General features: G+C 41.9%; 2 protein-coding genes across 4 annotated transcripts; one reads left to right on the top strand and one right to left on the bottom strand.

Moving 5' to 3' along the window:
- Positions 1-20,996: 20,996 nt before the first annotated feature.
- On the bottom strand, positions 20,997-31,923 carry tprkb (Tp53rk binding protein). Of its 3 annotated transcripts, XM_068004802.1 has the most exons (6): positions 30,663-30,961; positions 29,397-29,465; positions 28,916-29,104; positions 25,023-25,145; positions 22,724-22,900; positions 20,997-21,301 (listed from the first exon to the last, which is right to left on the bottom strand). In XM_068004802.1, exons 3-6 carry the CDS (start codon positions 29,063-29,065, stop codon positions 21,215-21,217), a joined length of 537 nt encoding a protein of 178 aa, XP_067860903.1. In that variant the 5' UTR covers positions 29,066-29,104; positions 29,397-29,465; positions 30,663-30,961; the 3' UTR covers positions 20,997-21,214. The 3 variants fall into 3 exon arrangements, with proteins under 3 accessions (XP_067860903.1, XP_067860901.1, XP_067860902.1); XM_068004800.1 differs by lacking the exons at positions 29,397-29,465; positions 30,663-30,961 and adding an exon at positions 31,501-31,923; XM_068004801.1 differs by lacking the exon at positions 29,397-29,465.
- Positions 31,575-45,543, top strand: alg10 (ALG10 alpha-1,2-mannosyltransferase). The gene is made up of 3 exons (XM_068004799.1): positions 31,575-31,953; positions 39,390-39,587; positions 40,847-45,543. The coding sequence occupies exons 1-3, from the start codon at positions 31,789-31,791 to the stop codon at positions 41,900-41,902; spliced, it is 1,419 nt and encodes a 472-aa protein (XP_067860900.1). The 5' UTR covers positions 31,575-31,788; the 3' UTR covers positions 41,903-45,543.
- Positions 45,544-72,089: the final 26,546 nt, after the last annotated feature.

Here is a 72,089-nt window from a genome sequence, read left to right on the forward strand (position 1 = left end):
CAAAATTGCAAGAGATGCTAATCAGATGCATTGTCCTCTCTGCTTGATTCTCCAGTTTTTTTTTTCATTAGGTTTTGGGATGTGGGTGATGCCAGCAAGGGAACATTTATTGCCCATTCTTGGGAGTCCTGAGAAGGTAGTGGTGGGCTTTCTTCAGAACGATTGGCTTTTACAACTTGGTGGCTCACTGGGCCGTATCAGAGGGCATTAAAAGTCAACCACAATCCATCCTGAGAGCAGAGGCTTGCAATTTGGGGCCTTATTGTAGAATCGTAGAATCCTAATGCACAGAAGAAGGCCATTCAGCCTATCGTGCATGTGCTGGCTTTTTGAAACACCTATCCCACACCTCTGCTCTTTCCCCATAGCCCTGCAATTTTCTCCCCTTAAATATTTATCCAATTCCCTTTTGAAAGTTACTATTGAATCTGCTTCCACCACCCTTTCATGCAGTGCAAACATTACACATATGTGCAGGCATTACACATCAATACAGAGGATAACAAGGATATTCTGATGGGCCTGTCAATCAGCTAGAAGTTAGACCGTACGTAATTAGTACATGACTGTCCGTAAGTGTGTTGGTCCTGGCTGAACTTCCAGGGTCAGTCCGATTTAAATAGTACGGGTGAATTCCTGGCATGAATAACATCTCTAATTAGGAGCATGCTCATTTCTGAAAATTGCCTGCTACAGCTCCCTTCACATACAGTGCTTTGAATGCTAACTGTCAATGGCCACTGTGCAACAGCATCAAACTTACTCTGTAAGTGTTCTTTCCCTCGTATTCCTAAATACATTTCCCTCAAATAAATCCTTCTATGTAATGTAGCTACATAATTGTATACTCACATCCACAAAGAGCTGCGTGGTCATACATGAGTACCCCGTACAGCCTTCTCACAATTTGAATTGTCACCTCCTCTGTTCCATTTGCTGCAGAGGCCTGCAGATAAGAAGAAGGAGAAAACCCATATAGGAGCAGGGATGTTATGTGAAAGTTCTCAGATCGTTGGAAGCTGTTTGGAGTTTTACTGCTTCAGTTAAACATGTTATTGGTTTGCATATCGCTGCATCTTTGATTGAACTTTCTTAAAAAGAAGCACAGCGAGGACCTGGAGACAGCACAAGATGGGAGTCATCTTGGCCACCCTGATTAGATTCTTTTTCAAAATGTCTTTAAGCAGTTTGCATTCACTTTCTACAGTGATTTTCTTTCCGAGACATATTATTCAAACTTCTCCAAACCAAAATAATGATTAAGAGTTATTTTTCGACCTTAGCATTGCTTATCACTATTTCAGATCTTGAGGTATAAGCTACATGTTGACCTTCCTGCATGAGACTTACGCCCAAGTCCTTTTTCTGACTTGTCACAATGTAGAAGTACATCCTTACTGATACTGAAATATTTTAGTACTGTAGTTCGAGAGATGATCTTGACCTTTTCCAGACAATTCTCATGCTGACAGTCCCATAGAAAGTCAACTTTTTCCTCAGTAGGTTGCAAAGGGAAGCAGTTAACTCTAATGTAGATTTAAGTGGATCTGGACCCACTTTCCCTCTGGAAAGGTTACAATTACCTTCAAGGAGCTTTGAAAGAATACATACTAGCCCAACATAAAGCAGTTTCACATCAGTGTAGTGAGCAAAGCCGTTGGTGCAGCCACTGTACCCAACTCCATTACATAGTGATAAGCCATGTTAATGCATCTCTGGGTGTTCCCTCATTACAGACTGGCATCAACACAGCAGCTGCATGAGGTGGCACATACCCTCTTTTGCAAAGCTGAGGCATGTTGGCAGAGGTACATGCCCACTGTGGCTGATGTGTCATCTTGTGTACGCAGATGACCTCTGTTGAAAATCCACTAGTAGGTGAAGGCTTTACAAATTCCTGGCAGAAGATTGTGGATTCTGTTTCCAGGATTGAATGAGTGGCTGTGACTTGCCAGTGGGTTGCTTGCCCTCTGATGCCTTTTTACTACCATCGGGCATGAATGGTTGGAGTGGAGCTGAACGAACACAGTTAGTTATCCTTTAAAGCAAAAAGGTCAATATGCAAAATATCTCTTGTGATACCGTGTGCACTTGAGCACCCCATTACTTTTCCAGTAAGATTAGATTGATCCCCTCTAACCTGTCTTCATAGCATAATTATCTGAAATCTTTCCCTGCCTCATTGTATTTCCAATGCAATGGTATAAATAGGAGCTAAAATCACCATCTCAACAATTCTTTGCACAATGTCAGAATCACTTCCTTAAATTTACATACTATGAATCTATTTATATACTGTAGCATTTCATTACTTTGAAAAGTCCATCATGTTGTGAGCTATGGCTTGGCAGTTAAATGATCCATCTTATTTCACAATGTGTCATTTATCGCGTGTTTCTAATTGCTGCTCATATTATCTCACATTTCCCAATACTAAATTCTCTGGAGTCTCTGGCCAGTTTTCCACCCTTGTGATTTCCCCAGGGAACCAGCATAACTCCCACAGGAAAACTGGCCCCCCTCATCCCCAAAGGACACTGTTGTGGAACTTTTCACACTGCTGCAGCAAGACCCGCAAACCACTTCCACCATGACGTGATGCGTCTGTTCTTGGTTGTGAAGGCAACAGCTGCATTTAAGTTTTATGCCACTGAGTCCTACCAGGCAACAGTAAGGGATAGAAAGAAAAAAAAGTGCTTGTGTTTATATAGTTCATTATCACATCCTTAGGACACCCCAAAGTGCTTAAAATCAATGGATTACTTTTGAATCATCAATTTTAAAGAGAGAAAGACTTTTATTTATTTTCACGACCTCAGGACGTCGTAAGGCGCTTTACAGCCAATGAAGTACTTTAGAAGTGTAGTCACTGTTTTAATATAGGAAAACGCAGTAATCAATTTGCAATCAGCAAGCACCCAGCAAACGACCAGTTAATCTCTTTTTGAAGGTGGTTGGTTGAGAGGCGGATGTTGGCCGTGAAACAGGGAGAACTTACTGCGCTTCTTCGAATAGTGCCATGGGATTTTTTAATTTCACCTGAATGTGCAGATAAGGTCTCAGTTTAACATCTCATCCAAAAGATGGCACCTCTGACAAAGCAGCTCTCCCACAATACTGCACTGAAATGACAGTTTAGATTATAGGAAAGATTTTCCACTTCAGGAAATTACACATCCCCAGCCTGTGATTTTCTGTCCATTAAAAGTAAGTGGAGGAGGAAAATTCTCTGCATGTGCTTGCAAGGAAGTTATGTTATAAATCAATGGTTAAGCCTCAGCTAGAGTATTGTGTCCAATTCTGGGCACCACACTTTAGGAAGGATGTCAAGGCCATGGAGAGGGTGCATAGTACATAATATTTACAGCACAGGATCAGGCCATTCAGCCCGACAGGTCTATGCTGGTGTTTATGCTGCACACGAGCCTCCTCCCACCTTACTTCATCTCACCCTATCAACATATCCTTCTATTACATTCTCCCGCATGTACTTATCTAGTTTCCCGTTAAATGCATCTATGCTGCTTGCCTCTACCACTCCATGTGGTAGCAAGTTCCACATTCTAACCACAGTCTGAGTAAAGGATGCAGAGGAGATTTACTAAAATGGTACCAGAGATGAGGGACTTCAATTATGTGGAGAGACTGGAGAAGCTGGATTGTTCTCCTGAGAGCAGAAAAGGTTATGGGGAGATTTAATAGAGGTGTTCAAAATTATGAGGGGTTTTGATAGAGTAGAAAGGGAGAAACTGTTTGCATTGGCAGGAGGGTCGGTAACCAAAGGACACAGATTTAAGATGATTGGGAAAAAAACAGGGGGGGAAATTAGGAGAATTTGTTTTACACAGCGAATTGTTAAGATTTGGAATGCACTACCTAAAAGGGAGGTGGAAGCAGAATCAATTGTAACTTTGAAAATGGAATTGGATAAATACTTGAAAAGAGAAATTTGCAGGGCTACGGGAAAAAAGCAAGGGAGTGAGACTAATAGGAACATAGGAACATAGGACCAGGAGTTGGCCATTTAGCCCCTCAAGGCTGTTCCAACATTCAATGAGACCATGGCTGATCTGTGACCTAACTCCATATACCTGCCTTAGCCCCATATCCCTTAATACCTTTGGTTAACAAAAATCTATCAATTTCATATTTAAAATTAACAATTGAGCTAGCATCAGCTGACGTTTACGGAAGAGAGTTCCAAACTTCTACCACCCTTTGCGTGAAGTATTTCCTAACTTCACTCCTGAAATCCTGGCTCTGATTTTTAGGCTATTTCCCCTAGTCCTAGACTCTCCAACCAGCGGAATTAGTTTCTCTCTATCTACGCTATCAGTTCCCCTTAATATCTTGAAAACTTTGATCAAATCACCCCTAAATTCCAGGGAATACAACCCTAGTGTAATCTCTCCTTGTAATTTAACCCTTCGAGTCCAGGTATAGTAAATCTACGCTGAAATCCCTCTAAGGCCAATATATCCTTCCTAAGGTGCGGTGCCCAGAACTGAATACAGTACTCCAAGTGTGGTCTAACCAGGGCTTTGTACAGCTGTAGCATAACTTCTACCCCCTTGTATGGCCTCTAGATATAAAAACCAGCATTCCATTAGCCTTTTTGATTATTTTCTGTACCTGTCCATGACATTTTAATGATTTACGTACATAGACCCCTAAGTCTCTTTGGATCTCCACTGTTTCAAGCTTTTCACCATTTAGAAAGTACTCTGCTCTATCCTTTTTAGGTCCAAAGTGGATGACCTCACACTTGTCTACATTGAAACCCATTTGCCACAGTTTTGCCCATTCAGTTAATCTATTAATATCTCTCTATAATTTTATGCTTCCGTCTACACTGCTTACAATGCTGCCTATCTTTGTGTCATCGGCAAACTTGGATATGTGGCACTTTATCCCGGCATCTAAGTTGTTAATAAATACATAATTGAGGGCCAACACAGAGCTAATAGGATAGCTCTTTCAAAGGTCCCAAACAGACATAATGGGACGAATGGCCTCCGTCTGTGCTGTATGATTCTGATTCTTTGAAGTCCTGGAGTGGGGCTTGAACCCAAAACTTTCTGATGCAAAAGCATGAGTGCTACAAACCAAGCCAAGCTGACAGTGTATCTGATAGCTACCAAATCTCCCAACCTGAAGTTCACAGTTGCATCATTCAGCTCACAGATGTCTTGTTTATCTGGGCCATTCAATTCATATACTTCCTAATGAAAAGCATACAGCAACACAAGACAACCCTGTACTTCTAACACCTGGCTGGATTTCACAAAGTGCAGGATATTATTGAATGCAGAACCGTGGCCATTTGGGCCCCACCCTCAATGTCACTCTTTTCATGAACAAGATGAGATTCAATTCCTGGGAATGTGCAGCTTGTCTGTGACCATAGGTTCGATACCATGCACGTTAATGCCTTCTATCCTGACACAAGAGATCCCCAATCCATTTCCTGCCTCTTCCCACCACAGTTCCACTGCAAAATCAGCGGAGGGAGGGCAGGAAGTCTGGGTAATATCTCAGCTTTCTCCTGGGAACTCTATAGCCCTTTTGTCCGAACATTCACTTTAGTAACTTTAGACCTTAGTTATATCTTCCATTTTCTTTACAGAAAGGTGTTTTGGTGACATGGGGTGGATCTGCCAGTGTTGGTGTCGGGGGAAGGGGAGGCAGGTTGATATTTCGAGCATAGGTTGGCTACGGAAAGCAGCGTGAAGGAGGTCGAGCTCAATGTCCGATGCCGGGCCCTCCAGGTCGACATTGTGTTTTCCTCTTACCCCTTCCCTTCCCCACCAGTCTCTCACCCCCTGTATCCTCCCTTCCTTCTCACTTCCCTATCAATTCTCCTTCCCTCACTGGTTGTACAAGAATGATGTTGGGGACGGGATAGGGAGGTGGGGAAGGGGCAGGGAACCAGCCAAGCTTGAGGTGCGAATGGTACGGGGGTGGGAAACATAGCTGACAAGGCCTGAGCCTTGAGACAGCAGAGATCAAGTCAGTGGGCTAGGGGGAAGCTGAGAATATGCTGGGAGAGGCTGATGCTGGTGGAAACATGCCACTACTTGGGGTCCTAGTGGCAGTGGGATCAGCGGAGAGATTGCAAAACATTTTTTTGAAGGTTTAATTTTAAAGTTAATTTCATTTTTTTTTAAAATGCATTAATTTTTTTTTAATGACTTTGAAGGCTTGATCGGTCTATAACTGGTCCCCACAGCATCAGTTGGACTGGAGACAGGCCTGGGAAGACTGAAATCTAGGCAATAGCGCCACCTATATCAGAAACCAAGTAATGCAAGATCAAGAGCTAATTAAATCAGGAGAAAAATGCGACATAAAAACAATGGAAATTGCTTTCAAAATAACGGTGAGCCCAACAATGCTCACCGTTACTGGTGAAATTGAAGAGCAAGTTCCGCCGACCACACATGCACAGTCAAACATGGAAATCCGAAACCTGCTCTTCCTGCTTCACTGGCGATCTGATAGCTTTGCCTTAAAGTGACATCGCCGGCAATAACAATAACTTGCATTTATATAGCGCCTGTAAAATAGTAAAACATCCCATGACGTTTTGCAGGAGCATTATCAAACAAAATTTGGCACCGAGCCACATAAGGAGATATTATAACAGGTGACCAAAAGCTTGGTCAAAGAGGTAGGTTTTAAGGAGTGTCTTAAAGGAGGAGAGAGGTAGAGAGATGGAGAGCTTTAGGGAGCAAATTGCAGAGCTTAGAGCCTCGGCAGTTGAAGGCACAGCTGTCAACGGTGAAGCAATTAAAATCGGGGATGTGCAAGAGGCAAGAATTGGAGGAGCGCAGAGATCTCAGAGGGTTGTAGGGCTGGAGGAGTTTACAGATGTAGGGAGGGACAAGGCCATGGAGGGATTTGAAAACAAGAATGAGAATTTTAAAATCGAGGCCTTCTCAGACAGGAAGCCAATGTAGGTCAGCGAGCACAGGCATGATGGGAGAATGGGACTTGATGCAAGTTAGGATATGGGCAGCAGAGTTTTGGACAAACTCAAAATTATGGAGGGTGGAAGATGGGAGGCCAGCCAGAAGAGCATTGGAATAGTCCAGTCTAGAGGTAACAAAGGCATGGATGAGGGTTTCAGCAACAGATGAGCTGAGGCAGGGGCAGAGACGGGTGATGTTATGGAGGTGGAAGTAGGCGGTCTTGGTGATGGATGGATATGTGGTCAGAAGCTCATGTCAGGATCAAATAGAACTCCATGGTTGCGAATGGTCTGGTTCAGCCTCAGACAGTGGCTAGGGAGAGGGATGGAGTCGGTAGCTAAGGAATGGAGTTTGTGGGGGAGACCAAAGACAATGGCTTTGGTCTCCCCAATATTTAGTTGGAGGCATTATTTGCTCATCCGGGACTAGATGTCGGACAAGCAGTGTGACAAATGAGAGACAGTGGAGGGTATGAGGGAGGTGGTTGTGAGGCAGAGCTGGGTGTCGTCAGTGCACATGTGAAATCTGACGTTGTGCTTTCAGATGATGTCACCAAGGGGCAGCATGCAGATGAGAAATAGAAGGGGAAGAATAGATCCTTTGGGGGACTCCAGACGTAACGGTGCAAGAGCGGGAAGAGAAGCCATTGCAGGTGATTCTCTGGCCACGACTGGATAGAGAAGAATGGAACCAGGTGAGCGCATTCCCACCCAGCTGGACGATGGAGGCGGATGGTGTTGTCAAAGGCTGTCTTGCTCTGAGCAGAGGGAACCATTAACAATATCAGCTAACATGGGGGCCAGGAAGGGAAGTTGGGTGATCAGCAGTTTAGTGGGAATAAGGTCGAGGGAGCAGTAGGTGGGTCTCATGGTCAAGATGAGCGCAGTGAGGGCATGAAGAGAGATACGAGAGAAACTCGAGAAAGATGCGAGTTCAGGACTAGGGCAGGGATGAAAGGTTGGGGAAGTTTGGCTTGGTGGACGTGGAGAAGAGTGGGAAGTGGCAGAGGCAGCTGAATGGATGGTCTCAATCTTAGTAACAAAGAAGTCCATGAGCTCCTGACACTTTTCATTGGAGGTGAGGGTGGAGGGGGCAGGGAAGAGGGGTTTAAGAAGACATTTTGCAGTGAAGAGAAGCCGGGGGTTATCTTTGCGAATACTGCTTTATGTGATCCAGCCGGATCCGGCGATGAATGGCTAAACCAATTGTCCGCCATAAACATTCAACTCTACGTCTCTTAGATTCAAGGGAGTGAAGATGAGGGCCATACCAGGGGGAATGACCAGGGTGAGACAGAGTAATGTTTTAATGGGGACAAGGGCATCAAAGATGGAGTTGAGGATGTGATCGAGCAGATCGGTAGCTGCAGAATAATAGTGATGAATGGAGGGCCAAAGGCTAGAAAATTGGGAATTTGAAAGTGCGATTAAAAAAGACTTGAGGAAGAGTTTTTTCCAGGGATGGACACAGAAGAAAGTGGGGTTAGGAGGGGGAAGGTTGATGTGGGTGATGAGGGATACAAGGAAGTGATCAGAGATGGCCTTATCTATGATTGACATGATGGGGGTAGACAGGCGTTGTGAGATAGCAAGATCGAGGGGTTGACCGTGATTATGGGTGGGGAAGTTTATATGAAGGGAGAGATTAAGGGAGGATAGGAGGGCAGTGAACTCAGAGGAGAGAGAGCATGATGAGTTGAGATGGAGATTGAAATCACCAAGGATGAGAAGTCGCTCGGTGCAGAGGCTGAGGGAGGAAAGCAATGAAGATATCTCAGTGAGAAACTTGGCGTAGTACTTGGGTGGGCGGTAGAGAACGAGGGTTTTAAAGGAAAGGCAAGAGGGGTGGAACAAGATGAGATGCTCAAAGGAAGAAAAGGTGCCAGAGGAGTAGTGGGACAGACCAAAGTGTGATTTGGTGATAAGGGCCACACCACCACCGCGGCGGTCTGGGTGGGGCAAGTGGTGGAAGAATATAGCCAGGCAGGGAGGCTTTATTAAGGGGTAGGTATCATCGCCCGTCAGCCATGTCCATCAAGGCCATGATGTCGACGCAATCATCCACAATAAGCTCATGGATGGCAAAGGCCTTGTTCATAAGTCAACGGATATTCTGGAGGGAGATGCGGAAAGGGGTGGTGATAGCTGATCCACTGGAAGAATCCACAGAGTCAATGCTGGGAGGGGTGAGTGGGACGGGAAGGAGATTGGCAAGATTAGCCCCCAGCGGGTGCGCTTGTCGGGAAAGTCGGTGAGAGAGTAGGATGGGGCAGTTGGGGTTTCTGCTCGTAAGGAGGCAGCGATAGGTGCTTCGACGGGCCTTTTGGAGGATAACAAGGGAGGCACAGAGGGAAGCTGTAGGCTTAACTAAGAGGGAGTCAAGCATACGACAGTGGCATGAGAGTTGGAAGGTCGAAAAGTGTTGAAGTGTTGGGGTAGGGATATGGGGAGGAAGAGTACCTGAGAGGGGAGAAATGAAAGGAGGCATGACATCAGGAAAGAGGGGCCTAGGAGGGGTAAAGAGAAAAGAAGAAAAAAAGGTGAAAAAAGGGGAAATAGAAGCGATGGGCTCAGGTCTGGAGCAGCAGCCTAAACGCGCATGTGAATGGACGCAGGGAAACTCAAGTTACGTAGGCATGGTTACATAGCAAGATTGAGATAGATATGTCTTGGTAATAAAAAGGGAATAGAGAGGAGACAATAGGAGGGAGTCCAAAGTTAAAGTCAGAGGTCCCATGGTGGGATAAAGTTGACGTAGTGGGTGGCGTCAGCTTGGAGCATCGACGAACTGATGTCCAGGTTCGGTGACAGTTGTGGAGGGCGAGTGGGTCTATAAGCTATTTGAAGGATAGAGTATTGAGGACGCACTGCTGGAGGTAATTCCGTGGGAATGAAGAGCCAGGAGGTGTGCAGAATCGATCATGGGGCAGAGAAACAGTGGCGAAGTTGGAGGTCACGACAAGATCCAGAAGCAATGGAGAAATGGACCACGGCTGAGCAGAATGAATTTCTGGCCAGGAACCACACTATAGCAAAATAAAACTGAAAAACCAGTAGGACAGTCATAAGCTCAGCAGATAACAGCAGCGGTGGGGGATAGGCGGTGACCTTGACAAACTTACCTTAAAACTTGAGCAATTGAATAACAGATCAGAGTCACAGCAGCTGAGTCCAACAGTGTAGTCCAGTGGAGTAGCGTAGTCTTGACGGCAGAGAAATCCAGGAATTTGGAAGCCAAATTTGAGCAAAGATCGAGTGCCCACTGATGAAAACAAAGAGCAGGCATGGTCGGGGGATGGGCAGTGGGTCCAGGTAACTTTAAACTTGCAGCTTGAACTTGTAGTTAGGGCTAAATGCACCCACTACTTGCACCAGGGGAACTTAAACATTGGAAGAGAGGATATTGGGGGAGAAAGGGGAAAGGATGGCAATGGACAGCCAAGAATAGAGTTGCACAGCAAGGAGCTCCCTAGGGAGCAGCCAGTCCAGGAGCCATCTTGAATGATGAAGGCCCCTCTGCAATTGTTCATTCGCCATACAAATTTCTTCTATTAGGCCTTCATTGGCCAGTCTGGAAAATGCATAACATTCTCTTCATCCGCTGCTGGCATCTCCCACCCTGACTTTCCAGTAAAACAGAGAATTTATTTGAAAATGTCAACGTAAAACTTACTAGTTTCACCGCAGAGAAGTGGGAGTGGGAGTGAAACTACAGCAGTTTCTTGGAGCAAATTTCCACTGGACATGGCAATTACACAACATGAAGAGGGAAGAAAGGTTTAGTTAAATGAGATCAAGAAGAAAATTTATTCTTGTATTCCTGCACGATTGGAGGGAGTTCTACGATCTGAGCAACAGGTCGATAAGATGCTGTGTGTTCACTGAAACATTTTAATTTCTCTTATTGCAGTTTCTGGGCTTGAATGGCTGGGTTTGGGTTAAAAAAATCTAATAAAAGGAAAAATAGGCGGTAATTATCACTGCTGACACCGCATAAAATGAACTGGACATTCTTCAGGAGTCTATAGAAAATGGGAGAGCGAAGAGCTTAACTCAAACTTACCGAAATGAATGCAGCAAGGAGGTTAGTTGTTCGCAGTATTACATTCCTTTTCATACATAAAAACAAGCACTAATGTTTGCATCTTCACTAATGCAGCAAAAAACACTAGCAAATATGATTTAACATTGCTAAGTGTAGTCCTCTCTGGTTAAGAGAAGATGGAAAGATAAAGCTACCCTTTATCCAGTTTCTCAATTGTTTAAGGCATCTCAGTACAATGTCATTAACTGTAGGTGGATTGGCTTTTTATATTCAAAACCAATATTGTTTCGCAGCTTGCAGCTTTCTTTTATGACAGGGCATAATTTATTTCCTGATAATTTATTGCACATCCCGCCCCTCCTCCCAAATACTCAAAATATTTTAGCAGTGAGATGGTGCTATATAGTTTCAAGTCATGTGTATAAACATTTCTTTTACCCTCTACTGTCAGAACTAAAGGCTATTTTCAGAAAAGTAAGCTATGTTTAAATGGCTGGCATCAGATTTAAGGCAGAGTGGCAACATAAGAATTGTTCAATTGAATTACTGTTTTGGGAATCATTACTGATAATCTATTATCTTAGGTCTGTTCTATAGGTGGTATCAATAATTTCATTGCCTACAAGATCTGTATTTTTTTATGTAAACATTATAAAGATGTTAATATTGTAGCCTGACTGCATAATGTGCTGGTGTACTAATACACTGCATTATAGAATGGTATGATGGGGATTCAAGCTAATTCCCCATGGTGAATTCTCAATCTCAGCTGAGATATCATGAAAAGTTGAGAAGTAGAGGTGAAGGATCGCTCCGTATGGAGGGAATGGGAGACGGGTTACCAGAGGATGAGTCAACCCGGTCCCTTGTCGCATGCCTCCAATATCTGGTTACAAAGCAGAACTGGCAAAGTCTGCCTACCATGTTAGGCAGGGAAAAGTTTGTGGGCGGGGAATAATAAGACTGTTAACACATGTAAAATGTTTCTTGATCAACAGCATGATATTCTACACTTATTTTGAGATCCTTACAGGTGTATCAAGATCTATTTTGCCCACATACACCTGTATATTGCCTATGATTTGTGCGTATGATTTTGTGCATGAAGTTCATATCATATATGGTCTTTTTCATCACCCCCAACTTTCCCCCCATCTATGTGGACATTGGCCTGGAGTTTCCCCCGCATTTGCACCCAAAGAGAAGTGTAACTTGGGCGCAGACCAATTACGTGGCTTAAAAGATTGTGAAATTTTGGGCATAAGTGAGTTATCTGCGTAACTACAATACACCCAAGGCTCCTCGATCTTCTACGTTCGTCCATCAAACCCTCTGTTCGAATGCATCTCCGGCCAGAGAACTGGCTACGCCCCCAACTCTCAAATGTGAGTATCCTCCAATTGTGCTTGTTCAGAGAGGTCTCTCAACATTGCGACCAGATTTTCAGGAGCAGCAGGAAAGAAAGTCATTTTTCTGGTGCTTAATTGCAATTTCTGAGTCTTTTAAAAAAATTATCCTCACTGAGACCTGCTCTGTATTTTCAAATACAGAGCAGGTCTCAGTGAGGATAATTTTTTAAAATTTCTTTGTATGCATTTGTGTGGCATAAACATAAGTCACACTAAAAATTGAAAAGCTTACCTGATTGTAGGTTCCTAAATGTGCTGTGTCTGATGTGCATGAATGAAGGTTAAATGAGGTGAAACTTAAATTTTCATACTTAAAGAAGAAATACACTGGTGTGGGTTCGGCTTTTTCTTGGACTCCGATTGTTTACGTTGATTTAAGACCTTTTTAAGTTCTGGCGTAAAAAAAGAAAATGTTGGAAATCTCAGCATGTCAGGCAGCATCTGTGGAAAAAGAAACAGAGTTAACGTTTCAGGTCGATGACCTTTCGTCAGAACTGGAAGAAGTTAAAGATTTAGTTCATTTTAGTTTTTCCACAGATGCTGCCTGACTTGCTGAGTATTTTCAGCATTTTCTATTTTTATTTCAGATTTCCACCGTCCGTAATATTTTGTTTTTAAGTTCGGGCCTATTCTAATAAGATTGGGAGGATACTTGGGTGTAATTTGACATCAGCAAAATGGTTGCACCCAAGGAGTATGATTATGTTTATCTGAAGTTCCAATCTGGGAGAACCAGGAGTTCTCACCTGTTTTCTCGGGCTTGTGAAGAAATTTACTCTAATGGGCTTCTATCTCAGGAAATGAGACCACTCAAAGTGGGTTGAAAGGATTTCAAAAGAACAATAACTTAGAGAATGTTGGAGTTGTCACAATCATTTTGTAATCAGCTTCCCCTAAAGTCCAGTACAATGCACATGGAATAATTTATATTTTGGTGGGGGGGAAGAAATCAGCAAATCTATAATTCAATGTGCACAACGACAAGTGACAGTAGAATGGAGAACAGTGCCCAATCTTGTATTAAAGAACATTTTAGTTCTTTCATTCATGTAAAAGACCACATGAATTGAATTTTCAGGCATCCCGGGTGTATCTCAAAAATATCTCAAAGTGGTTTCACATATGATGAATTTCTTTAAAATACAGTAACTATTATGTAGGCAATCATAGCAGCCTTTTCTTAAAAGATTTCACAAACAGCATTGAGATGAATGACCAGCGTTTGATGATTGGTTGGTTGAGTGGGAATGTTGGCCTGAACAGTAAGGAAACTTACTGATTTCCTTCAAATAGTACCATGGAAACTTTAACATTGGTTGAAGAAGAGGCAGGGCATCAGTTTACCATCTTATCCAAATAATCAGAGATTGAGAGAGAGGTCTTTTTGGAGGGATGAACAAAGGCACTTACATGTTAAACAGGTTTTCTAAAGTGCTAGGTACATAGTATTATTTGTAACACCTAGATCTTTCGGTATTTAAAGTGTATAGTATTTTTACCTCATGCTAGTCATGTAAAATATTGCTCTACTTAATTTGCTATACAAAAGAAAGATTTGAATTAATATAGCACCTTTCAACAATGACTTGCATTTATATAGCGCTTTTCACAACCTCAGGATGTCCCAAAGCACTTTACAGCCAATTAAGTCATTTTCAAGTGATAGGAAAGAGCAGCCGTTTTGATGTTGGGCTGCTGCGGGATAGCAGTAGCCATCAGAATTTCCAGTTCCTGTGGACAAATTCTGTGTACGTGATGACAGGTCCTGAGATACCCTGATCAATACAATAGGAAATCTACTAGTACTTTATAAATAATTTCGATGATGTGATTTGTATATGAATCAGATAATACAGTATGTTTACATTTTAAAGTTCAGCTGAATTTTAAAATCATTGGGTAGCATGTTTTATTTGAAATAATCAATTTAATAATAACTTCCATGCATTTCTATAAATGTTCCATTTATAAATTTTGGAGTCTATTATTAAGGAGACAATAGCAGAACATTTGGATAAACATAATTTAATAGGACAAAGTCAGCATGGCTTTACGAAGGGGAAGTCATGTCTGACAAACTTGCTTGAGTTCTTTGAGGACATAACGTACAGGGTGGATAAAGGGGAACCAGTGGACGTAGTGTATTTAGACTTCCAAAAGGCATTCGACAAGGTGCCACATAAAAGATTATTGCTCAAGATAAAGAATCACTGGATTGGGGGTAATATTCTGGCATGGGTGGAGGATTGGTTATCTAACAGGAAGCAGAGAGTTGGGATAAATGGTTCATCCTCGGACTGGCAACCAGTAGTCAGTGGTGTTCCGCAGGGGTCGGTGCTGGGTCCCCAACTCTTTACAATCTATATTAACGATTTGGAGGAGGGGACCGAGTGTAACATATCAAAGTTTGCAGATGATACAAAGATGGGAGGGAAAGTTGAGAGTGAGGAGGACATAAAAAACCTAAAGGGGATATAGACAGGCTAGGTGAGCGGGCGGAGATTTGGCAGATGCAATACAATATTGGAAAATGTGAGGTTATGCACTTTGGCAGGAAAAATCAGAGAACAAGTTATTATCTTGATGGCAAGACACTGGAAAGTACTGCAGTACAAAGGGATCTGGGGGTCCTAGTGCAAGAAAATCAAAAAGTTAGTATGCAGGTGCAGCAGGTGATCAAGAAGGCCAATGGAATGTTGGCGTTTATTGCTAGGGGAATAGAATATAAAAACAGGGAGGTATTGCTGCAGTTATATAAGGTATTGGTGAGACCGCACCTGGAATACTGCATACAGTTTTGGTCTCCATACTTAAGAAAAGACATACTTGCTCTCGAGGCAGTACAAAGAAGGTTCACTCGGTTAATCCCAGGGATGAGGGGGCGGACATATGAGGAGAGGTTGAGTAGATTGGGACTCTACTCATTGGAGTTGAGAAGAATGAGAGGCGATCTTATTGAAACATATAAGATTGTGAAGGGGCTTGATCGGGTGGATGCGGTGAGGATGTTCCCAAGGATGGGTGAAACTAGAACGAGGGGGCATAATCTTAGAATAAGGGGCTGCTCCTTCAAAACTGAGATGAGGGGAAACTTCTTCACTCAGAGGGTGGTAGGTCTGTGGAATTTGCTGTCCCATGAAGCTGTGGAAGCTACATCATTGAATAAATTCAAAACAGAAATAGACAGTTTCCTAGAAGTAAAGAGAATTAGGGGTTATGGGGAGCGGGCAGGAAATTGGACATGAATTTAGATTTGAGGTTAGGATCAGATCAGCCATGATCTTATTAAATGGCGGAGCAGGCTCGAAGGGCCGATTGGCCTACTCCTGCTCCTATTTCTTATGTTCTTATGTTCTTATAATGACCCGCTGGCTATTTTCTACCAATGTGTCTATCATGTTTGAAGAAAATTACATATGGAAATAGCATATTGGTTTAATCAGTGACATACTTGAAATTCAATTCATGATTTTTAAAAATGTTTTTTAACTCAGTTTCATGCTAATTGAAATGATTGATGCTGTTCTGCACAATTGAGCATTTTTGCACTTTTAGCACCCAGTGTTAGCAGCAAGCACTTGTAGGTCAGACACGGCATGAGCTGCGTTATGTTGCCTCAAGAGTGTCCTTCAAAACAGATTGTAAAATAGATCAGTCTCATAAAAACAGATTGTAAGAGTTTCTACAAGTATATAAAAAGGAAGAGATTAGCTAAAGTAAATGTGGGTCCCTTAGAAGCAGAGACAGGAGAAATTATAATGGGGAATAAGCAAATAGCAGAGATGTTAAACAAATATTTTATATCTGTCTTCACAGTGGAAGACACAAAAAAATACCGGAAATAGTGGGGAACCAAGGGTCTAATGAGAGGGAGGAACTTAAAGTTATTAAGATTAGTAAAGAAAAAGTTTTAGAAAAATTATTGGGACTAAATGCCAACATATCCCCTGGACCTGATGGCCTACATCCCAAGGTTTTAAAAGAGGTGATTGCAGAGATAGTGAAAGCATTGGTTTTGAGCTTCCAGAATTCACTAGATTCTAGAAAGGTCCCCGTGGATTCATAGGTAAGAAATGTAACCCCACTATTCAAGAAAGGAGGGAGAGAGAAAACAGGGAACTATAGGCCAGTTAGCTTGACATCAGTAGTAGGGAAAATGCTAGAATCTATTATTAAGGACGTAGTAACAGGGCACATAGAAAATGATATGATTAGGCAGAGTCAACGTGGTATTATGAAAGGGAAATCGTGTTCAACAAATCTATTAGAGTTTTTTGAGGGTGTAACTAGCAGGGTAGATAAAGGGGGAACCAGTGGATGTAGTATACTTGGATTTTCAAAAGGCATTTGATAAGGTGCCACACAAGAGGTCGTTACACAAGATTAGGGCTTGTGGAATTGGAGGTAATATATTAGCATGAATTGAGGATTGGTTAACGGACAGAAAACAGAGAGTAGGAATAAACGAGTCATTGTCGGGTTCGCAGGTTGTAACTAGTGGGGTGCCGCAGGGATTGGTGCATGGGCCTCAGCTATTTACAATCTATATCAATGACTTAAATAAAGGGACCGAGTGTAATGTATCCAAGTTTGCTGACGATACAAAGCTAGGTGGGGAAGTAAGCTGTGAGGAGGACACAAAGAATCTGTAAAGAGATATGGACAGGTTAAGTGAGTGGGCAAGAAGGTGGCAGATGAAGTATAATGTGGGGAATGTGAGGATATTCACTTTGGTAGGAAAAATAGAAAAACAGAATATTTTTTAAACGGTGAGAAACTATTAAATGTTGGTGTTCAGAGGGATTTGTGTGTCCTTTTACATGAAACGCAGAAAGTTAACATGCAGGTACAGCAAGCAATTAGGAAGGCAAATGGTATGTTGGCCATTATTGCAAGGGGGTTGGAGTATAAGAGTAAGGAAGTCTTGCTGCAATTGTACAGGGCTTTGGTGAGACCACACCTAGAGTACTGTGTGCAGTTTTGGTCTCCTTACTTAAGGAAGGATATACTTGCCTTAGAGGTGGTGCAACAAAGGTTCACTAGATTGATTCCTGGGATGTGAGGGTTGTCCTACGAGGAGAGATTGAGTAGAATGGGCCTATACTCTCTGGAGTTTAGAAGAATGAGAGGTGATCTCATTGAAACATATAAGATTCCAAGAGGGCTTGACGGGTAGATGCTGAGAGGATGTTTCCCCTGGCTAGAGAGTCTAGAACGAGAGGACATAGTCTCAGGATAAGGGATCAGCCATTTAGGACTGAGATGAGGAGGAATTTCTTCACTCAGAGGGTTATAAATATTTGGAATTCTCTACCCCAGAGGCTTATGGATGCTCAGTCGTTGAGTACATTCAAGACTGAGGTCGATAGATTTTTGGACTCTAAGGGAATCAAGGGATATGGGGATTGAGCGGGAAAGTGGAGTTGAGGTCAAAGATCAGCCATGATCTTATGAATGGCGGGGCAGGCTCAAGGGGCAATATGGCCCACTCCTGCTTCTATTTCTTGTGCTCGATTTTCCCGGGAAATTGTGGGTGCGTTGGGGACAGGGGGGCCCCGAAAATCGGGGAAATCCTGTTCGGGTTCAGAAGCCGGCTCCAACCCGCCGACTTCTGAGTTTCCCATGGATGCACCTGTGTGCGCGCGGGCGTCCCGAATCCAGAAGTCCCGCCGGCAATTAAAGCTGGCGGGATGATAGTTAAACAGCCAAATATACCTCATTGAGGTACTTAAGGCACTTTACTTGTGACATACTCGATAGTTGGAACAATTTTTAAATTACCTGAGCAGCTTTCTCACGGCTTCTGATTCACGCCTGGTGAAAACAGGTGTGAAGGGCCGGATCAGGCAAAAAGAAACAAAATAAATTAAATAAAAGACCATTGCACAAAGTTAAAAATGCAAACCCAACCTACCTTTCCACCCTGCTCTGATGTCCGATGTCTCCCTCTCCGATCTCCCCCTTCTTCACCCCCCCCGATGTCCCCCCGATCTCCCCCTTTCCCCCCCGATCTTCCCCCGATCTTCCTCTCACCCCCCTGATCTTCCCCTCTCCCTCCCCGATCTTCCCCTCTCCCTCCCCGATCTTCCCCTCTCCCTCTCCGATCTCCCCCTCTCCCCCCGATCTTCCCTCGATCTTCCTCTCTCCCCCCGATCTCCCCCTCTCCCCCCGATCTTCCTCTCCCTCCCCGATCTTCCCCTCTCCCTCTCTGATCTTCCCCTCACCCCCCAATCTTCCCTTCCCCTCCGATCTTCCATTCCAGCACCGGATGACGTCTCGCTCTCTCTCTTTCTTTCCTCACCCCCACCCCCCCCACTGTGTTGCAGCTCCTGATGGCAGCCAGTTCAATTTTCCACACAAGGCATTATTGTGATCTTTGAAATAAAAACAGAAATTGCTAGAAATACTCAACTAGTCAGGCAACATCTGTCATGAAAGAAACAGAGTTAATGTTTCAGGACCTTTCGTCAGAACTGCATTTTCAGCATTTTCTGTTTTTATTTCAGATTTCCAGCATCTGCAGTATTTTGCTTCTGATTGTAATCTTTGATATTGGTAATCTAGCTTCCAATCAGTTTTATGCCATGTTATTGCACTGGATTGAGACTATCAAAATTTAGTTCACATACAGCTATCAGAGAGGGGACTTCCATTCCATTGGACCAGGCTGGTTTTAAAACTAAATCCCAGAGATGAAAGGACAGCATTGTAATCCACTGTATAATCTAGTACCTCTGAAATGGTCTATCATTTATGATCTTTAGTTCACAACACAACTGGCTTGACTTTAATACTAACACCGTAGACCTTACTGAATTGTTTTTATAACATTATTGTATTAATTTAGATCTTGCCAGACATAGTATAAACAGTGTCATAGTTTCATACAGAAAGTGACTTAAAAATTGTTCTGAAGGCATAGAATTAAGTGATTGATAGGAATGTTTCATTTTATCTGTAGTACTATGTAAAAAATGTTCTCTTTGGTAAGGCTTCCAAGTACAGTCATCCTTATTTTAGAAAAAATTTTAAAGGAACTGAGCCAAAATGTGCATTTCAGTGCTGCTCAAAATAAACGACCTAGATTTGTTAAGGAACAATCGTTGAGACGGAAAGTAATTTTGATTTAAATACTCCCTTGAAAACATCCCTATCATAGATATAAACAATATGTATGTATGTGTATGTATATTTGTATATAGATATATTCATATACACACTGCAGTTAGTCAGAGGAAATGGTCTGTTTTTAGCTGTTTGTTGCAACAGCCTAAGAGAAGTTACAGTTCCACCTCTAGGATAACTAAGAGCAGGTGTTACTGTTTCAGCATCACCCATTGAATGAAAGTGAAGAATTGTTACATTATTGATTGAAGCATTACTAAACTGTGACAATAGTAAAACAGGAAGTCTGCAGAATTTTAATATAGATATACAAGTGCTCATGGGGAGTCCTCTGCCTCTCCCGATCTTTGTGTCTCTCTCTGCCTCTTGCATCTCTTTCATTCCCTTTATTGCTCCATGCAACCTTTCTCCCTCTCCAATATTATTCTTTCCCTGATCTCTCTCCCCATTCCACCCCATGATGTATTCTGCTCACCTGTCTCTCCCTTGAACTCAACCCCATCTATCTCTCTCTTCATCCATGATCTTTCTTTCCCCAAATCTCCTTGTCTCTTCAAGATCTCCTCTGCCCATCTCTCTCCCTAGATCATTTACTCCCATCCCTCTCCTCCATTCTCTCCATCTCTTTGTTCTCCTTGGATGCACAGAGGGAATGGCTGAATAATAGATTAAATGGCCGGTTGCCATGATGACCAGGTGGTGACGGCTATAAATTTTAAATGGGTGGCAGTGCTGAAGTGGAAGGCCTGGGATCAGCTAAGAGAGGCGGGCCGCACCAATAAATTATAAATGGCCAATATTGGCTAACGACAGCAAAATGGGAGGGCATGGATGAGGAGCAGGATAGCGATTCTGTATGCCAGGAAGGGTGAGGTCATATCAGGGCCAGCGTTGGTAACCAGTGGGCTGGAGATGGAGAGAAGTGACGCAACAGCTTTAATTTCTGTGGGAGGCCTGTATTACAATTAATGATTAATTTTAACTTTGAGAAGTATAGTAGCTAGGCATTACTATCACACAGGTGTGACAAGAAAGGGACACAGGAAATGTGTGTTAACAGGAAGTGTGCGCAGTTGCAAGATTTTTATTCATTCTCCGGGCATCGCTGGCAATGCCAGCATTTATTGCCCATCCATAGTTGCCCTTGAGAAGGTGGTAGTGGGCCTTTTTCTTGAATGGCTGCAGTTTGTGTGGTGAATGTGCTCCCACAATGCTGTTAGTTAGGGAGTTCCAAAATGTTGACCCAGCACTGATGATATATGTCCAAGTCAGATGTGTGACTTGGAGGTGATGGTGATCTCATGAACCTGCTGCCCTTGTCCTTCTCAGTGATGGTCATTGGTTTGGGAGATGCTGCTGAAGTAGCCTTGGTGAGTTGTTGCAGTGCATCCTGTAGATTGTACACAGTGCTCTGAACTCCTTTTTAAAATAATGCTCATGAATAATGTTACAGGATTTATTCTTTTATTGAAAGCAATTTTCTATACAGATATGCTTCTACATTTGGATTTAGACTTGAACTTTTTACAAGTTCTTTGTTTAACTGGTTGCAGCTGGCTTTGATTTTCAGTACAAATACACATAAAAGGGGAAGTATAAGATCCCATGGCACTATTCGAAGAAGAGCGGGGGGAGTCCTTTCCACTGCTGCTTTGGTTTCTTCTGTCAAAGAACATCTTTCACTGACATCCGACAAATGATTGCATCCAATAACTGTCCAACTTTTTCCTCAGCAGGAGACACTTTGTACAACTGTGGAAAGTAAAACATTTTGATTATGATTTTGGTTTTGAGTAAGGGTGAGGTTCTTTTTGTTTTAAAAAATAAATACATTAACCACCCCCCCCCCCACCCACCCCTTTCCCTTTTCTTTGGTCTCCTCGTGTCTTACACAATTCTTGGTTGAGGGAGAAACATTGCTTCCAAGCTTTAGTCAATGCTGCTTAAAACCAGCTATGAGCAGGTGGTCCAAGGCGACTCATCCCTCCCTTCTGGTGAAGAAATAAACTGGCCTTTGCTGTGTGTGTCTTCACAGGAGCATGGCTGAGATCAGACATGTTCAATCTATGAAGAGACATTCGCCATTGATGTAGCAAAGAAAGAACTAGCATGTATACAGCGCCTTTCACAACCTCAGGACAGCCCAAAGCTTCATTACAGCCAATTAAGTATTTTTTTTAAGTTTAGTCAGTTGTAATGTAGCCAATTTGTGCACTGCTGCAGTCTATGTGGTAAATGCTCTTAGGTAGGGAGTCCAGGATTTTGACCAGATAGCATGTTTTTGATGTTGGTTGAGGGATAAATATTGGCCAGGACACTGGGGAGAACTCCCCTGCTCTTTTTTGAATAGTGCCATGGGATCTTATACATCCATCTGAGAGGGCAGATGGGGCCTCAGTTTAACGTCTCATCCAAAAGACAGTGCAGCGCTCCCTCAGTACTGTACTCAGTAGCACTGTGTGTTGGGGCTGTGATGCAAAGCACAATCAGCTGTAAGCACTTCTAAGAATATTACAGAATCAGATACTATAAACCTAAATTAGTTCTACCAGTTCTTGTTTAAATTGGGGAAATAATCTGCTGCTCGGGGTCGTGCCAGAGAGGTTGACGTTTACTGATCCTCTGATTTCTGCTTCGCTTCCACAGAGAAAGCACCCCACCCCTGCTCCCCTCAGTGCCTCCCCTCAAAAGCCCAACTAAGATTGAGAACACATCACCTGGGTGTGCTGCAACATTGTGCCATCATTAATTCAGTTTTAAAAATATTTTGATACAAGTTTCATATAAACAAATCTATAATTTAATAGGAGCAAATCCTGTGGTGTCAATGTAACTTTAATCTAAAAGTAGCACAATAATGTAGAACTTAGATTGGATGACTCAGCATTCATCAATTTGTTTTTGTCCAGCTAGTTTTAATTTTGATGTGTTATGATTTCCATTAACGTGCACTCCCCAAAGTTGCAATATGAAATAAACTCAACTGTAAAATATAATTTAAATCCGACTAATAAGGCGTTCTAGATAATTCACAAGTGAGTGGAACAAAAATTATGTTTTGGCTGCAGATAGCTTTTTTTAAAACACAATGTTTAATTCAAAAAATTTGTAATGAGACTATTATGAGAGCCCATTATTTCATGCCCGCTGCCTTGTACTTTACATTATACAAACCTTTTTAACTTTGGCCACATCTGCTATTGTTGGGATATCCTGGACTGAGATTTGTTGTCCCTCCACTTGGCTTATGATATCTTCTAAATTGGATTTTTTCCCTCCATCATCCACCAGAACAACAAGAACAGCACAGTCACTGTCTGAAATCCCAAATTTTTTAAAGGCATCTGAAATCTTGAGAAAAATGACTAATGAGATTGTTGCATTTTGGGATTTTTGATTTTTTTTTTCTTCACGTAAAGGATTTGGGAGCAAGTCATGTTGAAGAATTGTGTTTAAAAACAAAGCAAATTTGCACAGGTTTAAAAACAACAAAGGCTGCAGAATGAGACAGAGGAAGGGTTTGATGTGCTAATGAGCCAACCATCCTTATTATTGTCTATAACGACCGGGGTCATTAATCAATTTGTTATCTTGTCTCCAATGACCTAACAAAACAACCACACCTATTATGGTGGGGATAATTCTATTTGTGTGAGCCCAGCATGAGATGTTGGCTGAGAATGAACAGGAAAGGAGCCTGCGATTCCATGACTCTCGTCTTGAGTATCATCCACAGCTACAGGTGAGGTGCCTGAAGATTGGAGGGTAGCAAATGTTGTGCCTTTGTTTAAGAAGGGCGGCAGGGAAAAGCCTGGGAACTACAGACCGGTGAGCCTGACATCTGTAGTGGGTAAGTTGTTAGAGGGTATTCTGAGAGACAGGATCTACGGGCATTTGGAGAGGCAGGGACTGATTAGGAACAGTCAGCATGGTTTTGAGAGAGGAAAATCATGCCTCACAAATTTGATTGAGTTTTTTGAAGGGGTAACCAAGAAGATAGATGAGGGCTGTGCAGTAGACATGGTCTACATGGACTTTAACAAAGCCTTTGACAAGGTACCGCATGGTAGGTTGTTACATAAGGTTAAATCTCACGGGATCCAAGGTGAGGTAGCCAATTGGATACAACATTGGATTGACGACAGAAGACAGAGGGTGGTTGTAGAGGGTTGTTTTTCAAACTGGAGGCCTGTGACCAGCGGTGTGCCTCAGGGATCGGTGCTGGGTCCGCTGTTATTTGTTATTTATATTAATGATTTGGATGAGAATTTAGGAGGCATGGTTAGTAAGTTTGCAGATGACACCAAGATTGGTGGCATTGTGGACAGTGAAGAAGGTTATCTAGGATTGCAACGGGATCTTGATAAATTGGGCCAGTGGGCCGATGAATGGCAGATGGAGTTTAATTTAGATAAATGTGAGGTGATGCATTTTGGTAGATCGAATCGGGCCAGGACCTACTCCGTTAATGGTAGGGCGTTGGGGAGAGTTATAGAACAAAGAGATCTAGGAGTACAGGTTCATAGCTCCTTGAAAGTGGAGTCACAGGTGGATAGGGTGGTGAAGAAGGCATTCAGCTTGCTTGGTTTCGTTGGTCAGAACATTGAATACAGGAGTTGGGATGTCTTGTTGAAGTTGTACAAGACATTAGTTAGGCCACACTTGGAATACTGTGTACAGTTCTGGTCACCCTATTATAGAAAGGATATTATTAAACTAGAAAGAGTGCAGAAAAGATTTACTAGGATGCTGCCGGGACTTGATGGTTTGACTTATAGGGAGAGGTTGGATAGACTGAGACTTTTTTCCCTGGAGAGTAGGAGGTTTAGGGGTGATCTTATAGAAGTCTATAAAATAATGAGGGGCAAAGATAAGGTAGATAGTCAAAATCTTTTCCCAAAGGTAGGAGAGTCTCTAACTCTAAGGGGGCATAGATTTAAGGTGAGAGGGGAGAGATACAAAAGGGTCCAGAGGGGCAATTTTTTCACTCAAAGGGTGGTGAGTGTCTGGAACGAGCTGCCAGAGGCAGTAGTAGAGGCGGGTACAATTTTGTCTTTTAAAAAGCATTTGGACAGTTACATGGGTATAGAGGGATATGGGCCAAGTGCAGGCAATTGGGACTAGCTTAGTGGTATAAACTGGGCGACATGGACATGTTGGGCCGAAGGGTCTGTTTCCATGTTGTAAACTTCTATGATTCTTGATGCCATCTTGATAAAAGTGAGAGATAAATATTCATTTCTAACTGCAAACTACAAAGGTGTGTGGCGCTACTGGCTGATTCTAGTGAGGTCACTGAATTTTTCTTCCTCGATGATACCGTCAGTTCTCAATTGTGAGGTTAAATCTATAGTTACGGAAAGCAGCATGAATACATCTGATAATACATATATGAGATTAGAGCAATAAAGCACACTCCAAAATTAATTCAATGCTCAGAATATTTCCAGCATATATAGAAATCAAATCTTACATTATTCGTTGGTGAGAGATTAAATATGATTTCAGAATAAAGGCCTCTCGTCTTCATTTTGGCCAGTTTATGTAAATGAACTGCTTTGTTGGCTGCTACCAGTATCTGGAATGGGTCAACTATCTGCAAAGAAAAAGAGATAAAGACTATGTGCATATTTCACACAAGAGTAGGTATTGCATTGACAGTTCCATTTGTTAATTCACATTTTGCTATCATTGATAAAACTGTAGGAGTACATTAGGTGCATTTTAGATAGAAGTTCTAGCAAATCAAATCGCAACTTGCAATATTATAATTAGAAAATAAAGTCTTCTAAAAACAAAACAGCTCTACAATTAATATTTTTACATTCAATGTTTTGAGTCTGACTTACTGATAATGTAGAGATTTTATCCTAGGAAGTTATTTTTTTTAAAAAGTTACTTTTTGAAAAACAAATACATATTTAAGGACCAGACACTATTGCAGCCATCAGGGTTGATCCCATTGAAATTTTGGATGTTGCTGAAGTTGCAGCCTGCATCAGTGCTGTCACTTCTGTCATTTTAGTAACTTTTGCGATACTGTGGAGATGGTATTGGAGTGATTATGGAGCTTGTGAGCTACAAAGTTATACCGCTACAGCTGGAGGAGTTCGGGTGAGCCTTGGAATATCTGGCCTTCTGCACTGACACAGAATGCGACTAAAACAAAAGCAAAATACCACGGATGCTGGAAATCAGAAATAAAAAGAACAGAAAATACTGGAAACACTCGGCAGGACAGACAGCATCTGTGGAGAGAGAAACTGAGTTAACTGAAAGTTCTGATGAAAGGTCATCGACCTGAAATGTTAACTCTGTTTCTCTCTCTGCATATGCTCCCCGACCTGCTGTGTGTTTCCAGCATTTTCTGTTTTTATTACAGAATGCAACTAACTCAGTATATTAATTTTGAGCTATTTCAAGGCCTCGTTACGTGCAGGACAAAAAGACAGAATGCCATTCCAGTAAATTAAAAACTTAAGTTCTCTCACTTAACCATAATAGACTATGCATTTCTGGAGATCATGCAATGTTGCCAGGCAATACAAACACTCATGCATCAGCAAGATGTAGGTCTTGAAACTAGCAAACATGGAATGGGGGCCAAGTTGAATCAAGCAGAAATTATTTAGATGATGTGATCACAATTGACAGAGACTTTAATCATCCAACATAAATGCAAAAACAAAGTAGTCATCAACATCAGTGCCTTGTAAATCAAAATTGTGAAAATATGAATTTAAATTTTTGATAAATCCTTGTATAATGTAAGTGTATAACTACTAATACAAATTAATGCATGAAAGAAAATTGTGAAACTAATTTGACATTAGAGTGAACTGTTGTTGATGACGGGAGAAAAAGAATGGAGGGACATGTCTAGGATTAGGCTACAGATACACTGTAACAACAGCCCGGAGAAGAGCACATGATCAATATTCCTCCTCCATGGCATCAGACTCAACAAAAATTGCCATCAGTGAGTGTAATTATAGTGGCAGATAGAGCTGTATAGCACTGCTATTTTGCAGTATTCAGTTTCACATGAAAAAAAACTAGAAGGTTGTTGGTTGTTTATTTCCCTCACTCCATGTTTCTCACAGCAAATTTGAATGCTCCTGAAGTTGGACGTCTGGACTGGGCGGGACAGGGGAGAAAGAGTGAGCACAACCAAACATGATGCTTTCCTCACCCAGAAATCTATACATGTAAATTTCCAACATGGGCCACTGGATAGTAATAAGGAGTGAAACCCTGAGTGTTTTTTCTATCCTTACCCCTGGAGCTACTGAAGCCAACTTTAGAATCATAGAATCATAGAAGTTTACAACATGGAAACAGGCCCTTCGGCCCAACATGTCCATGTCGCCCAGTTTATACCACTAAGCTAGTCCCAATTGCCTGCACTTGGCCCATATCCCTCTATACCCATCTTACCCATGTAACTGTCCAAATGCTTTTTAAAAGACAAAATTGTACCCGCCTCTACTACTGCCTCTGGCAGCTCGTTCCAGACACTCACCACCCTTTGAGTGAAAAAATTGCCCCTCTGGACCCTTTTGTATCTCTCCCCTCTCACCTTAAATCTATGCCCCCTCGTTATAGACTCCTCTACCTTTGGGAAAAGATTTTGACTATCTACCTTATCTATGCCCCTCATTATTTTATAGACTTCTATAAGATCACCCCTCAACCTCCTACTCTCCAGGGAAAAAAGTCCCAGTCTATCTAACCTCTCCCTATAAGTCAAACCATCAAGTCCCAGCAGCATCCTAGTAAATCTTTTCTGCACTCTTTCTAGTTTAATAATATCCTTTCTATAATAGGGTGACCAGAACTGTACACAGTATTCCAAGTGTGGCCTAACTAATGTCTTGTACAACTTCAACAAGACATCCCAACTCCTGTATTCAATGTTCTGACCAATGAAACCAAGCAAGCTGAATGCCTTCTTCACCACCCTATCCACCTGTGACTCCACTTTCAAGGAGCTATGAACCTGTACTCCTAGATCTCTTTGTTCTATAACTCTCCCCAACGCCCTACCATTAACGGAGTAGGTCCTGGCCCGATTCGATCTACCAAAATGCATCACCTCACATTTATCTAAATTAAACTCCATCTGCCATTCATCGGCCCACTGGCCCAATTTATCAAGATCCCGTTGCAATCCTAGATAACCTTCTTCACTGTCCACAATGCCACCAATCTTGGTGTCATCTGCAAACTTACTAACCATGCCTCCTAAATTCTCATCCAAATCATTAATATAAATAACAAATAACAGCGGACCCAGCACCGATCCCTGAGGCACACCGCTGGTCACAGGCCTCCAATTTGAAAAACAACCCTCTACACCCACCCTCTGTCTTCTGTCGTCAAGCCAATGTTGTATCCAATTGGCTACCTCACCTTGGATCCCGTGAGATTTAACCTTATGTAACAACCTACCATGCGGTACCTTGTCAAAGGCTTTGTTAAAGTCCATGTAGACCATGTCTACTGCACAGCCCTCATCTATCTTCTTGGTTACCCCTTCAAAAAACTCAATCAAATTCGTGAGACATGATTTTCCTCTCACAAAACCATGCTGACTATTCCTAATCATTCCCTGCCTCTCCAAATGCCCGTAGATCCTGTCTCTCAGAATACCCTCTAACAACTTACCCACTACAGATGTCAGGCTCACCGGTCTGTAGTTCCCAGGCTTTTCCCTGCCGCCCTTCTTAAACAAAGGCACAACATTTGCTACCCTCCAATCTTCAGGCACCTCACCTGTAGCGGTGGATGATTCAAATATCTCTGCTAGGGGACCCGCAATTTCCTCCCTAACCTCCCATAACGTCCTGGGATACATTTCATCAGGTCCCGGAGATTTATCTACCTTGATGCGCGTTAAGACTTCCAGCACCTCCCTCTCTGTAATATGTACACTCCTGAAGACATCACTATTTATTTCCCCAAGTTCCCTAACATCCATGATATGCCATCACCACCCCAGCTGAGATCAGTTAATTCAACAATCAGCTAGTTGGCCAGGGACTGAATCTAGAACCTTCCTGGTGTAAATGGATCAGCAATTTGTGATGCAATATTCACTAACCTAAAGTTGTCCCCTAAAAGGTAAATGTAGAATAAACTTTTAACAAAATAATACAAAACCAGAAACCACGTTTTGTTTAAAGAAGATACTGCGCAAGCATCTATTGAATACATTGCTTATTCTGCTCATGACCTGCCTTTATTACTTGCAGTTACACCATCTCCTTCACACACGGAATAAATACCATATTCAACAATTTGTATGCAGCATTCTCTTTATATATTAAAAAAAAATCACAGTGGTAAGAAGATAATTAACCTCACCATTGATGCATTTATTAATGCTCCATCTATGGCTCCTTCCACAGCTTTCTTTCGAAGTTCAGCAGCATTTTTAACATCTTTAAATAACAGAAGTGTTACAGTGCATTCTGGAAAGAGTTTTAGCTCATGTGTCATAATCATCTTGTTCATTGGTTAAAAGCAGCAATTGTAATCCTCACAAAATCATACCTAAAGTAACAAAAGATCATTTCAACTGATTAGTACAACACAGTTATGAAAAGAATCAACTTTGTTGCTATGTAAAGCTGCTTAATTACAACACTGTGGAAAAAAAAATCAAAAAATTATGCCTGGACTGACACTTACCAATTGGTGATGGAAAAACAGTAATCCCAGGAATACATTTGTTTTCTGGTTAGACACTTTGGCAACAAAATGGCTTTAAAGTATTTTTTTATTTTTACTGAATGGTGAATGATTAGGTTTAAAGAAATAATTAACACTTTACACATCTACAGACCTTCTAGACTACATTCTTCTAGCCATGCCTCAGCAGGAGAAAGGGGACAAAGTTTCAAAGCAGGCTTCCCTAAATGTACAAGAAAGAAAAACACTGTTCATTGTCCTTCACTGATTAGATAATTAATCACACCAAATTCATCGATCTTTTCCAGGTTATTTTAATTCCCTGTATAACTTTTCCTAAACTTATGAAACTGTTTTGCACCTTTCTTTTAATATCTTCATTTCTCGGGGCACTTTTTAATTTTTAAAAGCATTGGGTGGACTTACAGTATGGCAATTAATACACCCTAATCAGAGCAGTTAATATCAACGCCAAAAAAACAGGATTAATAGTTTAGCAACTTAGTTAGTATAGTGCATTTCTAACCCACCCAGTCCTGCTTCCTTCACATCTACCAGAGCAACTGGCACAATAGTGGAACAGTCATATCTGTCACTGTACCATCTCGGAAATGGAGTTAAGCCACAATCCGATAAGTTAGCCCACAAATTCAGTGGTGACCCTAGAAGGGTGGCATTTAAAAAAAAATGTTGATTTTTGAACTGCAGACCATTATTGACTGCTGCAGAAACCATTAAGACATATAGCTCTTAGCAAAATTGGATCAAACACCCATTTTATGAATGGATAATACAGATTGGGGGATGGGAGAAATGAAAGCGATTAGCAAGGTCACATAACAGCAGATGGGGATAAAATATTAGCTATTAGCTACGGATATGGAGCACAGCGTGTGCATGAACAAGATATCAAGAGCATACTACAGTCTAGGCCAATAAAAATCAGCTGTGCTTTTCCAGTTTTTTTAAAAAACAATTCACATACATAAAGCAGTGCACGTGCACGTTAAAACCAAATGTCCATAGTTTAATTTTTTTTTCAGTTCTCTTGGTTAACTATAATGGAATAAGCATGGTAGTTAACAAAACAAATCCAAGGAATAAGACTGATTGCAATCCAGTAAAGATGTTTAATTATTTGTGTAGGTAAAATCCTAGTAACTACTTTGCATATATCAGAGGCAGATGGTATCTATCACAGAGTACTAGAGAGATAGGGGTTTGAGAGACACTAACAATCGTTATGAGGGAGTCGATGGGCATTGGGGAGTTTAGTAGTTTGGAAACAGGCTAACGTGGAGTCCATTTTCAAAAAGGGCAAAAAAGCAGGTAAGTACAGACCCATTAACCTTACCTCAATGTTGTGTAAAATATTGGAATTGATTAATAACTGATAAACAGATTCAGAAGATGATCCTACCTGACCAAGCTCCTCGCCTTTTTTGAGGAAGTGGCATCACAAGTGGACTATAGAAAGCCTCAAGACCTAGTGTACCTAGACTTCCAAAATGTGTTTGATAAAAGGTTACCAGTTTAACTCAAAGCAGTGGGGATTCAGGGTAAACCTTGGGAATGGAGTAAAGAAGGTACTCATGAGTAGAAAATAGCAGCTAGTAGTTAGAGGAATTATGTTTGGGAGGCAGAGGGCATTGTGAGTAGTGCCCTTATTGTTGGTTTTGCAAATTAAAAACAATAATGATGTATCAATGAATTGGATTCAGAAACACAATGCAAATTAGCCAAATTTTCAGACACCAAAACTAGGAGGGGCAGTTGATTTGAGGAAGCAACTCAGGAAATACAAAGCAAGTTGAACAAAAATATGTAAGTGGGCAGAATAATGGCAGATGAAATTTAATGCAGACAAGTATAAAGTACAACATATGAAAGTTATTTCAAAACCAAAGAATGAAGTTGAAAGAAACCTAAGGTTCCTATTGACATAGATGTTCAACTACTACAGTAGTCATCAACAAAGCCAATAGAATACTGATATATGTAGCCAAAACAGTAAAGTACAAGTCAGAGGAAACCACACATTGAAATGGGGAGGAGGTTCTTGTGGAGCATAAACACTGTCATAGATCAATTGGTCTGTAGATTCTACGTCCGCTTCCCTGCACCGATAATCTCAAACTGCTCTTCCGTTAGTAGAACCTTCCAATGAAGTATTCAACCACCTTGAACAGAATGAAACCAAACACCAAGTCAGGCTCGTCCAGCATTTCACTTCCACCCTTATTTTTTAAAAAACTTACCATTAGCTCCCAATGCAGCACTAACCGGAAGCAGCCCGCGCTCCGACAAACAAATCCTTCCCCGGCAAAGTTAGATTCCGCCCCCGAGGAGGTTGAAGAGAAGTTTATTTTATATATATATATTATTCAAAAACGCCGCGCTAATAGAATCTCATTGTGCAGGCGCCACTTGCTGCCAGTCGAGACCCTCGCGCACTGATCCAGTCTGCAGGGGAGGCTCGAGCCCGCCGCGCCTCGTTCCATTCGCCCATTGTTGTCCCGGAGCTCGAGCTCCAGGTTCTGCGCGAGATGGACAAGCTCGAGAAGTTCGTGTTCTCCGCTGTTGTGAGCAGCAGCTTCCTCGTCTCCTCCGTCATCTTCTCCATGATTAGCCGGGGGCAGAGGATTCCTTACATGGACGAAATTTTTCACGTCCCGCAAGCGCAGAAGTACTGCGACGGGAAATTCTCGGAGGTACAGAATTATTTGTGATTTAAACATAGTCGGTTACAGCCGCACAGGTTTACTCTGCTTTGCAAGATGAACCGAAGCGTGCATTAGAATACGAAAATCACTAACAGATTAATGCACGCGTAATATTCCGCATTTATGAACAAGTATCATGTTTTGGATTTACAATTTTTAAAAGTTCTACAACTAAGTTGCTTCCAACTGTAATGAAATTAACGTCTTGTAAAATCATTTGCTATGTAGTTTTCTTACTGCAAAATAGGTTGCGCCCCAATTTGGAGGGGACTTTTTTTTTTGCATGGGCTCCATTCAAGAAATAGTCATTCCTTTAAAAACTCAGTGTCACCAGTGATACTAGCATAGGGTTGCCAATCCTCCATGATTGCCCTACGTACGGTCTCCAGGAATTAAAGATTAATCTCCTGTACACCGCAGCCAGCAACCCTGGAGAAACATCATTGGGGCATGAAAGCAATTGTGTGTTTTTTGCATTTCCTTTGAAAGCTTTTTGTCAGTTACAAAAATATTGGAGGTAGGAAAAAAAGGCTGTTTTACTGGGCAGGGTGATTGGAGTTGGGAGGTCATGCGATGAAACCTCCAGAAATGTGTCCAACTAGAGGTAGCTACTCACCCATTGGATTTTGGACAGACCAAGTGAATAAATACAGAAAATGCCAGAAATACTCAGCAGGTCAGGCAGCATCTGTAGAGAGGGAAACGGAGTTAATGTTTCAGGTTGATGACCTTTAACTTCTTCCAGTTCTAATTAGAGATTTAACAGTTTATAAGCAGGTACAGAGCCAGGGAAGCAAAGAACAAAAGAGGTCTGTGATAGGATGGACGGCAGGAGTGATTAAATGACAAAGGGGATGATGGTGCAAGGCAAAAAAGGGGTAGTAATGGGACAGGTTGAGAAACAAAAGATGGGCCTAGAAGAGCTGTGAATGACAACAGCAGAACCATTACCAGCTTCTGCTGCCCACAAAAATGGGCATGATGTGGAGATGCCGGTGATGGACTGGGGTTGACAAATGTAAGGAATCTTACAACACCAGGTTACAGTCCAACTGTCCAACTGACACTTGCTCACCTGACGAAGGAGAAAGCCTCCGAAAGCTTGTGATTTTCAAATAAAACAGTTGGACTATAACCTGGTGTTGTAAGATTCCTTACACAAAAATGGGAGTAGTGGTTATGATTTGAAGTTGTTGAACTCAATGTTGATTCCGGAAGGTACAAAAGTGCCTAATGGAAAGATGAGGTGCTGTTCCTTGAGCTTAAGTTGAGCTTCATTGGAACAGTGCAGGAGGCCGAGGATAGAGTGGGATGGAGAATTAAAACGGCAAGTGACTGGAAGCTCAGGGTCACGTTTGTGGACTGAACGAAGGTGTTCAGCAAAGCGATCGCCCAATCTGTGTTTGGTCTCCCCAGTGTAGAGGAGACAGAATCTTGAGCAGTGAATACAGGTTTTTGAATGGGCTTCCTGGAGATTTCTGAGAGACTCCAAAATGGTTTTTTAAATAAAAACCTGTTTTTCAATTGCACCTCGTGGTGTGGATACATTATTCAAAAGACTTGCATTTATATACTGCTTTATGATGTATTTGAAACATCTCAAAATGTTTCACATACAATAAATTCCTTAAAATGTAGTGATTGTTACATAGGCAAACGTGGCAATAGTATGATCTACAAACAGCAATGAGATGAATGACAAGTATTTTATGGAAGCATTTGCAGAAGCAGCATTTGCAGAAGCACTGGTAGAATTTTCTGCTGTTCTTTAAATAGTGCCGAGGTATACATTATTTATTGAGGTGATTAGATTTTTGATGAATTTTCATTATTGATGAAGCAAATCTCAGAATTGAAACCATCGTCCCATCCCTACCCTGTCTATCCCACCCTGTCTGGTTTTGAACTTAGCTAACAGAGGGTAACCAACTTTTGCTGCCGGAGAATGTTCATACTCCCAGATCAGCAAGTTTCTCTCATTGAACATTGCATTCATTTTGGTTTAAAAATGTAATCTATTCAATATGTGTCACTCAGAAAAATACAAACTCGACAACATACATTTGGTGTGCATCATTTTCAATTGTGAATCTTTTCTATAATGGCTGCTTCTGGTCTTTGCTAAAGAGGTATCTTGTAACTTCTGCAAATTCTACTTTCCAACCCTCATCCTCTAAGATGATAACATTTGCTAGATTACCTAAAAAGAAAGCTGACATTTGTGGCTTACTTTTCTCCTACAATTCTAATCATGTTCTTTTAAAGAACCTCCTTCCACCCAGTTCTATTCTGTTTGACTGTAATGACCAACACCAAGTTGCCTGTTAAATCATTTGCTCGCTGAAGTCGAACATGATTTCTGATCCTTACAATATCTTTTCCATCATCTTCAAGATGTGGGCTTTCAAACTTATCCTGTCCTATAACAAAATGTGGTTGCGTTCATCCTGTCCCCAAGAAAATTGATGTCTCTTGCTTTTCCAACTGACACCCTATTTTCCTTACATTGGTGCTCTCTAAAGTTATGGAAATTGTTATTAATTCTCAATTATCCATCACCTTGAAGGTTCTCGAATAATCCATGATTGCCAGTATGGTTTTTGCCATGCTTGTTATACTGGTGATCTTATTACTGTGGGGTTAAAACCCCTTGAACAGTTACATTTGAAGGAAAGGGTTAACAGTGTCCCTTTTAAACATTATATTTGAAAACTGCAAACACAACAACTGAAGTGGTGAAGCTTTCAGAAGTTTCCAACAGGCCTTTGGCTTGGGAAAAAAACAATTGATAAGAAAGGGAAGAAGTACCACAAAGTAATTAAGAAACTATTGAGGCAACTAGAATTGGAGACACCAAGGCTATAAAAGAGTTTACACACAGATAAGAGAGTCCCTACATAATCCTGTGTCTTGAAGAAGAGAGTCTTCCAACAGATAAGAGGGGTTTACACATTCCAATGTCGGAAGAAGAGGATCTGCCCCCAGATAAGAAGGGACAAACGCATTCCTATGGTCTGAGATAATTGCCCCTGGTTTGAACTGATGGACATAAAGATCTGGTGATGAATGATGCCCAGCAACAGTGGAATGATTGGACAAAAATGACACTTTCCCCAATCCTACGGTTGGTCAAAAACAACATAAAAAGAAGACATTGTGACAAAAACAGGCACTGCAGTCAGGTAGAGTCTAACAAGCTTTGCCTACAGGAGGAACGATGTGGAGATGCCGGTGATGGACTGGGGTTGACAATTGTAAACAATTTTACAACACCAAGTTATAGTCCAGCAATTTTATTTTAAATTCACAAGCTTTCGGAGACTTCCTCCTTCCTCAGGTAAACATTTACCTGAGGAAGGAGGAAGTCTCCGAAAGCTTGTGAATTTAAAATAAAATTGCTGGACTATAACTTGGTGTTGTAAAATTGTTTACAGGAGGAACGGCCAAGAAGAAGAAAACCTCAACTGCCAAGAAGAACTGATCACTCCAACTGCCTTGATACAAAAACCCTGGGTTTTTATGGTTGTATGTATTGCATGATTTGCCTGATGTTTGTATGAATTTGTAGAAGGAAGGAAAAAAAGGAGGGGTGGCAGTATTGGTCAAAGAAACCATTATAGCACTGGAAAGGGATGATGTAGTTGAGGGGTCAAAGACAGAATCCATTTGGTTAGAATTAAGAAACAATAGAGGAGCCATCAGACTACTGGGTGTATACCATAGGCCATCAAATAGTGGGAAGGAGATAGACAAGCAAATTTACAGGCAAATTACAGAAAGATGCAAGAACTATAGAGTAGTGATAAATGGGGACTTCAATTATCCCAATATAGACTGGGACTGTAACAGTGTAAAGGGCAAAGAGGAGAGGAATTCCTGAAATGTGTTCGAGAACTTTCTAGAACAGAATGTTTCTAGCCCAAACAGGAAGGAAACAGTGCTGGATCTAGTTCTGGGCAATGAACTGGGCCAGGAGGGGCAAGTTTCAGTGGGGAACATTTGGGGAACAGTGATCAGAATATCATTAGGTTTAGAATAGTTATGGAAAAGGACAAGGAACAATCAAAAGTGAAAATGTTTAACTGGAGGAGGGCAAATTTCAGTGAGTTAAAAAGGGATCTTGCCCAGGTGGATTGGAATTAAAGATTGGTAGGCAAAACAGTAACTGAACAATGGGAGGCCTTCAATGAGGAGTTGGTCCAGATACAGAATAGACACATCCTTATGAGGGGGAAAGTAAAGGCATCGAAAGCTGGAGCTCCCTGGATGATTAAAGATATAGAGAATAAAATGAAACAGAAAAAGAAGGCTTATGACAAATGTAAGGTTCATAATACAGTAGAGAACCAGGCTGAGTACAGAAAGTATAGAGATCTCAAAAAGGGAATAAGAGGGGCAAGGAGAGAGTAAGAATCGATTAGCGTCTAACATTAAAGGGAACCCACAAGTCTTTTACAAACATATAAATAGTAAAAGAGTAGTCAAAGGGTGGGACCGATTAGGGACAAAAAAAGGAGATCTTGTGGAGGCAGGGCATGGCCGAGACACTAAATGAATACTTTGCATTGGCCTTCACTAGAGAAGAGGATGCTGCCATTGTAGCAGTAAAGGAGGAGGTAGTAGCGATATTGGATAGGATAAAAATAGATAAAGAGGAGGTACATAAAAGATTAGCAGTACTCAAAGTAGAAAAGTCACCTGGTCCAGATGGGATGCATCCTAGGTAACTGAGGGAAGTAAGGGTGGAAATTGCGGAGGCTCTGGCCACAATCTTCCACTCCTCCTTAGATAAGGGGATGGTGCCAGAGGACTGAAGGATGGCAAAATGTTAGACTCCTGTTCAATAAAGGGAAGAGGGATAAACCCAGTAATTACAGGCCAGTCAGCCTAATGGTGGTGGGGAAACTTGTAGAGACAATAATCCGGGACAAAATTATTTGGCACTTGGAAAAGTATGGGCTGATCAATTAAAGTTAGCACGAATTTGTTAAAGGAAATTCATATTTGACTAACTTGATTGAGTTCTTTGATGAAGTAACGGGGTGGAGGGGGGTTGCTGATGAGGATAGTGCAGTTGATGTTGCGTATATGGACTTTCAAAAGGCATTTGATAAAGTACCACATAATAGACTTGTTAGCAAAATTAAAGCCCATGGGATTAAAGGGACAATGGCAGCGTAGATACAAAATTGGCTAGGGGACAGAAAGCAGAGTAGTGGCGAATGGTTGTTTTTCAGACTGGAGGGAAGTATACAGTGGTGTTCCCGAGGGGTCAGTATTAGGACCACTGCTCTTTTTGATATATATTAATGACCTTGACTTGTGCATAGTGGGTATAATTTCAAAGTTTGCAGATGTCAGGAAACTCAGAAATGTAGTCAGCAATGTGGAGGATAGTAACAGACTTCAGGAGGACATAGACAAACTGGTGAAATGGACAGACACATGGCAGATGAAATTTAACCAAGTGGTGCATTTTGGTAGGAAGAATGAGGAGAGGCAGTATAAATTAAATAGTACAATTTTAAAGGGGGAGCAGGAACAGAGAGACCTGGGGGTGTATGTACACAAACCTTTGCAGGTTCAGGACAAGTTGAGAAGGCTGTTTAAAAAAGCATATGGGATCCTGGGATTTATTAATAGAGGCATAGAGTACAAAAGCAAGGGAGTTATGCTAAACCTTTATAAAACAGTGGTTAGGCCTCAGCTGGAGTATTCAATTCTGGGCACAACATTTTAGGAAGGATGTCAAGACCTTAGAGAGAGTGCAAAAGATATTTACTAGAATGGTGCCAGGGATGAGAGACTCCAGTTATGTGGAGAGACTGGAGAAGCTGGGATTATTCTCCTTAGAACAGAGAGGATTAAGGGGAGATTTGAGAGTTGTTCAAAATCATGAACGGTTTTGACAGTAAGTAAGGAGAAATTGTTTCCAGTGGCAGAAGGATCGGTAACTAGGGGGCACAGATTTAAGGTAATCGGCAAAAGACCCAGAGGTGACATGTGGAAACATTTTTTTACGCAACGAGTTGTTATGATCTGGAATGCACTGCCTGAAAGGGTGGTGGAAACAGATTCAATAGTAACTTTCAAAAGGGAATTGGGTAAATACATGAAGCGAAAAAAATTTACAGGGCTCTGGGGAAAGAACAGAGGAATGGGACTAATTGGATAGCTCTTTCAAGGAGCCAACACAGGCACGAAGGGCCAAATGGCCTCCTGTGCTGTACCTACTCTGATGTGGAGATGCCGGTGATGGACTGGGGTTGACAATTGTAAACAATTGTTTACAAGTACCTACTATGAATAGCTTAAATAATTATATAATCATGTTACCAACCACTAAATGTACAACGAATAGAGTACGGTCATATGTATTGATTTTGTTTCATGATTGTATAAATTATAACATCATTAAATAATCACTTTTGATTAACAAACTATCGTCAGTGTAACTTTCTTTGGCTGACTATTGACCAGGTTCACAAATCAGGATTTCCCTACGTTATGTATATTACTTACCTCTAGAACTCTAATCTTCGACACTTTGCTTAATTGTTATTGTCTTGAGTATCTCCAAAGCCTTTAGCAGGGTTTGACACTGTACAGTTTTTTTAAAAATCCATTATATTTAACATAAAATCAGTCTCTGCAATATTAGCATACAAATGCTTAACAGTCACAAATTTTCCATTAGTTAAAAGGAAGCATTACCTGTTTAAATTTTAAATATCTCTTATTTTGAAAAAGGATTATATTGTTGCATTGCCTCTTTGTTTCCACTGGGTTATTCTGTCCTGAAACACAACGGCATATTTTAGTCACTGAATAACACTACACCAACATAATAAACTTACTGCCCCATTTGGACATCTAAAAGGGGTTTTCAACTAGTGCAGACCAAAAAAACCCAGGAGATTCCAGACCAAAGGAATTAATTTCTTGTCCACGCTATGGTCATTGCTCCCCCTCTCTTTAGGTTGCCAAGACCACATACTATTTTCCAGCAATCATTGAGGCTGGTTCCAAATTTCAGTACTGTGGTGATAAGTGACTATTGATTTTATTTTTTGAGTTTCCCGTACTACGTGGAAACAATTGACCTCACTTGGCGCTTCTCTGCTCGTGTTGCAGACCTGCAGAAATTGCTGCTGTGAACCTCCAACACAGTACAATTATTGACTCCTGAGTGTGTAGTGTGTAACAATTTTAAAGCGTTCATGAAATGTAAAAGATAATGCGCCAACCTATCAAAACTGTTATTCTTGAAGACTCTTAAATGAATTCAGATTACTATAAATTACTCTTAATGTTATCTTTTTAGAGTTATGGTACAGTATACTATGTGCACTTGTTCACCATTTGAGTACATTATCTGTAATTTTTATGAATGATTTAATTCTCAATAATTGCCCAATATGCAGTGGGATCCGATGATCACTACTCTACCCGGTCTCTATCTGGTGTCAACTGGGATAATCAAGCCGGTGTCATGGCTGCTGAGCTGGACAGGAACTGTGGTGTGTTCTACAGGAATGCTACGATTCATTAATCTGCTGTTCAGTACTGGAAACCTCTACTTACTTTATCTGCTTTTATGCAAGATACATCATAAGGACAAGGTACATGAGTTGCTGTTAATTTTTTTTTAACGCCAAAATAACAAAGAATGCCTGGTGCACTTAAAATTGAAAATTCTGCAATTAAAGCTGTATGACTCCTGTTGTATGAAGTACCACTTTAACCTTTATTATTTTAAACATACTTATTTAGAATTTTATATATTTATGCAAAGAAGCCCTTTCCTAAATGATTTAGTGTTGCAGTATATCTTCTCCCCCCTCTTCCAAAGCAGTGATATACTGAGATATGAAGGTAAATTTCCAATGGCATGCTCCTGGTTTCGAGCCTCGTTCTCTGGGAGCACATACAGGGATGTTACGCATGCACAGCACGTGATTTTCCATCACCTCTGTCCACGATAAGCGGTCTCCAGCCATCACGATGCAAAACTCTGGCTGAGTTTTCTTGTTCCTAGCCCAGGGACGCTAAGCAAATGATCATACTTTAGTTAATGCAGTGCAGATTGCAGATTGAACCATGGATCTGGCCTGTATTGTATCAAGCACTGCACTTACACACATAACCATCAGAAGAGCCTTGTTGTCAGACGGAAGTATGAAAATATTACATGTTTGTGCACTTGGTAATGCTGTTTTGGAACAAATGAAAGAGACACCATTTTCAAATGTCTTTTTATTAGTCTCTGCTATTCATCAAACATTAAACTATAATTGGTGATGAGAGTAACAGTAGAATTTGGCCCCTTCTTCTAATATAGGGTGTTAAGTGTGCTAGTCCCCAATATTGTTACCCCTTAATGTAATTGACACAAAATGCACAATCTCTGGCTCCCAAGCATCTTAATGGATATGCTACTGCACTTATTTGTTATTGTTACTCCCTGGTTTGAAAAAATAATATATGGAATAATGGATGGTACAAGTGAATTGCAAACCAGGGTATAACTAGGCATCTGTATGTTGGAGTGAGAAAGCGCAGAACCAGCAAAAGTTTGTATGCACACCTGCAGTTGATTCGCTACCTATTTGTTGTGTTGAATGGGATACACAAAACATACTTGTTTTTCTTGATTCTATTCAAGAAAAAATGGCAGACAATGGCTGAATGATCATGTGATGTTGCAGTAGTCAAAAGAATATTGGGAATTGGAGATAAAGAATATTTATGTTCTGAAGTAAAAGCATTTGTTTGCATGTGAATAAAATACTTTGTACTGTTAGAAAAAGAAAATTGTAGTTGCTTTCATTGACTTAATGGAGATGTGTTGTAATTGTTTCATTTTTTTGTTTCTTCCCAGGCTACCTCTGCATTCCAGAGAATTGTGTCTGCATTAGCACTTGCCTCATTTCCCCTGCTTTACTTTTTTTCATTCCTCTATTACACAGATGTAGGCTCAACATTCTTCATCCTTTTTACTTACCTGATGTGCCTGTATGGAAGTCACAAAACTGCTGCCTGCCTTGGCTTCTGTGCTTTTATGTTCCGTCAGACTAATATCATATGGATTATATTCTGTGCAGGAAGTGTTGTTGCACAGAAACTGACAGAAACGTGGAAAACTGATTCAGTCAAGAAAAAGGATGAAAGGACACCATGTGTTCCAGATTCAACTGCAGAAATCAGGAAGATTGTGCGATTCCTTTTAGAATATGTCTTGTCACTGAACAATCTAAAGGCACTGATTCTTCTGATCTGGCCATACATTAGTTTGGTTGTGGGTTTTCTGCTATTTGTCTTCCTGAATGGAGGGATAGTTGTTGGTGACAGGACCAGCCACGAGATCTCTCTGAATTTTCCTCAGTTATTCTACTTCTTCTCCTTTACCTTTGTATTCTCTGTTTCTCACCTTCTTTCCCCTCATAAGATCCTCTCCTTCCTGGATTCAGTAAAGAAGCATCCATTATTTTACATCGGTTTTGCAATTGTCTCCCTGCTGTTAATTTGGAAGTTCACTTATGTTCATAAGTTCCTGCTGGCAGACAACAGACACTACACGTTTTATGTTTGGAAAAATATCTTTCAGAGGCACGAAGTGATGAAGTATGTGTTGGTCCCAGGGTACATCTTTGCTGCTTGGACATTCACCGAATCATTGAAGTCCAAATCAATATTCTGGAACTTAGCGTTTTTTTTCTGTTTGGCTGCTGCCACCGTCCCACAAAAATTATTAGAGTTTCGATATTTTATTGTGCCCTATCTGATCTACAGACTGAACATTCCGATGCCCTTGGGCTTTAAGATTCTTACAGAGCTGGCTATATATTCTCTAGTAAATGTGCTAACTGTTTATTCGTTCCTAAATAAAACCTTTCAGTGGCCAGATGGGAAAGAAGTTCAAAGATTTATGTGGTGATATTTGGGAACATTCTTGGAGGGAGAGGAAAAATCTTGCACATAAACAGTAACGTCCTTAAAATGCGTTAAAACTTGATAATCTCCATAATAATTTGGGAAGAGCGTGTTGTCTATCGTTTTTTTTTATATCTTCTCTATCTGGTTGACTTGGGTACTTGTATATTTGCTGGGATGCAATTATTGGGCTTTTTGCCAAACTCAGTATTCATTGTGGTGACGTCGTTTGTTTAAAACTGTATATGTAACGGATTTGTTTTAGTCACGTGTACTATATTGATTTTGCTTGTGATCTCAAAAGTGAGCCAAGCTGTTGACACATCTGAAATATGGAGACATTTAATACTATATTATTTTGTACTCATTTTGAAATATGAAAATAATACTTCACACCCTTATTGATGAAACAGTCTGTAAAAATATTTGTTATTTATCCATTTGAAACTGTGGCCCAGTCTATTAGTGAGCAGTTTGACCTTATTTTAGCATCGCAATCCATTGCTTGTTATCACATTTTTTGGTTGTCTTTTTTTCATGTTGGACTAAAAGGATTTAAGGGGTAGGATAAATATTAGACATTTGTGTTTGTTTCCCATCACTAGCCCTGCGTTAGAGAAATTATTATTCATGTTTTCACAAGTGGTGTATTCTGGTCATGTTTGCTGTTAATATCAGGTCTTTGACATTGAACTGGAAAGTCAATTATGTTATTGCGCACAGCTTTTATCTGAAGCATGGTTTTCTGTTCGGTACAGATACTATTTATTCAATGATCTTTAATAATTAACACTCCTAGCAGATCCTCCATGGCATTGCTCACTGAGTTGGTTATTGTGGGCGAGTGCATTTCCACTGAGAGAATTTGGAAACTAGTTTGAGATGTGTCAGAGACAGTAAAGTAAGTGCTTTTTTGGCTCGTAGAAGAAAAAAAGTGTTTAATTTGCCCACTGCAGGAACATAAGTAAAGAAATACATTTATAACCCATAAACCAATGAAAGAAAGCACTTGCATTTATATAATGCCTGTCACATCCTCAAGATGTCCCAAAGTGTTTTACAGCCAAAGAATTACTTTTTGAAGTGTAGTCACTGTGTTTAATAAAGACAACCCTCCCAAACAAATAACTTAAAGCCAAAAGCAGAATATTTAGAAAGAGATAGGGTGCTATCTTAAAACACACAATTGAAAATGGAGACACATTTAAAAGAACTGTACCTTGAAAATGAGGTACTGTACCTTTAAAATTTCTTCGAGGCTTATTTCTGAAGGCAGTAAGGATGAAAGCACAGATCTTCTAATGGCCAGCAGATGGCAAATAACTCCCAGAAAAAGTGAAATGCATAAAAGTAGGATAAAAATGAACACTGTTTTTTGCCCCCCCCCCACCGATACTCCATAACCATTTGGCACAGAACATTAAAATCATTGTATTCATGATACCCATGAGAAAGGTACAGCTTTAACTAGTTTTTCCTTGTAAAGTTTACGTATTAGAAGTGTTACGTATTATTAAGAGGCTAATAAAATGCCTCTTTATGTTGTGTGAACTGTCTCTTTCCCTTGGCTACATGTCAATCAATGCAAGTGGCCACCATTTTAAAAAAAACCTGATAATCCCAGTTTGTGTTACATTCACCAAATTGTATCAGTTCAAGGTACTACTATCACCAGAGAACCAAGGAGACTGTATGAATACTTGATTTAAAATTTAAAAGAAAAAAAATCATATATTGGTCACAGAAGAGCCAAGGATTCTAATCTAATTTATTATATAGACACGAGTTATGAAACATCAAAATTGCTTTTTCTTTTGATACTACTGCCAAAAGCCAATTTCTTCTAGTTGAGCCATGTGCTATTCTCATTTAGGTTATTCCTAGTTGGAAACCCCCAGTAATGAGCATTGACTTATTTTCGTCTTTAAATAATGTACATGAATCTGATCCCACCAGTCTGCAGCATGGGGCTATTGAGTCCAGTGAAGTACACTGCCCTTTGGGAGCAGATTTAAAAGTGAGAATGGATCGTGCAGTCAAACCATGAAATAGGTACAGCTTCCTTGCGTGAACCTTAAGTCAGCACCTTGGGGCGGAGCTCAGTCCCGAAATAACAGAGGAGCTCAACAGCGCGGCCAGTTTTTAGTGACGAATCGGAAGGAGCAAGTTCCCCTGTTTCCACATGCGCAGTAAAACGCTAAAATCGTGAACTTGCTCCAAGTGGTGAGTGGGCGATATGACAGCTTTGATTATAAAGGGCCATCGCACGCTGTTATCAGGGTGATAAAGTTGAAACTTGCTCATCTGCCCAGTTGGAAAGTAACTAATTACGCCACCAAACAGATACGCTTAAAAATACCAGTCTAAACTAATGATCAATAGTGCGGATAGTCTTAAATGACTGCCAAACAACTAAAAATTAACTTTAAAAAAATGTGGAGTCTCATATTACTCCTTATTTTAATAGATTTTGGTCATTAAAAAAAAATTTTAAATTTTTTTTTTACTTCTCCCTTCTGTCCCCTTAATTTAATTCAATTATTTCTTTGGCTTTTTATTTAAAAAAAATAAAATTTTCATTTACAATGACACAGAGCGACTAACTTTAAATGAATGAAGTCTGCTTGCCTGCTGGAGCAATGCGCCTGAATCTGTGGGCGTGACTTGTCTTCCTGACAGATTTTGTGGGCGTGTCTTCTATTCTCACAGACTTCCATGCGCGTCAACTCACGCTGCTCTTAGGCTGAGCTGATAGCGCACAATTTTTTTAAAGTTCCAAATCAAACAAGTTGACACCACAGAGCCTGCAGTTATTTTGTTAATTTAATTCACAGGAGCTGCGGCGAGCGTTGCCTTGCCCCTCTGTGCGAGTTCCGGTCCAGTGTATTGCATACATACCACTGCTAAGTACTTCATGACTGCGCCAAAGTCTGTCGGGTACAGGGAACATTTATTATTGATGTGTGATGAAAGCAGATGTACATCGTGTCTCCAGTGGGAAATTTGTGTACATCTTTTTTCTATGCTTTTTAAAAAAAAAGTACCATACTGTTAAGTTGGAAGCTGCCTGCCAGCTTCACGCATGCCCTTTGATATACAGATTAGCTGGGATACAGTAGTTTTGTTTGAAAGGGATAATTGAATTAGTGGCCCCTATATGGACTGGGTATTTTATTTGCAGACATTAAGCGCCATTTTTCTGGAGGTCAGGTGCCAAAAAAACAAACAAAATCCTAGGTGGCCAAGAGACTACAGTTCATCCCTTATCTGCACAATGTCATGAATGGTTAGTAACTTAATTGCCTGGCCATTGAAAAAAGAATCTCTTTTTTTGATCTTGAGTAAGAGCTCGTATCTTTGTAGTCCTAGAAAAATATATAAAAACTGTAGGTTTTTCCTGTAATATTTCATTTCCTGCTTCTCGCAACCTATTCTACTTAGCCAGAGAGTCATCATCCATGTAGTGTTTTATCAGAGACTCTGTTGGAAGCTATTGAAGAAAAGAACTACAAAGATTGTGGATGCTATTACTTTGGAGCAGTCTAAGTATTTTGTAAGTCCAGGATTGTACTACTGGCTACTTGCTGTATTCTGCTTCTGTATAAGTATCTTGTAAATAAATTAAATTGTTAATTTTAGCCTGAACATGATGGTCTGATGGTGTGATTTTTATCACCTTTCCTAGTGGACAGAAGAATGTAATGGCCATCCCACAAGTCTATGATGCAGAATACAAGGGTAAGAGTAATTGTTAGCTCTGTGTCACACTGTCCCAATCATAGCATGCATAAGACTGCAAGCTTCTGTTCACGGGAGACTCGGTCTGCTTATGGAAACTGTTGGGAGAAAGCCCAAACGGTAACGATATATTTGGAAACGTAATATCAAGATTTTTACTAACCTTCAAACATTTGAAAGCAAAGCACACAACTGGGAAATAATGTTGAGTAATTTTGAAATATCAGTGTTTACTGACATCCTATCAATGAAAAAGATAAGAGCTAAACCTTTTACAATTTACAGATTTTTTTAATCAATGCTATATTCAACACTGATCCAAGTTTTCATTTACAAGGCTTTTGTTAAATATTAGAAAGTACAAAAACGTGCATGGTTGAGATACATCCTGTTGTAGATGTCTGTAGAAAACGGAGAGAATCTTTTAGAACTTCTACTCATCAAGGGATTTGTGACCTGGCAAAAATCAAACCTGTGGCCAACCAGCCATGCGACGACATTGAAATGGAAAAAAAAACAAACACATTAACTGTACCTAAACTTGTGATTTAAATTGTGCTTTACAATCTGCAGTTTTAAAATCAGAATAAGTTATGCAACGCTCAGTTCAAGACCTTTATTTGGATTTCATTTATTATAATGTGGTGAGTTATCAAATTATACATGACTTAGCAAAAATATAATTTTGCACTAAAATGGTTCAGTAGACGGTGTCGTACATATGGCAAATACACATCCTCAAAGTTAATACTCTCGCATCATTGAAGAATTTATGGGAAAACCTTTTGAGTGAGACAGGTATGTTAATCAAACGTACTGGGGGGAAAATTGGATAGGGCCTGTTTTTGGGCAGGAGTAGCACGATCCACTATTACCCCGCGCTCAATGGTCACTGCGCAGGCAGGACGAGATTTTCGTCGGGTCTGAGGGCTCACCTGCAATCTGCGTTGGAAATCAGCGTTGAACAAGGATTCCATGCAATTTGCACTTTCCACCAGCAGAGGGAGCGCCAATCTCTTAAAGGGATGCTGTCTGTTAGAAATCTCTTAAAGGTAGCTGGTACCTGTTGTTTGCTGAATATAACAGCCTGCTGTCTGCACGGAGTCTGAACAGAGATCAGACATTGCACACGTAAAGCACAGATGCAGGTCCTATCCCTATGTTTACATACAGATGAGTTATGTTAAAACATTGAATAAAGGTTGCGCACCACTAAATCCCACATCCTCCAATCTGCACGCCAGACCTCACCAATCTGCCGATCTGAATTGGTACCAGGCCTGCGAGAGTGCATGCACCAAGGTTCTCTGCTGGTGCACTAGAGACCTTGGGTGCAAGAGCTGGACAAAAGGAGGGACATCCTATATCTGCAGTGGGGGCAAGAGGCCCTCCAGACATATACTCAAAAGGCAGTAAGAGGCAACGGGGGATGAAGTCAATGTCAGGCGCACAGCATCATGAACATGGATGCAGTGCAGGAAAAAGTTCAATGCTTTGACGTGAGTGGTCAAGGTGAATGAGGTCAACTGTCAAGTGGTGTCTCCTACCAACCGAACCATGCACTACACCCCCCCCCCCCCCCCGCCCCCCCATCACCCAGATACCAATAAACTCTTTCCATCAGTACTCAACTGTTCCAACCAAATGCTTCCTCTCACCCTTACACATTACCACTGTTGCAAGCCACCCACCCACAACTCACAGGCCACATACACTGGCAGGTATTCAACCATGATGGACATATCACCCAGACACACGTCCCGCTTTATTGCAGGAGAAGATGGCGCACATCAGGAGGCAGCAAGTGGCAGTGGCATTTAGCCCCTTGAGCCTGTTCCACCATTCAATGAGATCATGGTGGACCTGTGACCTCGCTCCATATACCTGCCTTAGCCCCATATCCCTTAATTCCCTTGGTTCACAGAAATCAATTAATCTCCGATTTAACATTCACAAGTGAGCTAGCATCTACTGCTGTTTGCAGAAGAACGTTCCAAACGTCTCTCACCCTTTGCGTGTAGAAGCATTTCCTAACTTCACTCCTGCACGTCCTGGCTCTAAATATTAGGCTATGTCCCTGCGTCCTCGTATTCAAGTGTAGGAGACCTCCAAAAACAGTTGTAAATGTCTGGACAGCCGGAAGCAATAATCTAGCCACTAACCCGTAAATCCTGCATAGTCCCTTTAAATAGCGCCGGTGGGGAGGGTCCTCCAGGCACTCCAAGACACGTTCAGATGGTCGAGGTTAAGACTGTGCGTTGAGTTGAGCGTTCAGTCCCAAAATGGTATCTATCACTTTAAATTAGCATTGCACACTGATTGAAGCCATTTTCTCCCTCCTTTACATGATTCCAGCATTAGTTATCTGCGCTTGCGCTAACTTCCATGCCAAGATGGCGTCCGGCACACATCATGCTGGAAACGTGCATGCGCATCCAAGACGTCATCTTGGATGTCAGAGAGGCCGTGTAGCGCCAAAACAACGGGTGCTACACGGCCCAATTTAGTGCCCACTATGTTTATTTGAACACATTTATTGTAGGAGATAGGAGTGTGATATCTGTCGAGAAGCAGACTAGGGGAAAAACTCCTCGATAAAGTCGCTTAACTCTTCCATCATAATTAATGTGTCTGCACCGTCAAAGATTCCTGAAGACCAATAACATCGTAATATCCTGCACAGCAGTACAAAATAATGTAAGCTCATGCTTGCACCACTTGCAAGACCTGGCCCTTGTTTCTTTTTTTAGAACCTGTCCCTATCTTCAATTGTAACACGTGCTTAACTGAACTTCACTGAAAACCCCATCATCTTTATATTCAGTGTTCACATCTGGAAGGCACAAACCATTCGCTTCTTTTAATGAAAGGTACTGTATTCAATTTCTTTGTTGTAACCTCTATGCTACAACATCTAATGTTTTTGAGAGTTCTTTAAACGTTAGATTACCCATTATACCGAATTAGTGTAGTGAAGAAATTCTTGACACATTTTTGTTCTTGTACACGTACTAAATCTTTTTATAGCCAAGACCTTTATTTGCATCAAACCTACTAGGACTACATTATCACATAACACTACTAACATTAGTAACTATGGCAACAGTACCTGTGCTAGGTCTGAGTCCCCAATCTAGATATTTTTATGTTGATGCTAGGCATACTTTAATGCAACAACTTTGAGGGTCCAGATTTTGTTGAGTGTATTTCGTGTCTAATTTGCTCTTCAGTTTTTCACCCCTCTCGTCTCCTTGGGCCATGTGCCACATGTGGCTGAGATGATGGTTGGGCAACTACTCCCAGCTCTCACTCAACCAGTTCCCAAGAGAAATGCAGGAATACCCCAACAGCAACTTTCCTTCTGAACTACCTTTCTTCATAGAACACTGCATGGCCTGTGCGCAGAACCTCCCTACAATGGTGTGGCTAAGATTAGGAACATAGTAGAGTGGGAGATCAGCTTTACATCCCAGCACTTCTAGGGCACTGTGGTGCTTGAAGAGTCTGTATTTTTTTATTTTTGTCTTAATTTTCTTGTGAACAACTGCTTAGCAACACTGTTGCAAAGTGGCATAACGCAACTTCAATATAAAAAACTAGAACACCAGATTGGATTAGGGCTGAGTTTAGAACGACGAGGAGTGAGCGAGCTGAGGTGAGGTGGAAGGAGATCTTAGCACATGGAAGATGCAGAGGTAAGGCAGGAAACATGGAAATCGGCGCAAGATCACACAGCACCAGAGAAGTGCCCTAGCCTGCACCACTAGAATTACTCTCAGCTTATCAAGGGCACAGGGTTGGAGATGAGGTCCCTCCGTGCATTCTAATGTAATTTGCGTGATTTCTGCACCCTGCAATTTTATATAGAATTTACAGCATAGAAACAGGCCATTCGGCCCAACATGCCTATGCTGGTGTTTATGCTCCACACGCGACTCCTCCCACCCTACTTCATCTCACCCTATCTGCATATCTATTCTACTCCTTTCTCCCTCATGTACTTATCTAGCTTCCCTCTAAATGCATCTATGCTATTCGCCTCAGCTACTCCATGTGGTAGCAAATTCCACATTCTAACCACTCTCTGGGTAAAGAAGTTTCGTCCATTTTGCAAGCCAAATGGAGCGCCTGGCTGTTTGAAACAGGTATTCATCATTGTCTAGATGCAGTGAATGGCTGATGTTTTTACTGAGGCCAGGAACCATGTTATTGATCCCCCCCCCCCTCAGAAGTCTATAAAATAATGAGGGGCATAGATAAGGTCGATAGTCAAAATCTTTTCCCAAAGGTAGGGGAGTCTATAACGAGGGGGCACAGATTTAAGGTGAGAGGGGAGAGATACAAAAGGATCCAGAGGGGCAATTTTTTCACTCAAAGGATGGTGAGTGTCTGGAACGAGCTGCCAGAGGCAGTAGTAGAGGCGGGTACAATTTTGTCTTTTAAAAAGCATTTGGACAGTTACATGGGGAAGATGGGTATCGAGGGATATGGGCCAAGTGCAGGCAATTGGGACTAGCTTAGTGGTATAAACTGGGCGACATGGACATGTTGGGCCGAAGGGCCTGTTTCCATGTTGTAACTTCTATGATTCTATGATTCTACTTCTGTTACTCCATAGTCTTAGAGGTGGCCTCAGTAATAGTGAAGCTGTTACATGCAGGATCTATTGCTGGCATAGCAACTGTGAAGGATCCGTGATCATTTTTCCTGACCCCAAACCCCTTTTTCCCGACCCCAAACCCCTTTTTTGCCCCCCATCCAACGAAACAGCCTGAAAGCCCAACAGTTATGACTCCCCCCCTCCCCCCACACAATGAATTGTGTACAGAGTTGACATAGATGGTATTCAGGGAAATGAACAACCCCACAACCCCCTCCGGCTGCCAGGAACATCTGAATTAAACCGATCAGTGGCCGTTTCAGCTGAGCTTCAAGCATTACATGTAACAATCCACCCACGGCTGCAGAAAAGGTCCTGTACTAAATATAAAACTGACTACAACCCTGAGCCTGTTGAGACTCCCATAAATATGACCCACTCCTATACCATTCCACATAGAGGTTGCTAACTGAACAGTCAGAAATTCTAATTACGAGAATGTCCAAATATGTAATGGCTTAGAAAAAAATGTAGATATTACGATTTAACGAAAAGCTATAAAGGGTTGTTCATGTTTAATCTTCAGAGAACGAGGGACTACTGGTTATGATAGCCTTTTATGGATGAAAAAATGTCAGGGAATAAGATATTAAATAACTCATTTAGAAGGTACTCAGACAAAGCAGTCAACAATGGGGGCTGAGAATCCCATATATTGCCGGTAGCACATTCCCTTGTCCAAACATGTCCATTCCCTTGGTGATGGACTTTGGGAGTATCCATATCATGATCTTAGATGATTTTATGATCGATTTTAAGTCTCGGGAGGGAATGTGGTCTAACAAACGGCTGGTCCATCTGGCAGCAGCAGGGAGGCCCAGCCGATTTTAACGACCGGGTCTCATTAGGATGGAGAGCTTCTCGACCAAATGGCCGAGAAGCAGCTACCTGGCCGTTAAAATCAGGAGGCCGGCAGCGGAGACCAGAGGGAATGGTCCTTAGCACTAAGGTAAGTGATCAGGAGGGGTTGTCTGACAGGGAACGCAGTTGGGGGAGGGAGAGGGGATGGCCCGTAGTTTCCTTGTGAGGACCAGAGGAGCACTCCTGCTCCTCCTGGCTCAAAAGGAAACAAAAGAAAAATAAAACTGTAAAAAGCTTACCTTTCTTCTGGCCCTGGATCCATTTTCCGACAGCTTTGACCTGATGGAGAAGCCACCAATGCTCCCCTGCTCAGGCCTCAGGTTAATATTGCAGTCGGGCCCCGGTGATATCATCTCCCTCAAAAATTTTTATCTAACAAACACATAAAATATTCATCAATTCTGAAAAAACAATAACAACGCTTACGCATAAACATACCCACCCTATTCTATAATGCCTCCAACAACTTTCTTCAACACAGGCCTGTCTCCCTCAGGGGCCTCAGTCTTGTCTTCTGCTCCATTCCTGGTGCTATTATTCCCCTGGTACTGCACTTATGTGCCGCTTTTTTGGTCCTACATAATTTTAGAATCTCTTTGAGCCGTCCGAAGCCTGTGCTCCAATCCATTCCTAGGCCTGGCTCTGAGCCTGTCATCTGTCTGGTTCTATGTTCCTGGACCTTTGAACTGCCTCCTTTCTTGAGTGATTGCAGTACCAGATCCCTAATCTAGTGCTTCCAGCCTCCACATGAGTGCACAAAGTCTCCAGCTCCACCAGCGTTATCAGCAACCCCCACCATGTCCTCTGAAGCCCAGGACCTTCCCATGTACTCTCTTACCAGATCTTTCCCTGTACTTCCAAATTTCAGTCATTTTAAGTCCCCCCCCACCCACTCCCAGAACCTCTTGCTCCCAGATGACCAACTCCATCTCAGTCCACACTTCCTCCCACATGCCAACCCCTGGACTTAGACCCTCACCTTTTCTTGGGCTAAACATCCAGACCCAACATCCCCCTCCTGGGGTTTCTCTCATCCATGTTGCACTAGTTCCCAGACAGCCTGTCGTTACCTGTTCCCGGGCAGCATGTTGTTCACCTGTTCCCCGTACATGTTGGTTGTCACCTTACTGCATACTCTAAACTTTAACAAAGGTGAGACATTGAATTTGACTACATCAGTAAAGGAACAAATTTGAAGCCATACAGAAAGATTGGGAGACATGCACAACAAGTAAAGACAAGCCAGAGAGGAGAATGATAAAGGGTGGAAAACAAATCAGACACAATGAGAAAGATATAGATGGACATGACATTGAGAATAGTGTGTGAAAGAAATAAAGAGATAAAGACTGGAAAACAAACAGAACTTATAACACAAGAGACACAGAAACAATTAGTGGAAAGGATGCAAACAAACAACAATATGAGGAGAGACATTTTTTTCGTCCGTAAGCAATGAGGTGAACTACTAATTGCAGGAAAATCACTGGTTTTCAATGTGCATATTTTATTTTATTACAGTTAACGCTTTAGTCCACCTGTGTTCAGATGTAAAAAATATTGGGCTCATCTTGACTTACTGGATTTAAGATAATTGACAAAAGAACCAGGCGAGGGAATGAGAATTTTTTTTATGCAGTGAATTGCTGTGATCTGGAATGTACTACCTGAAAGGGTGGTGGATGCAGATTCAGTAGTAACTTTCAAAAGGAAATTGGATATATAATTGAAAAGAAAAAGAATTCCAAGGTTAGGGAGAAAGAGCAGGGGAGTTGGGACTAATTGGATACCTCTTTCAAAGAGCTGGCACAGGCACGATGGGCCGAATGGCCTCCTTCTGTGCTATATGATTCTGTAAATCTATCTAAAATTGCTTGCTGACTTTTAGCTTTGCTGTGACGGTTAAGTGCAATTACAACATTTGTAGCAGTGAACAAAGGACTGGTTATATTGCCGTAGTAACAAAATGGCAAATGGAAGAGGAAGACTGCAGTCTTGTCCAAAAGCATCTTAAAAAGACAAGTATATTTTTCAATTGTTGAGCACTTTCCTTGTTGAGCCACGTAAACTTTTAATGTATGAAGAAATGCACCTTTTTATTCTTCTAGAAGTATAAGCACCAGATGATGGTTAGGAGTTTTATAAAATATTAAAGTTTACCAATCTCTTTCCTTCATAGTTGGCTGAAAAAACATCAGTTGTTTTTGTGCTTCAGGCAGCTGGAATATGCACACATTTTTCCAGTCAGTTCTGTTATTGTATTTTACTCTTAGATACATAACATGGGGCCGATTTTCGGGTGATGGAGCGGGTGCATTGGGGGCGGGGGGGGGGGGGGCTCCGAAAATCGCTGAAATGCCAAGTGGGTTCAGAGCCTGGCTCTAACCCACTGACTTCCGGCTTCCCCAGTGATGCGTCCGGGTGCATGCACGCCTCCCGAATGCGGGAGTCCCACCGACAATTAAAGCCGGCGGGATGATGATTTGCATAGTTTGTCCGATAGTTGAGGTACTTGAACTTCTTGATTGACCAGACATTTTGGCAGGGTTGCAATTTTGAAGCATCCCCAGCGTTTCCCGTGCTGTGGGAAACACTCCCTGTTGCAACAGACGTGTTTCAGTCAGCAACCAGTGGGAGATTCAAATGCTAATTTGACAGGTGGGGAGAAAACGTAATTTATTGCAGCAGGGCACTCTGTCACTTCAGAGAAAGTTTTGGCTGCAACACCTTTGTGTTTTCACTCAAAATTCTTACTTTCCACCCAAAACTCTGCTGTGCAAACATATTTAACTACTTTGCAGACCCCCTGAAACTGACACCATCAGAATGGGGTAGCGCCATGGCGGCATTCACCACTACATCCGAGGACAAGCAACATCACCAGCCTCGCCAGGCACGGCGTCCACCTCCGCCACATGGAGCTCCACAACACAGTGCTGTGCCACAGGCACCTGCACAGGAGCATGGAGAGTATCAATAGAGAGAGCGACGTCGCAGGAGGCACTACCCTCGCCACAGGGTCTACAGACCGAGGCTCAGCTTCCTGGACCTCTCTGAGGAGCAGTGCATATGGAGGCTCAGAGTCAGTTGCCAAGTAGTCGCAGATACTTGCAGCCTCCTTCATGCTGAGCTGCTCCCGACTGGGCCGAGCAGTATCTCCTTACCTGTCGCTGTCAAAGTCCCCACTGCCGTCAACTTCTTTGCCTCCGGATCATTCCAGGATGCCACCGGGGACATCGCCGGGATCTCTCAATCGTCCTCACCCAAGTGCATAAGGCAGGTCACCGATGGCTTGTTTCGCAGGGCCTTGCACCACGTCAACTTGCCCATGGACGACCTCAGCCAGACGGAGAGGGCAGTGGGATTCCACGCTGTGGCTGGCTTCCCACGGGTGCAGGGTGTAATCGATTGCACTCATATAGCAATATGAGCACCTCCACACAAGCCTGGACTGCTCATCAACAGGAAGGGCCAACACTCCATCAACATTCAGCTCGTTTGTGACCACCGCAAGAGATTCCTTCACGTGTGCGCCAGATTCCGTGGCAGCTGCCACGATTCCTTCATCCTCCGGGAATCCAAAATCCCACCCCTCTTCCACGCACCGAACACCCGAAAGGACTGGCTCCTCCGGGACAAGGGATACCCCCTGCACACGTGGCCCAAGACACCTCTGAGGAACCCCCTCACCAGCCAACAGCGTCGATATAACGACAGCCACATCGCAACCTGGTCTACAATTTAGCGTGCTATAGGGCTGCTCAAGATGTGCCCCTGCACAACATGGCACAACAGAAAGGGGTGCCGCTTGAGGAGGCCCCATCCACATCTGCCACCCACATTGAGGAGGAGGAGGAGCAGGAGCAACCCATGGGCAGAACAACGGCTCACCTGGCTGCTCGTGAGGCTAGGGAGTCACTGATATGTGAACGGTTCTCCTAACATCAGACGGTGTGAAGTATCCAGTCTTCACACCACCTGGACAAAGGAGCGGCCATGCCACCCCCACCCCCCCTTCCCTGCACAAAACAGTCCTGCAACTACATATACACCCACTGTAGAGTGACTCAATGGGTGGCATCAAGTGTGGGCGTTCATGGTGAACCTCATGAAAGGGCCTTATTACAGAAACCAGTCAAGCATGGCCAAGACGTGGCAGTAGTGGTGATAACAATAATATTTAATGTGAGTTTAACAAAAAGCAAGTATAAATAAAAAATATGACCAACTGTCAAACACCCTTGTGCATCCCCTTCGAGTTTACAAAACCTTTGCTTTTCGCTTCCAACAACTTCTATGTGGTACATCCCCTGTGGCTGTCCCCTGACCGATTAATTTCTTTGGGCCTACACCCTCTGGGTTTTGGTGCCCCTGAGGGCCCCTCCAAAGATTGCTCCACCTGCACCTGTGCAGGGGCAGACTCGGCCACCTGGAGAGGAGGCATCATTGCGGATACTGGTTGGGAGAGGGGCAACAGGTGAGACATGAGAACGCTTTGAGTGGTGCCCCACTTCCATGTCCCCTTTCGCCATCATCCCTCCCCTGGGCCAGGCCCACACCACTCCTACCACTCTGCTGGACGACAGTTTGGAGGAAATATGTGAAGCCTTGTAAGGCCTGTGCTAATGTATCTGCCTGCCTGTTTAAGGCGGCAGATTGTTGTTTACTGTGAGTCCAAACGGCTGTTGTCAGGGCCTGAATGGACTCATTTGTTAGCAGTGCTTGAAGCTCCATGAAGGCTAGCCTTCCCTCCATCGCAAACGTTCCCGCACTTACCCGCGACACTATCTCAGAGATGCCCTCATGTCCCTGTGACAGTATCTCAGAGATTCCCTCCTGTACCTGTGCCACCATTCCACTCATGCAGGAGTTGGACTCCTCCATCCTCTGCGTGATTGTGGAGAGTGCGCGTGGCACCTATTCCAGCACCTCGCAAATGTGCTACTGCACCTCGATCATTCTCCTTTTAAAGGATGGCCCCCAGGGTTCAGCATCTGTGACCAGCTGAGCAGAGCCTGGAGAGGAGTGCTCCCACCGACGCGGACTCTCCACAGCTGCCCCTGCCAGCAGTGTCTGCTCGTGCTCACGTGTGTGGTAACTCACCATGTGTGACCCCAACTAACTGCAGACTGGGACCCACTGAGGTGTGTGTATCTGCGCTGGTGGATGGCTCGCTCCGATGTGACGGTGCACCCTCAGAGGCCGGCAGGTCCTCTGAGGAATCGCCCTCCGCCGTCACAGCGGTCGCTGAAGGCCCTGTCGGACAGGCACTCGAGGGTGCGGCTCAGCTCCAACGCCTCCTGCTCCTCGTCTGTGAGGATGACTATATGTTCCGGTCCTCGCCCTCTCCTGTGCATTCTGGGCTCTTTTCCCCTATAAGGGGAGAAAGTATAAACGCGTGAGTGAGTGATGGTGATGTGGCCAACCGATGAATGCATTGGTTTGGGTGCGGCTGACCGTGAAAGAGATGCATCAGAGGGTGAGTATGAGACAGAGCCATGACAGTGAATGAGGATTGGGTTGAATGGTAGTGGTGGGGTGAGTAATAGGGAGTTGAGGAAGTGGAGGTAAGTTGAGGATGATCTTTGAGTGGGTGTGAGGAGTGATGTGATAGAGTAGTGTTGGCAGTGCAGAAGGAGTTGTGGGGTGGGGGCGGTGATTTGGAAGACGGAATGTAGGAGAATGAGTAAGTGTAATCACTTTGGCTGACCTAGTTGGGTCATTGAAGCGCTCCCTGCACTGGATCCAGGTGCGGGAGATGTTACTGCTGCTGGTGACCTCCTCTGCCACCTCGAGCCAGGCTTTATTGGTGGCAGAAGCAGACCACTTCCTCCCGTCGGCCGGGTAGAACACATCCCTCCTCCTCCTCACCCCATCCAGTAGCACCTGGAGTGAGGCATTACTAAATCTCGGAGCAGCCTTTCCCCTGTGCTGCTCCATTGTGCTGTGTGGGTGTTTGCTCCAGGAGCAGCTATTGGAGGACTGCCCCTTTAAGTAGAGCTCCTCTAGCTGACAGTCTGTGATGCGGGTGCGCAGTCCGCCCACTGCGCAGCTTTCGGATGACAAACCCAGAAGCCACATTAAGTGGCTTCAATTGACCCCCGATCGCATGGGAAACGGACAGATTTTATTGGGTTTGTTACCCAATCGTCCCCCTGCTGCCATTCCCCTCTCCCCACTAATATCGGGGCCCATGATTCACTTAAAGGAATACACCCAAAAATCAAAAATTGTCATTTTATTACTATGGCAAGATAACCATCCTTTGTTAACTGCTGTAAATGTTATTAGCAAACATAAAAAAGTCGAAGACAAGAAAAGGCCATGAAGGCTCGTCGTACTAGTACCCAAACTCTCCCAGCACAGCACCGTGCCAATTTTAGCCTCCCATATGTGTCTACATCTACTTCTGACTCAGTGGTGAGTGAGCTACAGCATTTTCTGTTTTTATTTCCGATTTCCAGCATCTGCAGTATTTTGCTTTTGGTTTACTATTTCCATACTGTGTATGTTATCTTTGTCACTGGTAAAAAATTGAACCAGAAACAAATAACCTTTAGTGGGTTCTGTAATCTCAGTATGTCAGAAAGCAATCCTATACTACATTCACTACTTCGAATTCTACTTTATTTCTATTTGAACATTCCCAGTTTATACTGGACAGATTGAAGTTGCGCATTATTATAAATGTCATATGGTATGTCATCATTTTACACTGCATTCTGTAAAACAGAAGTCCAAAGAAAACTTGTTTTACCAACTGTGTAACATGGACAAAGGTTTTTATTTCTTCTGCTAATTTTTGTCTGAATGTGCCTGATTCAACTGAATTACCTCAGAAATAGGTTTAATCCTTAAAAGACTAGCAAATCTGAGCCAATTCTCAATGGTGCAATGATTCAAACATACAATTGCCGATTTGGCCCCAATTTTGTAAAATATGAACTTTCATTCTTAGCTTCTCCTTATCTATGCCACTCAAGGGGCCTGATATCTCTCTTAGTCATGCAGGTGAAGAGGTAGTGATAGTCACGTTATGATTAACAATGCAAATAATCATTTCCATGGGACACCTGGATATTTCACTCTAGGCATGGTTACATTTTTCCACTCAACCATACTGTGTTACGCCTTCTGGAATCTTGTAGACATGAACTAAAGGCAATGTGGCAACCACAGTTGAATCTTATTAAAGTTACTGAATGTAATATTACATCTTATGTAGCCCTTTTAGGCCCATATCCACTGAGGTGAATAAATGTAATTATTTTGAGAACTGTTTAAAACTTAATGCAAGTTTTTCTACTACAGAACTGCTTTGCTTTGAATAAATTTAAATTAAGTTGGGTTCAAAATCCAAATCATGAGCCTTTGCCCAATGATCTATTGAAAATTGCCATAGCTTTAAGAAATAATACTCTCAATTTACACAAGTGTTCTGCCTTTGTGAATACAGACTTTGGTCTTTAGGCTTTGGGCTCGTCTTTCAGATATCTTTTTGCTGACGACTGTATTCAGGACATCTTTCAATTAATATTAGAATCTTGAAATGTAAATTGTTCGTTAAAAATTTAACTTGTCCTCGTAAGTGGTCTACATCCCAAAGTAATATTGATTTTAAAAAATTAATTTGTTTAATATGTGTTTTTTAGGAAACGTCAGATGCAGCCAAGAACACTGAATGTGCTAGGAAAGGATCCAAAAGTTAACTCATACCTTGCATGCCAGTAGATAGGGTATCACTAGCGACAGGATCTGCAGCCCAACATACAAATAATTGTTCCAGGATAAGGAGCTACTTTGGAAATGATCAGAAATCCTTAAATCAGGTGAAAATTCTCATCCTTGTTTTTAAATCCCTACATGGCCTCACCCCTCCCTATCTCTGTAACCTCCTCCAGCCCTGCAACTCTCTGAGATCTCTGCGCTCCGCTAATTCTGGCCTCTTGCCCATCCCCAATTTTAATCGCTCCACCATTGGCAGCCATGCCTTCAGCTGCCTAGGCCCTAAGCTCTGGAATTCCCTCCCTAACCCTCTCTGCCTCCCAACCTCTCTTACTTTAAGACGCTCCTTAAAACCTATCTCTTTGACCAAACCTTTGGACACCTGTCCTAATATCTCCTTATGTTGTTCGGTCTCAAATTTTGTTTGATAACGTTCCAGTCGAGTTCTTTGGGATGCTTTACTACATTAAAAGCGCTATATAAATGTTGTTGTTATAAATGCAAGTTGTTGTTGTCGTTTTGCTCAATGAGCCTCTGAACAATTAAGAGCCTTTTGTGGGTTTCTCTAGTTGGTAGCACACCTCTGGATCAGAAGGTTGTAGCTCAACCTTCAGCACATTATTTAGATTTACACACCAGTGCAGTACCAAGGGCATGTTGGATTGTCAGAGGTCTCATGTATGAGTCAGACTGTCTGCCTGTTCCAGTTGATGTTAAAATTGCCATAGCACTATGTGTAGGAGAGCAGCAAGTTCTCCTTGTGTCCTACCACATTCCTTCCTCAACCAATACCACCGAAAAACAGATTGACTAGTTATTCACTTCATTGCTGTTTACAGAACATTGCTGGTACAGAATGATTGCTGTGCTTGACTACATGACAGTAATCATTTCACTTAATTGTGTGAGTCATTTTAATGGTTAAGACAAGTGCAAGTATTATATTTTCAGATTTTAAAAATGAAAACTATTAACTACAGAGATGACACACACACAGAGCACTCAAAGGGTTTGGCAGGGCAGTGTGTTGAAACAGTTTAAAATTGAGTGGGATATGCTTGATCTGTTACTACCAAAAGTTGCAAGATCCTAAAAGTGTGTCAGAGATAAAATATTCCAGAAGGGAATTGACGCTTAGCGCCATATAATAATGTATAGGGGATTGACGCTTAGCGCCATATAATAATGTATAGGGGATTGACGCTTAGCGCCATATAATAATGTATAGGGGATTGACGCTTAGCGCCATATAATAATGTATAGGGGATTGACGCTTAGCACCATATAATAATGTATAGGGGATTGACGCTTAGCGCCATATAATAATGTATAGGGGATTGACGCTTAGCGCCATATAATAATGTATAGGGGATTGACGCTTAGCGCCATATAATAATGTATAGGGGATTGACGCTTAGCGCCATATAATAATGTATAGGGGATTGACGCTTAGCGCCATATAATAATGTATAGGGGATTGACACTTAGCGCCATATAATAATGTATAGGGGATTGATGCTTAGCGCCATATAATAATGTATAGGGGATTGACGCTTAGCTCCATATAATAATGTATAGTAGTAAAGGCCTATTGTAGTGACTGCACCTTTGAAGTCGCAGGTGAAATGTTCACCATCATGTAGTATCTTATGAAGGAGGGTGATCTTTGTGGTTATATGTCAGATCTCTTATCCATCCACCAGGAACTTTGACACGGATGTTCTTTGTCCTTCCAGAATTGTGCTTAAGAGGGGAGTTAAGCTCAATAACTCCCTCTTAAGCACAATCTGTATTAAGCAATAGTTTTTCACTCTTGATGGAATAATAAACCCATTTAACACTTGTTTATGGAAAATATTTCTTATGATTGTATTTTGAATCAATTGGTGGGAATATTATAGTTTTGTTTCAATTCATTTGCTTTGAGCCATCTTTAAATTGTACCTTCTTAAGGTAGGTACCCACACTCTAATCCATGAGCAAAGTAAATAGGCTTGTAAGGTGTACACCATACAAATTAAAATTTGCAACAATATACATTACAGTTTCGGTTTTGCCAGACATATGTTGCACACTCATTAATACATCCTGCAAACCATAATCCAAATTCAAAGGTGGAGGTAATGTCATTTTTAATTGCAAGTAAGTGAGATACCATAGGATTTCAGAACAGGTATTAATTTAGTGGTGTCATTTCCTAATGTTTATATATTAAGCTCCATCTTTATCTTGCAAGTTGGTAATTAATGTTCTTCTTGATGCTCAGTCATCAAGGGAATCTACGCATGTAATGAATGCTTATTAATTTTAAAAGCCTGCCACTTAATACTTACAGAACCATTTCCTTAGACATTCTGACTTAGCCAAGAGTCACGCATCATAAGTAATAATTACAATTCATAATTTTTGAATTTGCACTCTAGTCTTCATGTCTCATTTGTTTCTTCGTGATTTATTACAATCCTAGCTTAATAAGTTTAACTGTTTTTCTTTGGCCTATATAAACTGGTAATTACCATTAACCCCTGCGAAGGTTTACTTGCAATTTTAAATACATTTTGTAATCTTTACAACAAGCAATTTAGATGATAGATTGTGAGGGAAGGATTTGAAATACTTGTACCCATACAAAAATCCCAACATGCAAAATGGAAAGCAGTGCTAATCAAGGGTCAACATTCCAAGTTTCTAAGCATTTATGTGAAGTCCCCACGAAACACCAACATTGGGGGGAGGGAAGGTGGGGAAGTTCCAGCACTGACGATAGGACAGTGATCTTGGACACACACCCTGTGAATTATTTGAAAAGATTCCAGCTGCTGAGGAAATGCACAGTGTGATCTGTAAACAGAAATCATTGGTTGGGATGAGAATACCAGCGAAATGCTGGGGGGAGGACAGGGAGATCACACAAACTATACAGAATGCCACCATTGTGACCATCTCAAGCCACGGGAATGTCCTGCAGGTTTGTTAACAACCATTAAAGTCAGTTTTTATCGACAATTTAATTTTTTGTGTTTTTTTTTATTTTTAGCATTAAAACTTGGGAGAAAATCAAGGGAAAATATTAGAGCTAACAGCGCTCACCGTTATCAGGGACGAAATCAAAGAGCAAGTTCCGGCGACCGCACGTACGCAGTTAAACGCGGAAATCCGAAACTTGCTCTTCCTAGTTCGCAGGTGATGTGACAGCTTCGCCTTAAAGGGATATCGCTGGCTGCAATCAATGGAATCAACGGACCAGTGCCAACTTGCTCTCCTGCCCAGCTGGACATGAACTAATATCACCACAAAACAGGTACGCTCAGTTTTTTAAGTCTAAACTAAGTTTTAATAGTGTGGTAAATCTTAATGACTTCCAAATAACCCCTCTGGCACTAAAAATTGACTTCTAAAAATGTGGAGTCTTATTACTCCTGATTTTAATAGTATTTGGACATTTAAAAAAGAATTTTAATTAAAACATTTAAATTTTTTTTTTTCTTTTTCCTTCTGTCTCTTTTATCTCAGTCTTCTAATCTTATCCTCTCTTTATTTCGCTTTCTCTATGTCCTTTTATAATACCTTATCAGACACTTTCGGGTTTTTAGTTTGCGTGGTTTGTTAATGAACTGCATTTCCTGGTTCTCACAGAGTGGCTTGCTTCAAACTGATTGGTTGAGGGACCTTCGCGTTCCTTACACCACTTACACAGCCCGGGAAAGGATGTTTTTTGAAGTCACATTTCAAGGAACTTGCCACCAAAAAGAACGCGGTAACTTAGTGGGTGGTAACTAATGAGCGGCGAATGCTGCTGGTTCGCTGCTCAGAGCAATTTCCGGGCCAATACTAATTACATAGTCTACCAATGCCACTTTAATGGGCCTCAATGGTAGTTCCAAAAGTAATGGACCGGAAATTGTTTTTAAAATAACGGTGAGCCTAACAATGCTTAACATTATTAAAGGCGAAATCGAAGAGCAAGTTCTGGCGATTGCACATGCGCAGTCAAATGCAGAAATCCAGAACTTGCTCTTCCTGGTTCACCAGTGATCTGTCAGCTTCGCTTTAAAAGGACCTCGCAGCTGCAGTCACTGGACCAGCGCTAACTTGCTGCACTTCCCAGCTGGAAACAAACTCATCTCACCACAAAACAGGTACACTGAGTTTTTTAGGTCTAAATTAAGTTTTAATAGCGTGGTAAGTATCAATGGCTGCCAAACAACCTCTCTGGCATTAAAAATTAACTTTATAAAATGTGGCATCTCATTACTCCTGATTTTAATAGTTTTAGGACATTTAAAAAAGAATATTAATTAAAAAATGTTTTTAACTTTTTCTTTCTCTCTCTTTTATCTGAGTCTTTTAATCTCACCCTCTCTTTATTTTGCTTTCTCTATCTCATTTTATTGTACAATTACTAGCCTTGTTTGGCACTTCCTGGTTATTAGTTTGCACGGTTTGTGAATGAACTGCATTTCCTGGTTCTCACAGCATAGCTTGCTTCAAGCTGATTGGTTGAAGAGCCTTAGAGATCCTTTCACCACTCACACAGCCCGGAAAAGAATGCTGAAGTTTTTAGAACTCACAGTTCAAGGAAGTTGCCACCAAAAAGAACGCAGTAACTTAGTGGGTGACTTTAAAACTAATGAGCAGCAAACACTGCTGGTTCGCTGCTCAGAGCAATTTCCGGCCCAATGTTTTTCCATGATCACTAAATACTGTCAAACTACTTTAGCAATAAAATACATTTATAATATTTATGGATGAACTATGCGCTGCAAAATATTGACTACTAAAAGTAGTACATCAAAATTCTATTATGAAGACCAAATACCAATACGTCAGCCGTGGCTCAGTGGTAGGACTCTCACCTCTGTATCATAAGGTTGTGGTTCAAGTCCTACCCCAGACTTGAGCACATAATCCAGGCTGGCACTTCAGTGCGCTACTGAAGGAATGCTGCACAGTCATAGAATCATAGAAAATTTACGGCACAGAAGAAGGCCATTCGGCCCATCGTGTCCGCGCCGGCTGAGAAATGAGCCACTGAGCCTAATCCCACTTTCCCGCATTTGGTCCGTAGCCCTGCAGGTCACGGCTCTTCAGGTGCACATCCAGGTATTTTTTAAATGAGTTGAGGATTTTCTGCCTCTACCACCCTCTCAGGCAGTGAGTTCCAGACCCCCACCACCCTCTGGGTGAAAACAATTTTCCTCATTTCCGCTCTAATCCTTCTGCCAATCACTTTAAATCTATGCCCCCTGGTTATTGACCCCTCCGTTAAGGGAAATAGGTCCTTCCTATCCACTCTATCTAGGCCCCTCATAATTTTGTACACCTCAATCAAATCACCCTCTGCCTCCTCTGTTCCAAGGAAAACAACCCCAGCCTATCCAATCTGACATCATAGCTAAAATTCTCCAGTCCTGGCAAAATCCACGTAAATCTCCTCTGCACTCTCTCTAGTGCAATTACATCCTTCCTGTAATGTGGTGACCAGAACTCTGCACAGTACTCAAACTGTGGCCTAACTAGTGTTTTATACAGTTCCAGCATAACATCCCTGTCTTATTCTATGCCTTGGCTAATAAAGGAAAGCATTCCATATGCCTTCTTAACCACCTTATCTACCTGTCCTGCTACCTTCAGGAATCTGTAGACATGCACTCCAAGGTCTCTCACTTCCTCTACACCTCTCAGTATCCTCCCATTTATTGTGTATCCCCTTGCCTTGTTTGCTCTCCCCCAAACGCATTACCTCAAACTTCTCCGGATTAAACTCCATTTGCCACTTTTTTGCCCATCTGACCAGTCCATTGATATCTTCCTGCAGTCTACAGCTTTCTTCCTCACTATCAACCACATGGCCTATCTTTGTGTCATCCGCAAATTTCTTAATCATGCCCCCTTGGTTTAAGTCCAAATCGTTACTGTATACCACAAAAAGCAAAGGACCTAGTACCGAGCCCTGCGGCACCCCACTGGAAACAGCCTTCCAGTCACAAAAACACCCGTCGACCATTACCCTTTGCTTCCTGCCAGTGAGCCAATTTTGGATCCAATTTGCCACATTCCCTTTTTTGACCAATCTGCCATGTGGGACTGTCAGAGGTGCCATCTTTTGGATGAGATGTTAAACCAAGGCCTCGTCTACCTTCTCAGGTAGGCATAAAAGAATCCACAGCATTATTTGAAGAAAAGCAGCCGAGTTCTCCTGGTATCCTGGCCAATATTTATCCATGAACCAGCATCACTAAAACAGGTTATCTGGTCATTATCTCATTGCTATTTGTCAGACCTTGCTGTGCGCAAATTGGCTGCCTCATTTCCTACATTACAATAGGGACTACACTTCAAAAGTACTTCATTGGTTATGAAACGCTTTGAAGTCGTGAAAGACTATATATAAATGCAAGATATTACTTTTTATTATTAGGTTCTCAGGATGCATTACAGCCAAATGATTACTTTTTGAAGTGCAGTCACTGTTGTGATGTAGACAAATGGGTCCCACAAACAGTACGTGAGTGATTGACCAGGTAATCTATCGTTCTAATGACCAAACTAGTATGTAACCTAAAAATGTGCTTGAAAAAGAATGATGAAGTCAAAATCTAACACCATTAGTTTAAAATATTCTTACTGTTTTCATGTTCAGTTTCTGTGCATTATTTTAATTGATTTGAGTGTCCTTATTGTGGAATGTGTGTATATTTAGAAATAATTTTTCTTTCTGTGACTGTTTTATGAACAGTGCTAGACGATAAAAGACCAAGGTCCATTTAGTTCGCCTTCTACCATCCTGGTAGTCGCACGATACAATGATAATGGAGTTGTTGACCAATCATAGCAATCAATCTCAATCAATTAGTCTACAGCGGACCCAGAAATGACACGAGGAAACCCCATTGGTGGAGAGATTTGGGAACCATAGTCACCTGTTCCTCCCATGCATGCTACCCCTAACACATTCATGTCTCAAATTACCAATATACTGTACCCCAAAATGTTATTTTCTGAAAGAAATCTAATTAATTTGCATTTGAATGAATCAATACTAACTGCTTCCACTGTCTCTCTAGGGAGTCTGTTCCATGGATTGACCACTCACTTGCTGAAATATTGTTTCTGCAGATTTGATTTGATTTTACTCCCCTTCAAGTGCAGGCCGTGAGCTCTGGTTCTACTGCTCTGGACAAGGTGAAATAGCTTGTCTTGGTTTTGTCAGCAAGTGCAGCAAAACCCAGATAATAAGAAATATTTTCCAAAATGTTTGTATACCTCACGGCCCATTTTCCAAATCTTTATGTGTGCACCTGTACACAGCTTGCCCCTTGTGTCACATTCACAGTGTAAGAGTCAGGAAATGCTACTTGGTGGTGGAACTGTCTCAGCCTCTCTTGCTATATGGTAGTTCCATCTAATATTACAGTACCCTCTGATGTGTCTGAGCTATTCTTTCATCCACAAATCTTTCAATAATCGTCCTTTGGAGTGAATATGAAACTGAAACTTTCTAGTGTTGCTCAGGTTCCACTGTTGGATTACTGTAGATTGAGTCAGGTATATTTCCTGCTTTACCTTTTCAGCTTTCCTTGCGCTCCTTTGGTTTTACCTGCAGGTCATCCAATTTGTCTGAAGGTCATCAGTTTTTGTCTGCAGCTTATTGATATGTGCCTCAATATCTTTGCTACGCTTTTGAGATTAACCTTTTTGGCATTCATCTCAAACTGAAGACACCGCATTAATTTCCATTTAAGTCTGTTGCAATTGCTGTGGAATCTCAGGCGGGGCTTGTTAAGTCTCACAGTTCTTGAGTCTCACAATTTAGTCTCAATATGGGGTTGTGGGGTTCAATACTAAGTTTTGGTCCAGGTTTGTTCGATCTGTTGTTGAATCTCTGCCTCAGCTTGTTGAGCGTGGGTGACCTGCACTCCTCGAGATGTGTTGCTGTGTTAAAGGTGCTCTATAAGTGCAAATTGCTTTTGACAAGTCTTGACCTGGCTGATTGGGTTCACTGTTAACTCTCAACTTGGTCTGATTGGGTTCATTGTTAACTCTCAGCTTAGTCTGATTGGGTTCACCGTTGAGCCTCATCCTAGGTCGATTGGGTTCACTGTCAAGTCTCAACTGAGGCTAATTGGGTTCACTGCTAAGCCTTAGTCTTGTGTTTCTCAGTCACCTCTCTCTCTCTCTCTCTCTCTCTAGTAGCATACTAAATATGGATATGGTGGGGCTTAAGGTTCCCTTTCACCCCAATCTCCATGCTATCAATGACTCCCAATTCCACATCATCTGCAGCTACAAGATGTTCTTCTTCATCCCTTTTCCTCCAAAGAAGCTTCATAATCGAGGGGGTAGAAATTGGTCTCTGTTCATTTTCAGGCCTGAAATGGTCGACGCGCACCAGAAGTCAAAGGCCCGAGGCTTGCCCAAAATTAGGCCTCATCTTAATAATCGCGGTGACGTGCCGGTACCTGTCGTGCCTCCAGTGGTACCCCTCCGGAAAGGTCTATAAACAGGTTTTAGCCCCTCGTTAACATATTCAAAGGGCCTAACACATGCTTTATGCAGCCGCCAGGGACCCCTGAATATCGGCCAACCCAAAATGGGGACGGACGTATTTCAGGTGCCCTTGAGGCCTGGGATGTTGCCCCCCAAAATTGTTCCTTTTTCTCCCAGAAAACAGTTGCAATGAGGACCAATTTCTCCCCCAAGTCGTCTGTGGTGCCCTGAAGGAAGATCCTGCTGGTGTCAACAAAATTAATAATGTTTTGGACTTTATTCAAAGCTTGGAGTGACTTTACAATGTAACTAACCAAGTCAGAACCACAAGTGGGTTCAAGACTCCAAGCAACTGACTGTTACCCTAAAGGTGATATACAAATCCAAATAGTTGTTGTTGGGTAGTGATCAGGAGCAGGAACTACGGCTAGTTTCCCCCCTAACTTTACACGCGGGCATTGAGGTTAATCGTCGTGCTCCAGTCCAATTGAGATGAGCTAACTCAGCAGAACAGAATTCAAACAGTATGGTTCAGTGCCACATCACATAATGCATTTATCTACTGACATTTGGAAAAGATAATTGAGTTTTGGGATGCCATTTATTTTATTTATTTTCCTGCACAACTATCAATGGAGGTTTTGTCATTTTCCGGGTGTAATTTAATATAGAACAGCACTGTAATTTACTTTTGTGACATTCTTCATCCACATAGAAAGGAAGGACCCCAGTTAAGTATTTCACCTTTTAGATTTCCTGTTCAGGGCAGTTCCCATTATCATGTTTCTGTACATTGCTTGTTGATGGGGAAGATATTGGATTTAGATCAATGAACTATTCAGTCTCTGACAGTGTGGAAAATATATCAAAGGAGTTCTGTATACGAAGGATCCCTTTGTGAAGGGTTTGCACCATCAGTTGGTTGGGAGCTGAAAAAGCACGTAGTTTCCCTCCTGTCGGCCTATTTACCATGGTGGAATCTGTAATTGCTTGTGCTAGGGTTTCAATACCCATAACAAATACACTAAAAATAAAGGGAACCTTTGTCTGGTCCTCTCCCCAGGAGAAAAAAACTCAGACATTCACTGGTCAGGGTTTAGCAACAGGGAGCTATAAGTATTTTTTAGACATTCCTAGCCGCTCTCGAGCTTGTAAAATAGAAATCTTCTCTCCAAGTTATGCTCCGTATCCTACAACAAACAACGATGCTTCTTGAGTCTAAGTCCTAGTTTTTTTTTCTTCTTCTCACCCTCTCCCTTCTCTTTTACTTTCTCTTTTTCCTTGTTTCTTTGCTGCATCGCAGACTATAAACCAAAGGCTTCTCTTACCTACATTAAAGATTGTCCACCTATCTCCATTCTCAATAATCATTACAGCTTCTACAGATATGTTGATGAATAAGAGATGTCCTCATTTTTGTTCTCATTCTTGGGAAGTAACTCTCAATATTTTGGATTCAGACTTTTTTGACTTCTAAGAAACTTTTTCCACCAGTGTACTTCAAAAGAAAACAAAAGACAGGAAAACATGTTCCCCCTGCTGTCATACTAATGAAACCGCACTGCCAGCCTTTTATAGAATGTTTTTTTTATTTGTGCCACGTCATGTGACATCTTCGTGGAGTTATTTTTTACAATATTTCATGGAGATAATGTCATTGTGGCACTTTCAGGAAAAGGAATGGCTCCAAGTTAGTTCACTGGGATGCTCCATTATCTGCACATCAAAATACTTTGCATTTAAGATAGTAAAAAAAAGTAAATATTCAATATATTATTTTAATTATTTACCTAATGTGTGAAATGAACAGAAGACATGAATCATAGGATACAGATTATAGGGGTAAGTGACCCCGAGCTCTTCGCAAGGAAGCCTCTACAATAATCTTTTAGCCCCATCTCCGAACCGTGTAACCTACGAGCACAGATTTTTCACTTGGTGCCCAGCTGCAGAGTCACACCTTCCACTGACCATAACTCATAAGCATTCAGTCAGATATAGGCCAAGGGGTACATTTTATTATTTAAATCTCCCGGTGCAGAATTTCACGTATTGAGTTGTGAAGGTCAGCAAACCTCATTCGCAGCTGGTACTGCTTCCCATCCTATATCTGACTGAAGTCTTATGTGTTTGGGGATGACAGACAGTGACTGCGCTGTTCTTGTTGTTCTGGTTGATGATGAAGAGAAAAAAATCTAATTTAGAAGATATCATAAGCCAAGTGGAGGGACAGCAAATCTCAGTCCAGGATATCTCAACAATAGCAGATGTGGCCAAAGTTGAAAAGGTTTGTATAATGTAAAGTACACGGCAGCGGGCATGAAATAATGGACTCTCACAATAGTCTCATTACAAATTTTTTGAATTAAATTTATAGCATTAAAAAAGCTATCTGCAGCCGAAACACAATATGTGTCCCACTCACTTGTGAATTATCTAGACAGCCTTATTAGTCGGTTTTAAATTATATTTTACAGCTGAGTTTATTTCATATTGCAGCTTTGGGGAGTGCACGTTAATGGAAATCATAACACATCAAAATTAAAACTAGCTGGACAAAAACAAATTGATGAATGCTGAGTCATCCAATCTAAGTTCTACATTATTGTGCTACTTTTAGATTAAAGTTACATTGACACCACAGGATTTGCTCCTATTAAATTATAGATTTGTTTATATGAAACTTGTATCAAAATATTTTAAAAGCTGAATTAATGATGGCACAATGTGGCAGCACACCCAGGTGATGTGTTCTCAATCTTAGTTGGGCTTTTGAGGGGAGGCACTGAGGGGAGCAGGGGTGGGGTGCTTTCTCTGTGGAAGCGAAGTAGAAATCAGAGGATCAGTAAACGTCAACCTCTCTGGCACGAACCCCGAGCAGCAGTTTATTTCCTCAATTTAAACAAGAACTGGTAGAACTAATTTAGGTTTATAGTTATCTGAATCTGTAATATTCACAGCTGATTGTACTTTGCATCACAGCCCCAACACACTGTGCTACTGAGTACAGTACTGAGGGAGCGCTGCACCGTCTTTTGGATGAAACGTTAAACTGAGATGGATGTATAAGATCCCATGGCACTATTCGAAGAGCGGGGGATTTCTCCCCAGTGTCCTGGCCAATATTTATCCCTCAACCAATATGAGAAACAGGCAATCTGGTCAAAATCCTGGAACTCCCTACCTAACAGCATTTACCACATAGACTGCAGCAGTGCACAAATTGGCTACATTCCTACATTACAACAGTGACATCCAAAAAAATACTTCATTGGCCGTAATGAAGCTTTGGGATGTCCTGAGGTTGTTAAAGGCGCTGTATACATGCTAGTTCTTTCTTTGCTACATCAATGGCGGATGCCTGTTCATTGACTGCAATCCTTCATAGATTGAACATGTCTGATCTCAGCCATACTCCTGTGAAGGCACACATAGCAAAGGCCAGTTTGTTTCTTCACCAGAAGGGAGGGATGAGTCGCCTCTGACCACTTGCTCATAACTGGCTTTAAGCAGCATTGAGTGAAGCCTGGAAGCAATGTTTCTCCCTCAACCAAGAATTGTGTCAGACATAAGGAAACCAAAGAAAAGGGAAGAGGGTAACATGTATATATTATTACTTGAAAAAATGAATCATTCAAAATGTTTTACTTTCCAGTTTTACAAAGTGTCTCCTGCTGAGGAAAAAATTGGACAGTTATTGGATGCAATCATTTGCCGGATGTCAGTGAAAGATATCCTTTGACACAAGAAACCATGTTGCTTTATATGGACTCTTCAAGGAGTATAATATTTTTCTGAAATAAAAAAGCAATTTAGTTTTTATAAACTGTAAATTTTACCTCGTCTTTTTTTTATTTGTTCATGGGATGTGGGCGTCGCTGGCGAGGCCAGCATTTATTGCCCATCCCTAATTGCCCTTGAGAAGGTGGTGGTGAGCCACCATCATAAACCGCTGCAATCTGTGTGGTGAAGGTTCTCCCACAGTGCTGTTAGGTAGGAAGTTCCAGGGTTTTGACCCAGTGACGATGAAGGAACAGCGATATATTTCCAAGTCGGGATGGTGTGTGACTTGGAGGGGAACGTGCAGGTGGTGTTGTTCCCAATTGCCTTGTCCTTCTAGGTGGTAGAGGTCGCGGGTTTGGGAGGTGCTGTCGAAGAAGCCTTGGTGAGTTGCTGCAGTGCATTCTGTGGATGGTACTGCAGCCACAGTGCCCCGGTGGTGGAGGGAGTGAATGTTTAGGGTGTTGGATGGAGTGCCAATCCAGCGGGATGCTTTGTCCTGGATGGTGTCGAGCTTCTTGAGTGTTGTTGAAGCTGCACTCATCCAGGCAAGTGGAGAGTATTCCATCACACTCCTGACTTGTGTCTTGTAGATGGTGGAAAGGCTTTGGGGATTCAGGAGGTGAGTCACTCGCTGCAGAATACCCAGCCTCTGACCTGCTCTTGTAGCCACAGTATTTATATAGCTGGTCCAGTTAAGTTTTTGGTCAATGGTGACCCCCAGGATGTTGATGGTGGGGGAATGTCAAGGGGAGGTGGTTAGACGCTATCTTGTTGGACATGGTCATTGCCTGGCACGTGTCTGGCGCGAATGTTACTTGCCACTTATCAGCCCAAGCCTGGATGTTGTCCAGGTCTTGCTGAATGCGGGCACGGACATGAGGGGTTGCGAATGGGACTGAACACTGTGCAATCATCAGCGAATATCCCCATTTCT

This window comes from Heptranchias perlo, chromosome 24 (genome assembly GCF_035084215.1).
Source record: "Heptranchias perlo isolate sHepPer1 chromosome 24, sHepPer1.hap1, whole genome shotgun sequence".
NCBI lineage: Eukaryota > Metazoa > Chordata > Chondrichthyes > Hexanchiformes > Hexanchidae > Heptranchias > Heptranchias perlo.

Bases quoted from the DNA above. Each gene is read 5' to 3' on its own strand.
- tprkb (XM_068004800.1), bottom strand. From the start codon at position 29,065: ATGAACAAGATGATTATGACACATGAGCTAAAACTCTTTCCAGAATGC. The intron at 25,146-28,915 runs GTGAGGTTAATT...TTTTCTTTGCAG, and splicing joins CATTAATAAATGCATCAATG to ATAGTTGACCCATTCCAGAT. The intron at 22,901-25,022 runs GTAAGATTTGAT...ATTTTTCTCAAG, and splicing joins ATCTCTCACCAACGAATAAT to ATTTCAGATGCCTTTAAAAA.
- alg10 (XM_068004799.1), top strand. From the start codon at position 31,789: ATGGACAAGCTCGAGAAGTTCGTGTTCTCCGCTGTTGTGAGCAGCAGC. The intron at 31,954-39,389 runs GTACAGAATTAT...CCCAATATGCAG, and splicing joins GCGACGGGAAATTCTCGGAG to TGGGATCCGATGATCACTAC. The intron at 39,588-40,846 runs GTACATGAGTTG...GTTTCTTCCCAG, and splicing joins AGATACATCATAAGGACAAG to GCTACCTCTGCATTCCAGAG.